General features: G+C 44.2%; 1 protein-coding gene and 1 long non-coding RNA gene across 3 annotated transcripts; one reads left to right on the top strand and one right to left on the bottom strand.

The window, feature by feature from the left end:
• Positions 1-18,801: 18,801 nt before the first annotated feature.
• Positions 18,802-41,167, top strand: LOC124674049 (MADS-box transcription factor 27-like). Its single transcript, XM_047210084.1, has 8 exons — positions 18,802-19,028; positions 19,922-20,000; positions 39,692-39,753; positions 40,446-40,545; positions 40,630-40,671; positions 40,749-40,832; positions 40,910-41,064; positions 41,149-41,167. The coding sequence occupies exons 1-8, from the start codon at positions 18,847-18,849 to the stop codon at positions 41,165-41,167; spliced, it is 723 nt and encodes a 240-aa protein (XP_047066040.1). The 5' UTR covers positions 18,802-18,846.
• LOC124674050 lies at positions 37,565-45,285 on the bottom strand. 2 transcript variants are annotated; one of them, XR_006992928.1, is made up of 6 exons: positions 45,157-45,285; positions 42,944-43,001; positions 38,647-39,768; positions 38,266-38,545; positions 38,091-38,197; positions 37,565-37,975 (listed from the first exon to the last, which is right to left on the bottom strand). It is a non-coding gene; the product is annotated as an uncharacterized LOC124674050 (long non-coding RNA). The 2 variants fall into 2 exon arrangements; XR_006992929.1 differs by having other exon boundaries at positions 38,091-38,219; positions 38,381-38,545.
• Positions 45,286-69,602: the final 24,317 nt, after the last annotated feature.

Raw genomic sequence — 69,602 nt, 5'->3', positions numbered from 1 at the left:
GTCCCATTTAGCAAGAAGCGGTATCACCGTTTGAGAGGCGGTAGGGATCGAAAGAAAAAGGCAAGTGACCAAATATCGAGGAGCCAAAAATAATTCAAGAAAAGAAAGTTTTATAGTACATAGAGGATGACATGCGGGTCCCATTTAGCAAGCAGCGGTATCACCGTTTGAGAGGCGGCATGGGATCGAAAGAAAAAGGCAAGTGACCAAATATGAGGTGCCAAAAATAATCCAAGAAAAGAAAGTTTTATAGTACATAGAGGATGACATGCGGGTCCCATTTAGCAAGCAAGCGGTATCACCGTTTGAGAGGCGGCATGGGATCGAAAGAAAAAGGCAAGTGACCAAATATGAGGTGCCAAAAAAATCCAAGAAAAGAAAGTTTTATAGTACATAGAGGATGACATGCGGGTCCCATTTAGCAAAGAGCGGTATCACCGTTTGAGAGGCGGCAGGGGATCGAAAGAAAAGGCAAGTGACCAAATATGAGGTGCCAAAAAAATCCAAGAAAAGAAAGTTTTATAGTACATAGAGGATGACATGCGGGTCCCATTTAGCAGCAGCGGTATCACCGTTTGAGAGGCGGTAGGGGATCGAAAGAAAAGGCAAGTGACCAAATTTGAGGTGCCAAAAAAACTCCAAGAAAAGAAAGTTGATTGCACATAGAGGATGACATGCGGGTCCCATTTAGCAAGCAATGGTCTCAACGTTTCCAAGGCGGCAAGGGATCAAAAGAAAAGGAAGTAGCCGTAAATCGGGGGTCAAAAAATCCAAGAAAAGAAAGAAATTTGGTTCATAGAGGATGACAAGCGGGACCCATGATCCCGCATCGTAAACGGCTCGATCGGAGAGCGTTGAACGAGATGGCGCGATCGAGAAAAAAACAATGCTCGAGAGGCTGCCATCCGGGCCCTACATCCCTGGGCGGTGCGGATTTGCGTTGACTCGGCCGGCGAACCCGAGAATTCGCGATGCACCACGTCCCGGCCACCATAGGCGACGCTTTGGCCGCTTTCGTCGGGCTAGGTGGCCTCAAAACGAGAAAAAAAAAAGTTTTGACATGAACCACTGAGGGACCAAAAATCGTCGGCCATGGTGCACCAAGCAACCACGGCGCGACTTCAACTTCGTCTTGCCATGGCAACTTTTCTTGTAGTGATATATTAATTAATTGGTGTTAATCTACCGTTTAATTTGCTAGCTAGCTGCTATATATAGAGCATGTTTTTATTAGATCGGGTTATAGCTTGTATAGTTTAGGGTTATGTGTTTTAACTAACTAGGTTTGATTAGCTAGGGGTTAGTTATATGTATATGGTTTAGGGTTAATGCATGGCACATTTAATTTAACTAGAGGACCGCGAGGCACCCCTGGCCTGCTTGATGCACAATTAAGTGTCGTTGGCCTATATATAGGGTTTAATTAGGGTTTAGGGTTAGCTAGGGTTTAGGGTTAGGGTTAGGGTTTAGGGTCTAGGGTTTAGGGTTTAGTGTTTAGGGTGTTTAAGGTTTAGGGTCTAGGGTTTAGGGTTTAGTGTGTTTAGGGTTTAGGGTTTAGTGTTTAGGGTGTTTAGGGTCTAGGGTTTAGAGTTTAGTGTTTAGGGTGTTTAGGGTCTAGGGTTTAGTGTTTAGGGTGTTTAGGGTTTAGGGGATTAGGGATTAGGGTGTTTAGGGTTTAGGGGATTAGGGATTAGGGTTTTAGCTGCTATATATAGAGCATGTTTTTTATTAGATCGGGTTATAGCTAGCTAGTATAATTTAGGGTTATGTGTTTTAATTAAGTAGGGTTGATTAGCTAGGGTTAGTTACATATATATGGTTTAGCGTTAATGCATGGCACATTTAATTTAATTAGAGGACCGCGAGGCACCCCTGGCCTGCTCGATGCACAATTAAGTGTCGTTGACCTATACATAGGGTTTAATTAGGGTTTAGGGTTAGCTAGGGTTTAGGGTTAGGGTTTAGGGTTTAGTGTTTAGGGTGTTTAGGGTTTAGGGATTAGGGATTAGGGATTAGGGATTTAGGGTTTTAGGGTTGTTTAAGGTTTAGGGATCATCGATCGAGTGCGCACAAACATTATTAGAGGCACCCGCGACTTTACGCATATATTGCATGCGTATATATGTGTGTTTTTTGGCCACCAACGATATATAGATGATTGAGAGAGAGAGATTGAAATCCCCAAGAATATGTTCAAATATACATTAAAATATATGCACGAATGCATGGTAGGCCATGCATGCACACTAATTTTATATATATATATATATATATATATATATATATATATATATATATTATGAGGCAACTTAATCAAATGTGTTTTCATTCGAGAGAACTTGTCAAAATTAAAGTTAATTAATTTATCACGATAATTATATAATTAATTAATGAATCTCAGGGATATGTTATACAACATGATCGATATAGGCCATATATATATTAATTGGTGTTAATCTACGGTTTGCTAGCTAGCTGATAGAGCATGTTTTTATTTGATCGGGTTATAGCTAGTATAGTTTAGGGTTATGTGTTTTAATTAAGTAGGGTTGATTAGCTAGGGTTAGTTACATATATATGGTTTAGGGTTAATGCATGGCACATTTAATTTAATTAGAGGACCGCGAGGCACCCCTGGCCTGCTTGATGCACAATTAAGTGTCGTTGGCCTATACATAGGGTTTAATTAGGGTTTAGGGTTAGGGTTAGGGTTTAGGGTCTAGGGTTTAGTGTTTAGGGTGTTTAGGGTTTAGGGATTAGGGGGTTGTATAAGGTTTAGGGATCATCGATCGAGTGCGCACACACATTATTAGTGGTACCCGCGCCTTTGCGCATAAAGTGCATGCGTATAGTTTAGGGTTATTTATTTTAATTAAGTAGGGTTTGATCAGCTAGGGTTAGTTACATATATATGGTTTAGGGTTAATGCATGGCACATTACATATAGTTTTAAATCTCAAGAATGTTTATACATGATAGGCCATATGTGCAAAGGAATTTTTTCCCCCGTGAACTTGTCAAAATTCAAGTTTATCAGTGCTAATGGAAACTAGTCCAAAAAATTACATAGAGGTCCAAAAGTACTAGACAATAACTAATAGAACCTGCAACTTTACAAAAAGGACCCCAAAACATATAGAAGAAAATCAATCGAGTCCTTCTCGACCGCACATCAGATCTCTCGCTCCGCATCCTTTCCAGACAACTCCGTCGCCGGGGACGCACCACTTGGGACGGTGTCGCCGGTAGTCGCCAGGACGAAGGAGAAGAAGGGCCTCGACAACGGCATATTGGCTCTGAGAAGGGCCGCTGAAAGGCCAAGATGTGCACGGGCAAGACGGATGACGCCGTCGTATGCCCCGAGCTTGTGAACTTTAGCAGCCTGACTTCCCCATTGGCCAGATCTGAAGCACTGACCAAAGCAAGCCTCACCGTTAGCGCCATCACATTGATGGCACCAGATCGGGGTTTGGCCGGCAAGATCCGCCGGATTCACCATAGGCCGGATCCGAAGCCGATGACGAGATCCCCGACTCCATTGCGCCATTCTCGCTCATGGGAAACACTCGGATCTAAGCTTACAACAACACTAACTCCCTCGGATCCAAATTAGCTGACTCAACTTTGCTTATCTAAATATGGATGTATCCACACATGTTTTTACTCTAGATACATACACGTCTAAGGAAAGTTGAATCAATTAATTTAGTTCGGAGGGTGTACAATATACAGAGAGAAGTCGGCCTCGTCTCCGGCCGGCGAGGCCGTCGGAGAGAAGGGGGAGAGGAGCCAGGGGAGTGGGAGAGACTCGAGAGAGAAAGAGAAGAGGAAGAAATGAGAGCTCCCTGGGGAAGAACATTATTTTTGTCGTTCTGCTCGTAGCTTGAAACTGAAAATTTCGGCCGCGCGCCAAATCATCCCGCCGCATCCATTCGAAAATCCCGTGACTAGTTTTACTCTTTTAACCCTGGTCCGGAAGCTACAACCCACCGACCATGGAGGGCTCATTCGGTAACAATGAAATATCTTGCCTAGATCCCGAACCCTCCCCACAGGACCACGCCCACCTACCAACCATTCGCCCCGTTAGCTCAAAAATACTCTCACACGCCAAAGCTCTGACTCTCTACACTACTAGATCTGCTTCGCCACCGGCATACTCCTCCACAGCGTAGCCTTGATCGTGTTGGCTGTCCACCCACCTGATCCGCTCCCCCGCCGTCCTCGTCACCGACGGATCTGCTTCACCGCCGACCTCGCCACCGACGGATCTGCTTCACCGCCGACCTCGCCACCGACGGATCCGCTTCACCGCCGACCTCACCACCGAGTACCTCGGCGCAGCGGCTGTATCAACTTCACCGAATCCCTTGCCGGCCAACCGGATCCGCTTCACTAACGCCCGCTTCTACTGAAATAGGGTCGATTCATCGTCTCCCGCGTTCGCCGCCGCTGGAATGCAAGTTGCCGCCCCCTTCCACCCCGCCGCAGCTTGGTTAGTACGCTGGCCCGTTAGATCGCGGTGTTTCTTTATCCATGTTTTGTGTAGTTATTTGCAGATCTCATATGTCGTTAACTTTCTTGATGTGTTGATTCGCATGAAGTTCGTTCAAATATTGTACAGTACAAAAGCATTATCCGGTCGCTACCATCCTGTTCATTCTACTGACACCTGTGTGCATCCACATATTTATAGCCTTATACCCATTCATTTGCTGCCAACTGTTTTTGTACTCGCATGCTATTGTCGCATCGCTTTTATAGTCATGCTATGGGCATTTCCAATCTGCTTGTTCTTATACCACGTCATTAGCTCACCGCTAGCCGCTAGCTGTTTTCTCGTGCCTCGCTATTCTCACACTCGCTTTTATAATCATGCTATGTGCATTTCCAATCTGCTTGCTCTTATACCTCGTCTTTAGCTTATATAGTTATTGCTGCGTGCATGTCTAGTCTTTGTATTATCGTAGACTGACTTGTCAATGTTATTTTTCCTAGGGATTAATCATGCGAACCACTTATTAGAACATCCAACATTAACAGCGGGGATGCTAGGGAAGGTTGGAATCTGAGTTCTTGGTTGGTAATTTTGGCGCTTACTTCGTTATTATCTATAACCTATATGCATTGTTCCTTATGCAAGAGATTAACACTTGGAACCCTGCCATAGCAATGCCATTCATGCTTTACTATGTTTCGCCTATTTGATATGCTTGTCTTGGAGAAACTGCGAAGGTGATTTGAACCCGACATTTGGTCATTCTTAATGCCGGTTTACTTTATGTGGAAAACCTTGGCATTACCCTACTCTAAATCCGAATGTCCGAAATTCGTATCTCATGCAAAGCAACATCTAGTTGGTTTTAATCCGATATCCGGTAAATATTGGCTTATTCATTTGGCAGCTCAAGTTTTTTGTTATTTGAAACCAGACTGACTTGGTCTTAAATGTGATATCTAAACACAGATTAAGGACAATGGAGCGAGGAGGATTAGCATTTCACTTGATGGCTGAACCTAAAATGACACTCATGTTGACCACGACTAGTGCACGCAAGAGAAGGACCTGCGACGAGCCGGTATGTGCTTAGTACATGCATCTTATCTTATCTTGTGCTTATTTCTGCTACATGCTTCGTTATCCGATCTCTACATTGCGTAATACATGTTTGAATAGTTAATTGTTGTAACTATGTTTGCAATGTTACCGAATGCGATTTTAATGAAGCAGATCATCATTAGAAGATATTCGCCAAAAAAGGATCCGTAGCGACCCTCGTGCAACATTATGATGTAAGTTTGTGCTTAGTACAAGTTCCATACATTGTCTTATTTATGCAACTTGTTATTATCTTATATCTACATTGCATAATAAATGTTTGCATAGTTCATCGTTTAACTCTTTTTGCATTATTATCGGAATGCAGCTTGTGATGAAGCAATCTTCATTAGAAGTGAGGCCCACAAAAAGTTCTGATCTTTCTTCTGATGCATCTTCTCATAGCCGTCAACCTAGACCATTTCTTTCATCAAACAGTAAATATCTCAAGGCTGTACTTTATAAAAGACATGGTATTGCTGCTTTAAGATCTGTAGCTGATATGTTGACAAAGAGTACACAAGATTCAATCAAGGCGATTGCCAAATGTCAACGTGTTATTGATGATGCTAATAGAAGTCCTCAATGATTCTATGTAATTTTTTTATTTGGGCACATTAATTGCCTTGTAATTTTCCTACTTGTTTTATTTGTGTATGTAATTGTGTGTATCATTGATATCCGATTTTAGGCTCATGAAATTTAATGCAAGTTGACTAGTCAAACAAGTAGGGCCCTACAACAGATTGGGCCGGCCCACTTACAGTAGTGTGGGACCCACTTTCATTTTGGGCCGGCCCACTTCTTTAATAGGCCGGCCCGGTTACACGATAGTGGGCTCCACATGCTTATTGGGCCGGCCCACTATCTTGTTGGGCCTGCCCACTTGCTATATGGTGGTCCCCACGTGCTAAATGGGCCAGCCATTTAACAGGAAATTGGGACCCACCTGTGTTTTTTGGCCCGGCCCACTTGCTATATGGTGGACCCCACATACTAAATGGGCCGGCCTTTTAACAGGAAAGTGGGACCCACCTGTGTTTTTGGCCCAGTCCACTTTTTAATTTGTTGGGCCAGCCCACTTTTATATGGTGGACCCCACACACTAAATGGGCCGGCCCTTTAACAGGAAGGTGGGACGCACCTGTGTTTTTGGCCCGGCCCACTATCTTGTTGGGCCGGCCCACTTGCTATATGGTGGACCCCACATACTAAATGGGCCGACCCTTTAACTGGAAAGTGGGTCCCACCTGTGTTTTTGGCCCGGCCCACTAGCTTGTTGGGCCGGCCCACTTGCTATATGGTGGACCCCACACACTAAATGGGTCGGCCCATTAACAGGAAAGTGGGACCCACCTGTGTTTTGGCCCGGCCCACTTGCTGTATGGTGGACCCCACGTACTAAATGGGTCGGCCCAGTTGCTGTAATGTGGACCCCACATGTTAAATGGGCCGACCTATTTAAGTTTTGACAAGTCAACCTTAGAGGTTAGGCCCGGCCCACGTAACTAATGGACCAGCCCAGCTATATAGTTGACCGGTCAAACTATGTCAGCTGGCCCGGCCCGCTTAAGACGTGGCAGGCCTCGTGTGGGCCTACCATCTACCACGGGGTTTCAGCCGGTTAACGCCGTTAACTGGCAGTTAACGGCGTCTGCCACGTGTCAGTTTGCATGACGTCAGCAGTCAATGGGCTCCCGAAAACACTTGCGCAACGGTCCGATTTTCCGTGGCGGAAGGGCGCCCAAACGCGACGGACCGAAAAAAACGTCGTAGGACTTTGCCTGACGCAGTTTGGACAACAGAACCCATATCGTCGGGTTAGGCCCATAGGCGACGAAAAATACCCCTTAGTGGACGATTTTGGGACGTTGTCTATCAGAACTTTTCTTGTAGTGAACAGGATGGGTGAGTTCACAAGAATGGTGTCCCAATGGATAAAAGATTCATGCTCAAGGAACTTAAAGTTGTTGCTTGACGTTGTCCAGAGTAATGCAGTTGGAAATCCCTAAGAGGAAGGTATGATGAGCACAACAACAATTTTTTCCTCAGAAATAAACCAAGGTTTAATCGATCAGTAGGAGAAAGAAATCACTTCTGAAAGTTGTTGTTGGCTGACTTTGGCAGGGCGCACTACCAGTGCAGCAACAACGTGGAACCTGCACACAACACAACCAAACTACTTTGCCCCAACTTACAATGAGGTTGTCAATCTTACTGGTTTTGCTAAAAACAAAGGATTAGATGTATAGTGTGGAAAGAGATGTTTGTTTGCAATAAAATAAAGAGAACAATGCTTGCAGTAAGGAAACAGAACAAGTATTTGCAGTAGATGGTTTTATCGGTGTAAAAGAAAGGACCGGGGTCCACAATTAACTAGAGGCGTCTCTCCATAAAGATAAATAACATGTTGGGTAAAAAATTACATCTGTGCAATTGACAGAATAAAGACCATACATGACAAGATGATTACTATGAGATTCATTTGGGCATTACAACAAGATTCATATACCATAATCCAACTGCATCTATGACTAATAATCCACCCTCAGGATATCATCTGAACAACTTTGGGTATTAATTTACAAGCAACAGATTATTGCATTAAGTAAAGTGTGTAAAGTAAACAACAAAATTATCCTTGGATAAAGCATTGTTGTTTTCTCCCTAGTAGCAACAACACATCTAGAACCTTAGGAGTTATTGTCACTCTCCCAGATTTCTAGAGGCATGAATTCACTATCGAGCATAAATACTCCCTCTTGAAGTCACAAGCACATACTTGGCCACAACATCTACTAGAAATGGAGAGCATGCAAGATCATAAATAACATATAAAACAGATCTATAATCAACTCAATCATAGTACTCAATATTCATCAGATCCCAACAAAGACAACATGTAGTATTACATAAAGATGATCTTGATCATGTTAGGTAGCTCACACGATCTAAACATGAAGCATAAGGAGAAGAAGACAACCATCTAGCTACTGCTATGGACCCGTAGTCCAAAGATGAACTACTCACGCATCACTTCGGAGGCGGGCATGGTGATGAAGAGGCCTTCGGTGATGATCTCCCTCTCCGGCAGGGTGCCAAGAAGAGCTTTAGAACCCTCCCGAACTAGGGTCTACGATGGTGGCGGGTGCGGAACTTTTCATGGATGGAGGCTCGGGTCTTTAGGTTTTCCCTGAGGATGTCAATTTATAGGAGAAAGGGCAAGGTCGGTGGACGCCCGGGGGCCCCACACCACGCCTAGGCGCGGGGGCCAGCGCCTAGGCATGGTGTTGCCTCCCTGGTGCACCTCTTCGTCTCTCCATCGGACTCCGTCTTCGTGACAGAAAAATAGGAGCTTCGGCTTTTGTTTCGTCCAATTCGGAGAATATTTCCAGAGCAACTTTTCTGAAATACAAAAACAGCAGAAAACAGGAACTAGCACTGTGGCATCTTATTAATAGGTTAGTTCCAAAAAATGCATAAAAATGTCACGAAGTGTAAACAAAACATATAGCAATTGGTGTAAAACAAGCATGAAGCATAAAAAAATTATAGATATATTTGCAACATATCATTGCTCAAGCTGTTATCAAATTGTGTGGACGTGAAGTTCACCCATCTGCGGCATTGGAGAGCAAGGTGGGTTCATGTCCTCAAGCTCAAAAGTCTTCAGGAGATGTGCGTTGGGTTGAATAGACATCGGCTATCATGATGGAGGATGATGTCTACTTTGCCACATCAAGGTTGGATCAATGTAGCACTTCTTTCAATACATCCAATAAGTCATAGGCTAGCACATGACAAAGACCTAACTAATTAATTTCTTCCTTGCAGGATAACTCGAAGGAAGCTGATTTCATCAACAACCCCATAAAGAACTATGGTCAGATGAAAATCATCTTTGTTGGTCGTGTTCTAGCTGCGCCCATCTCATTGACAATGATCCACCGTGCTCTTAGCCACCACATGGAGCTCAAGGCACAAGCCACCAGGTATTTTACGATGAGCCCTGGGAGGAGGATGAGTTGGTTCACTACCTTCCTGAGGAAGTATTACCTTTGAGGATCACATGAGGTATTTGTTGTGGTGCTTGTTTTGATGAAGATGATGAACAACATGATGATGTATATTTCGGGAGTAGCTAGGTTTGATGAAAACTGATGCCAAGTCTGTATATTTTGCGAGGTGGTATGTATTAACCCATCAGCTGATAAACTTGTGTTGCATCACGGGTAGTTGTTCATGTACTCATGGTGCAGTACTATGATCCACTTCTATAAATATGTCTGTCCTACTGATTATGTGTTGTATATTAGTTGTCACTTGAATTGCTATTTCGTCGAACACCTTGTAGGCAGCGTTTCTTTGTTAGGTAAGCTTACCACGTGGTCTACGAGGTTTAGCCGAAACTTAAAATGTGGGAAACCAATCGGCGGGGCTTGGCATATCCATTGTTGGCAACCAATCTAGATGCACAACTTGAATTAGAGGTTGCATTTCTACAGACGGCTTCCATAGAGCCAAGTTCACCAAATGCACGATAAGCTTACAAGTATCCAAACAAGCCCCACATGTCTCAGTCTCAAATTAAAATTAGACGTGATCGACATGGGAGAAGCGCTAGCCGCTGCCGGGACCCCTCCTTCACTCATCGGTGCAAGAGGATGCAGTCAGGCGAATCCCACATGGCGTCAATCATGGTAGGGTTCATCCTTTCACAGGTAGAGATGATGCTAACTGATGTACGCTTGATGAGGAGATCGTGACGCCTCTTTTTCGTATGGGCTGTCCTAGTGCAAGGGTTGTGTGGCGCTGACCTTATACCATGTGGACGGAGTCCTAGTTGCTGCGGCGGCACGGTGACAACAATGGTTGTGCGGCATCTTCATATGGACGTCATGGCATGGCCACTGTTTTGATCCAATGGTCGCACGAGACTTTGGGAATATGGGTGGTGGCTCTGGTTGTATGGCGGCGGCTACCGTGGTTGCATTGTGATGGCTTTCATCTTCGTATTATCGATGGAACATGAAGCTTTTGATCTTAGCACAGTTGGGAGACCCTCTCCACCTTCATATTGGGTTTGATCTGGCTCGGCAAGTGTTGCGTACAACATCTCTTGTAGAGGTATCAAGTAATGCATGTTTCCAATAGGTTCTACACACAATGTCTCATGTGGAGGCATCAAGAATGCATGTTGCCGCTAGGTGCTACACACAATGTATCTTTTAGAGGAGTCAAGTCATGTTGTTGATGTTGGACCGAATGTGGTACGCCAGTGACTGAACCGTGGCGATACCTTCTAGTATCTCCTTACTATACGAGAAACAAGTTGTCGTTATTCGTTCAATTGATGATGGTAGATATGGCTTCAACCACGAATATGCTCACTATGGTGGAACCACAAGATTTTTGATCACGCAATGTCCACGCGTATTTGTGTCATGCCCTTGTTGAAAGTGGTAGCTCAAAAATTTCTTTGGGGATGAAAACCTGCGATTGAACTATGGTGGAAATTTTCGTCATCCATGCACTTGCGGTGATCTCTTATTGAAGGCTTGGCCAACGAGCGTGTGATCTTTGTTTGTTTTGATCTTACCACAGGGTTAGTGGTAGTACGTTGGAGTTACTTCTGCGAGATGGACGACCTCTAGGTTTTTCTTTTTTTTAGTGGACTTTGTTCGTCTTAGTCGTTTTATGCACTTTAGGTAACTTTTAATAATATATTCTTGCGTGCATCAATAAATGCAGAGGGTAGGGATTATCCTGCTTTGCAAAAAAAAACATAGCACGATACATACGCGGATGCTTCAAAATACGTACATACACTTACCCCTATGAACGTACACATGCACAACCTATACCTATGAGCACCTCCGAGAGACTGAATTCAACAGATTGATCCGACGAGTCTTGAGATTTACAAAGTCACCACAGGCGTCTCTCTATCAATCGACAAGAACGTCATTCCCCATTAAAAGAATATTTCGCATTTACGAGACATCAAAGTATCAAGCTTGGGCTTTGAATCCTAGTGGCTGGGAGTGCCACTACCCTCCTACCCATCCAACCATAGATTGGTTCTTAAAAAACATATATAAACTTTAAATGTATATCATTGCCATAAATATATGTTTCATACGCTCGACAAGTTGGTCATCCTTCGCAAGACCATTCACGGGATGCATCAGAAAAATGTCGTGGATCAATACTAAATTACATTTTAAAAATCACACGACAAATTAATCACATAGTATTTTCTTCGGTAAACAGTAAGAAAGGATTTTCACCAAAAGGCCTTAAAGTCGTTTGGAAGCCAGGCTTTCATTTCGTTTGTAGCATTTTAAAATGAATACATGTATTCATTTCATTTATATTGTAATTTCAGAAATAGACACTTGTTTGGTTGCCACAGGAATTGCAAATGACAGCAGAATTCAATATTGAATGTGTAGAGGCTTCCATAGAGAATTGCAAATGACAGGTCTCAGCTTGGAATCATGTTTACCCATGGAGTCATTTTGCTGCAATTCCTAAATGAAATGACATCACAATTCTGTGGCAACCAAACAGCCCACCTATGGAATTCCAAAATGAATTCCAGGATTCTAGGCCTAAATGATGGATACCAAACGACCTCTAGGAAATTCTACCTTTTAGCCTTCGGAAATCAGAACTTAACGAAATAGGTCAAAATGGAACAAAGTAACCTGTGTGTAATTTAAGATTCGGTGAAAGCTAGTCGACCTTCCAAATGTTGTGGATAAGATAAGCTCAATTCATATGTATCATTTTTTTATCAATTACATGTAGTGCTGCTAGATCAAAGACTTTGTTCATAGTGGTAGTTTGGCCAAACAATTTAATGCTGGCGATGGTGAAAGATCGAGATGTCGCCTAGAGGGGGGGTGAATAGGCGTTTAAAAAACTTCTTACGGATTTGTCTTGTAAGAATGCGGAATTAAACTAATGTTTAGTTTACAAGCACAAATCCTAAATATGCTAGGCTCAACTAAGTGTAACAATAACAACTAGAGCTAAGCAGGATAGGCACAAGATATATGTAGCACAAGTGATAGCAAGATATATGTACTTCAAGCACGATGGCTATCACAAGGAAAGAGAGCTCGGGTATAGAGATAACCGAGACACGCGGAGACGATGATGTATTCCCGTGTTCCCTTCCTTTGCAAGAAGGTACATCACGTTTGGAGGAGTGGAGGTCCACGAAGGATTCCCCGCGCCACGAAGGCTCACCCTATTCTCCAAGCCACACCCACGAAGGATAATGGCCCTTTCCTTATGGTTAGCTTTTCCTCCGCTCCGGAGATGGCAAGCTCCACAACCACTTCACAAGCTCCACGAAGGAGAAGCCCGGGCTTCTTCACAATCTTCTTGAAGAGATCACCGGAGCACCAACCGCCAAGCCAACTAGGAGGTCTCCCTCCAAGAGTAACAAGCTCACGGTCTCTCACTCGAACTAATCGTGGTGGAGAGCTCAACACTATGCAATGATGCAAAGCAAGAACACTAGAGGTGTTCAAATCCTTCACTCTCAAATCCCACCCAAACAACAAATGCTAGGATGAGATTGGAGAGGAAGAACAATGGGGAAAGTCAACAAAAGACTCCAAGATCTAGATCCCAAGAAAATTCCCCTCACTTAGAGGAGAAATGGATTGGTGGAGGTTGTAGATCTAGATCTCCTCTCTTAGATCCCTCAAGAATGAGCAAGAATCATGGGAGGGAAGGGAGAGGAAGCAAGCTCAAGAGGTTCAGCAATGGTGGTAAAAAACGTGCTCAAGAACCCTAGAAAACTATTGGGGAAGAAGCCCCTTTTATAGCCCAAGAGGAGATATAACCGTTGGGAGCAGATGTGAGATATTTTCGTGCAGCCAGGTCCAAACCGGGCCAAACCGGGCCAGGGACCGGGCCGCCTGGCGGAAAACCCGGTAAGACCGGGCCAGGGACAAGGCGCCCCTGAAAGCCCCCTCGAAACCGTCCGGTTGGCACCGGTGTGGGAGCCGGTCTGTGCAGGACGAGCCGGTCAGACAGCCGGCGCCACCGGGCCAAACATGAAAACATGGTTTACAAAAACCATGATAACTTTTTCGTCCGGACTCCGATTTCGATGATCTTGGGCTTGTTGGAATGAGAACAACAAGCCCTACAACTTTATGCATAGAAACATCACTATCCACCCACGGAGTAAAAATCATAACATGAAAGTTTGACCTATCTATAAAAGAGACACCGGTAAAACCTCTAAGCTTGAAAACGCAATAGAAGATGCATATGGATTCCGTTTTCGATGAACTTGGGCTTGTTGTAAAGCTAGCAACAAGCTCAAGAACCTCACACAGAGAAACACCAAGAAGCAATAGGGATATGCAAAGTATGCAAAGGATTGAGCTCCCTAAGACGATGCGATCAAGTTACCCAAACGAAAGCCCCTCTTGATAGTGCGGCTATCTATCCTATAATCCGGTCTCCCAACAACCACCTTGAGACCGGTAAAAGGAAAACCTAGCAAGGGCATACCTTTTTCTTGCGCATCCCGCTTGATCTTGATGATAGTTCTTCAAGCTCCACTCAAGCCGGAATGCCTCACTTGATCATCGTTGCTTCATGAAGACTCACAAATGCTTCCCCATACACCATGATGGGAAAGCTCCATTGATGCACATCTTCACATGTCCATTATCACCAAATGGACGGCAAGCTTCAAGCATATGATCATCTTGAGATGCTCAACTTGAACTTGCCCAACTCAACCTTGTATCTTCTCATACTCTATCGTAATATCTTGAGGTGTATAAAGAATTCTTCACTTGGAATCAATCTCTCAAGATCTTGATCATTCATTGCTTATCACATAAGATAAAGCATGGCTAATATTGAGTTCCACATAAGAACTCCATCTTCATTTATTCTTCTTGATCATATCACATATAGATATATATCTATCTTCAAATCGATGATCTTGATGCCAATACACAAGGTATATCTTTATCTTCATGGCATCTATACTTGAATCCAACACATGAAATACAAGTAGTACCTATGGAATATTCCTTCATATAAACTCAATGAAAACATTAGTCCATAGGGGTTGTCATTAATTACCAAAACCACACATAGGGGCAATATACCCTTACAGATGGTCACTACATCTAGATAATAGGTATATTACATGGAAATCCACACGAACCAATTGTTTCTAACATAGTGGTTTATGTGCTTGCAATACTCAGCGAGCGTATTTAGGCAGATGGTCAAACGGCGGGGGGGGGGGGGGGATTCCTCCTCTTGTAGATGATGGTTATCCATCTTACAATATGTTGATGAACCCATACACTTAATGGACCATGATATGGAAAAAAAGCAAAATAATCTTGAATTGGTGATATGCACTTTTGAGCTTCTTAACAGACTTACAATATTTTTTCATAATAATGAATTATTTGTCTTCAGTGAGGATTAAGATGTTGAATCTCAATTTTTCAAGATCTTTTCTCAAGAGATGGTTCTATTTTCTATTTGTGTCATATGTATCGAAACCAATATCAGAAAGTTAGAAAATGGAATGGAAGCATGGGGAGGAAATAATAGAAAGTGCCTATATATGTATATATATATAGTTGGAAAGGCAAACATCCATACTTGGGAGGCCGGCTAGTTCTTATCATATCTGTCGTTAGAAAAGTGTACTTCTAAATATGATGTCATCCTCCAAAATACATAAAGGTATGTTGAAAATGCTCGGTTACTTCATTTTTTGATTCTGAAACTGAGAGAGTGGAAAAAAATAAACACTACTTTCACAAATGGAGTGTTATATGTGATCTAGGGGCCAAAAACATAGTGCTCCATGTTGAAGTTTATAAGTGGATTGCACTAGTATTTTCCATTAGTTCGCACTTTTGATTGCTTTGGTTTCTGCATGAAACTTGATATGGTATCAGAGCTAAGGTCTCAAGTTCGAGTCCTGGCTTTCGCGATATATCCTAATTTTGTAGTTGTTTCCCCTCCGTGTGCAAGTATAAGCCCATTGAGCCATACCTTCGAGACTATTCTATTCACATGTTGACTTGTCTTCCCGTCACACGTGAGTGTTGAGGCGTATAAGTGGATTGCACTAGCCTTTCCACTAATTCTGATTTTTGTTTGTGTTGGCTAGTGGATGAAACTTTACACCAAATGATAAAAAAAAGTTTATGAAGATCAGAAATAAGAGTAATAAAAAAATAGGAATTGGAAGTTTAAAATGGATCATTTTGCAAAGTACAAAGAAACAATGTTGGAGTAGTCATCATTGGATACAACAAGAAAAAAAAGATGTGTTCCTACATAGTTTTCCATTTGAACTTTTTTGTAGATGGAAGTCTCGTGCAAAGCCTGATTTTAAATTAATGAAGCTAACACTGGCATAGTACAAGCTAACAAACTAATCATTAAAACCAAAAGATCATAGATCCAAAAATGAAGTACATGCATGTAACACATGCGAAAATAAGGAGTGGCACCTGAATGTGTAATGTGCAGAGCATGAATCTTGCCAATCGTCAGCTCCCCTGCCTTGCGATCATGTCGCCAACCTCTAACTTTCACACCTGCAAATGCATCGACATCTTATACATGTCGTCAGCTGAATGAGCAGGGAATGCTGTTCTCTCAATCGAGAACTTGTTCCTAATATTCCACAAGGCCCATCGTATGGCTACACAACATAAAAAAAAATGGTTTTTTTAACCTAAACGGCAGTTTAGGATCCTATAAACATCAACAAAACACATCCATGGGTCAGCTAGTTTTGCCACTTTACTCGTCAGCGGACCCCAATCGGTAATGGCTCTATCAGAAATGGATAAGCCCACTTATGTAAATGGGAATGCTACCAGTTTGTAATTTAGCATGTTACCAATTCTCTGTTTTTCTGAGTCTGTGGTCCCAAAAAACATGACCTCACTCTTGTAAAACATCTTGTAAAGATACTTATGCAATCTTTTAAGGGGAAATCCACTTTGGCTCATCGGAGCATATGAACCCGTTGTGTGAAAATACATTTTGAAGTGTTAAAAAATTGCGAAGTAAAATTTTGCATGTACATTTAGACATTTTATGTTCGTACACAAGTTTTCAGAATTTTTTTTCCGGTAAAAAAGACAAATTTTGATGCTACAACACGACTACGTACAGAACATTTTAATGTCTTTTTGTACATGCCACATAAAATGTTATTTTTTCACGAAAACTTGTGTACGAACATAAAATGTCACAATATACACCATAAATTTTATGTTAGAATTTTTTAACATTTTGAAAATTATTTTTTAATTATTTTGCATAATGGGTGCAAATGCTCCTATGAGCCAAAACGCCTCCTCTCTTTCAAGTTCCTGATAAATTTGAAAAGCAAAGCACCTATATTGTTCTTCCATACGTCCCTTAGACCGGGTTTTACTAGGAATCAGAAAACGGAATAGAAGTCTACCACAACGTCCTGGTGCAAATATAAGCAAAAAGCAGAAAGTATATATACATCGGTCTAGCCAAAGAGACTTGTTCTCCGTAGATCTATCTGAATTTTCTTCGTACAAACATTATCTTATTTAATCAGCTGTTGCCGGTTTGTCATTAGTAATCACAGTCAATCGAATTACAATAACATTGGAGGTTGCTTAATTGGCCAGCAAGGTACTAGCTAGTTAGCTAGCTTACGCCAGAGCAGCCAGGGTCTTGACTCGATCCGAACAGCATGGCCATTCCCATCGATGGCATTGTGTCGTTTTGCTGATTAAGGGTAAACTAAGAAGGACTGAACGAGGATGACTTTTGTTATTCCGTGCCCGTCCAGAATTATATTAGCTAGCTGTAGGTCCCCATGTAGTTAGTACGGCAACCGCTTTATATTAGATCCACGCGATCAGCGCGAAGATTTAAAATGCTAGAATCATTTTTGCACTAGCTTAGCAACAATTGTTTACTTAAGCCATCACATGTAGCGATTAAGGTGACACTTTAGGTAATGCCGAGGTAGGTGCCCGTCAGTCCACTCACCAATCACTAAGGTCCACGTAGCACACTATTACCCCCATTCCAAAAGCTAAAATCAGCTTTTTTTTCTCAAAACATACTACTCCCTCCATCTATAAATAGATGTCTAAGGTTTGTTTAAATCTGGATGTATTACTATTTACATCCAAATTTAGATAAACCTCAAACGTCTATTTATGAACAGAGGTGTAGTACATTTCAGAATGAAGGTACTCCTTTGGTGTGACGGCATTGGCAAATGAGGACAAAATTAGCAAATCAGGTAGCATAACTGTGTGGTAGCACTAGGCACGTTCTCATTGATTGAGCATCCCTAAGTGTACATGTAAGAATGTTCATTAACATGACCAGCTTTTGAAGTGTCTCTCCACATATAGATCAATCAGTTAGAGTGGATGATGCAAAGAATGTTGATACCAATTCTAAAACCAATTACACTCATTATGACTTTATAGAATAATAAAACATATGAAAATTCTTCATAATAAGAATTACATTTTGCTTTTGCTTGTCAATGGCTCCTAACCCCTCCTCCCCTTTGCCTTGTAGTTTGCATACTGAATCCCATGCTGCAAGAGGGGGTTCTTCTTAGTGAGATGCTGTTATCTCTATGGACAACGTCTCTTCTAATTATCTATTTGTTCAGTAACACCATCTATGAGAAGAAAAATGCACATGTAGACATATATGGAACAATAAGTAACCCTGCTTTCAATCTTTGTGCATGCCAAAATAAACCTGAGAAAGTATGTCGATTGTCTCTAGCTTGATGATGTTGAGGGTATTTAAAAAAAGTTTATATCCAGTATTGTACAATGTCGTTACTTTAGCCTTCATGTGTGCATACAATTTGAGGCATCCTTTCCAAGATGGTCCACGTCCCCTTAATTATCACCATTAGTTTAACGTTTACAATAAATTAACCCATCTTACAATCCTAGCCAATCGGGACGCATCTTTGCCCGTTCCCACTTCCTTGCTAATTTAAGGAAGTTGAGCAACTAAAGGAAAGGCAACTTGCAGAGGCATCAACAGAAGACTCCTCCTACCTCTCCCCTTCCAATAAGCCGCCAGTCTGGGAAACCTGGGAGCTTTCTCCTTTCAGAGCTCCGGCTAGATCCCGCAGCTTGCCTATCTCGATCGCCTCCCTTGCTCTGCACCTGCTTGTCCTCTGCGTCCAAGTTTCCGAAATGGGCCGAGGCAAGATAGTGATCCGTCGGATCGACAACTCCACCAGCCGGCAGGTGACTTTCTCGAAGCGGCGGAACGGGATCTTCAAGAAGGCCAAGGAGCTAGGTATCCTCTGTGACGCCGAGGTTGGCCTCGTCATCTTCTCCAGCACCGGCCGCCTCTATGAGTACGCCAGCACCAGGTCAATGGATTCCATTTCATTGCTTCAGTTTCCTTTCTTGTCTTTTTCTACCTTTTTGGCCTATGAAAGGCCAGCTACTTGGTTATCAGCTACATGGTCGCTGTATTGATTAGCTTCTGATACGTGTGATTTTACCTTTGAAACTTCTTACTATTTTCGAAAATCTTGTCCAAGTTGTATTTCTGCATCTTTGTACCAAGGCACAAAGCCAATTAACCAACCAAGAGTCCAGTTCCCTAAATATATGCATGCAACGACCTTGAGTAAGAAGGATATATATATATATATATATACTCCCTTTCAAAAAAACCAAGAAGAACAAATACTAGGACATATTGTTTACCTTTGTAGCATCATTTCTTTCTTTTTTACATCTTTATTGTTTAGCTTCTATCTAGGAGAAAAATTGTGATGAACTCGTTTCTACTACTACTTCGTGAAGTTTATTAGCACAGTGTTAGTCTTTGCACAGGAATGAAGTACTCCCTCCGTCTATAAATAGATGTCTTAGAGTTATCTAAATTTAGATGTATCTATACACTAAATAGTGTCTACATACATTCAAATTTTGACAAATCTAAGGTATCTATTTATGGACAGAGGTAGTAATAAAGATCTCACCAAATTGAAGAAGTGATAGATATATATAGGTGTAGGGTTTCCTGGTATTATGCGTGAATTCTCTGCTGACGTCAGTTAAGGGATGGCATTTTTTACGAGAAAGGGATGACATCTAGCTTGTCATGGCCAATACTTGTTCGTATAAAACAAGTAAATTATTTTTATCGTTACTTCTTTGTATAAATACATGGAAAATATGTGCTTGCTTCTTTCAGATCAAGTTATACTACATAGGAATCTGTTCTGATTAGTGTGATGTTCGTTTCATGCAGCATGAAGTCAGTGATAGATCGATATGGCCGAGCAAAGGAGGAGGAGCAACTTGTCGCAAACCCCAACTCGGAGCTTAAGGTATGCCTTTACTGAGATACATAAATTCTGCAAATCTTTGATATTCTATTTTTGGTCATGTGAAGCTGTCGGGAGTTCTGATCTGTTGTCTTTTAGTTATATCAGTTTTTAATAGTTTACCTCTATAATCACGAAGTAAAATTAACTTTGTAAGCAGCATCAAAGGACAAGTTAGATAAGAGACAGAAAGTTAGGCAACCAGCCTTTGCACTATAAAAAACTGCATGCAAGAACAAGTGCAAATATATGCTGATGCAGGTTCAGATAAAAATTCTGGGATCAAATCACTACACTAAATTGAAGTACCTTCCTCTGGAACAATATCCAAATGCATGCATCTGGGTTGGCATTGATTTGATGTCTACTCATTGCTTGTTTAATCTTTGTTTTGTTCCAAGAAAAATAAATGCCGTCATAGGCCGGAGTACTTTTGTTATTAATTCGTAAGTATGTGGCCTAAGGTCTAGATCAAGTCGATGGTTTTGCTGTGATTACAGTGCACATGCAAGGTTAGACAAGATTTAGGCCGGAGTAGTAGAAAAGTTCAGAATCTATGCTGCTATGAATATAAGTTTGAAGAATGGACAGTTGCAATATTTGATCTTCTGTAGGGTCGGCCCTCATAAACCTTATGAAACAAGTAGTAAGGTTTGAACTGCTGACCAACGCTATATGGGAAAGAAAACTAACGTAGCCTGGCACTTCCTTCGCAATATTTCTGGAAGAGTTACGTACATGTGTAAAATAGCCTGAGTAATAGCTATTTATCAGCCTGTTAGCTAGTCAGTTATTGCTATGTATCGACCATTATTGCATGTAAGAGTCATACGTTACTCTTGGGTTTCATGAATAAAATGGTCGCTATCTATGCGTTTTTTTTCCTGCTTGAATTTTGACATCTACTCTTACTTTTACTATCATGAAACTCTCAATTCCTTCAAGGTTATGTATTTCTCAGAGAACTAGCTGAATAAAAATAATACTACAATCAAACAACATCACACAAACTAAAACATAGCATCCTCATCTGGTATCCCCCCCCCCCCCCCCACCCCCGCACACATTGCCTCCGCAAGAAGATGCATCCAGACTAAGCTTGTGTCATGCATGGTGACGTGGGGCTTTCTCATTGGTACGACGTACTCCTCTAGTGGTTTATCATGGCCCCCCAACAGTGAGGCTCTCTCATGGTGGTCTGGCAGTGTGTGTGCTGCTCCCTCTCTATAACTCTCACCCACTCTTGGACAGGCAGTATTTAATCATAGGTGTTCCCTAGTGCAATTTATCCTCACTCGTGCACACCCCGATACTTTGTCTCTAAAAAACTTCCGAGGAGGTATCCATGGCAATATTGCTCCTAGTGAACGCATTAAGAGAGATTTCCTTTGGAGATCAATCCTATTAAGTCATGGGCCAAGATGTCGATCATATACACCCACAACCATGAATGTTCCCTTTTGAAAAATGGCCATATCTCCAACGTTCGTACATGTGTCATGATGTGCGCCTCAAAAGGGCCCATATGCATCGTGTGTCACGTGTTTTTTCCCTTGACTTGCATACATGTGTAACCAAGAGGGTAAGACTCGTCACGTCCAACCACTCTGGGACTGAAAGTGGTCACTCAAGTCTACACAACAACGCAAGTCTTTCAAGCACTCTTTGTCTCCGAGAAACATTCGAAGAGGTCACCCATCTGTATATTTTTCACAACCAAGCCCAATTTACTAAGATGTTCTTTCAAGATGAGCTTCCAAAAAAATGTGTCTAATTGGTATTGGTACTACTATAAATCCTTTTAATCCTTTGGTCAGGATGGCACACCCTTCCTTTCGTGATGTGTGACGGCTCATAGTGGTGCGTCATGCAATAATGACCACAATGGTAGTTAACGTGGCTCTAACTATTGGCAATGATGATCTGCAAAAAAGGCATGTCTCTTGCAGCTGCTCTGGGTGACAAGGGATTAACTTGTCAATGCCTACAAGTTGTAGACTAGGGTTTTGCGGAAAGTAGAGGGCAAGTAGATCTCGAGGGTTTCAGCCGGAAAAGTACTCGACTCTTAGAAAACTAGGGTTATGCTGACAATGAATCGATCCTTTCTTTCTCCCTCGACTCCCCCTTATATAGGAGGCGGAGCCGAGGGTTTCGTGATGTACAAGTTACAAACACCGAGATACTTCTTTGAGTCCGTCCCGTAGTATTTACAAGTTATTATTCCTAATACAACTCTATCTTTCCAAACGCATACTCAATTGGGCTTCTGGGCTTCATATTCGTCGGGTCCTGAGCCTTCAGTAAACCCCGGGTACCATCTTCGGCAGGCCCATTGGGGATGCCTATGTCAGTAGCCCCCGAGATTTTGCTTGAATCAAAGATTTAAGGAAAATCTCTCTTATTATGATTAACACCTGACTTCTTCTAATTACCAAAATATCTTTCGTAAAATAATCATATATTGTACAGGGATACTGGTAGTTGGGGCTGGTTCATCTGACGGATCAGGTACCAGTTAACTGCTCTAGTGGCAATCCCGCAAAAACCTACTTCAAGATCAAGTCACTGGACATGATCTCGGTATACTGGTGTAGTTCGACATGTGCCTCTTAAGGTCTTACCATATGCCGAACTCCAGTCATATTTTATCGGGTACCTAACGCGTCTGTTAGAATTTTTCTTCGCATATGTTGATACGGAAAAAAGCAGCAGAACGCATTTGGGTGCGATGCCACGCCGCGCGGGACGGATCCTGGGGTCTTACCTTCGCAAAGTATTGCGGCATTCAGAGATTGAATCGCGACAGAGGTGCTCTGAGAATATATTGTCGAGTATATTTTTCGGCTGCTGGAGTAGCACATTTATTCGAGTCATATGATATGCCTCTTTCTTTTTATCTTGCCTTCCCGATGGGAGTATATGAAGAGTTGTATCATAACTCGAAATATGCTCACTATTATTCCTTCAATTTCATCGGGTACGCTGCCAGCGTTCCCGATGGGAGTAGCCCCCGAGGCTACAGCCAAGTATTTATACTTGGTTGTAGGCTCAACTTGCATAACTTCTTCTCTCGACATCTTCAAAGTCTCGACTTCCACTCTATCTTTATTTTATCGGGTGCGCGACCAGCGCTTCCGATGGGAGTAGCCCCCGAGGCTATAGTCAAGTATTTGTACTTGGCTGTAGGCTCAACTTTTGTCTCCTCTTTTTAAACTCCCCCATATATTTTTCTCTTTATACCATCCTATTATCGGAAGCATGAACACTTCTGATGAGAGTAGCCCCCGAGCATTTGAACAAACACTTGTATTTGATCAAAGGCTCCCGAAATTATTCTTTTTATACCGTCGACATTTTCCCTGTCGCTATTTTTCGAAGGAGATCCGCCGAAACTTTGCTTATGGTGACATCAGTGCTGACGATGGCCACGATCATTGTAGTGGGAAGGCGCGAGAGCTGTCGTGTCGCTGTCCAGTGGGCCCAAAATTCTGCGGCACTTGACACGTTGCGCAAGTGGGGACACATGTCCTCCGCTTTTACTGGCACGCGCGCTGTAGCGCTTTTACTGGCATTGGATATCCACGGCAATGCCAATGGATAGTGGACTTGGGTTTTAGAGAAGAGCGTTGGTAGATTCATTGGCTATCAAACAAAGGAGGGGACGAGATTTAACCAGTTTAGGTCCCGGGAGGGTAAAATCCCACTTCCTGCTTATTTGTTCTTGATTATTGATGAAGGTTAGCGTCGTCGTGATGGCTATGGTGGTGAAGCTTGGAGATTAGATCTTGTGTGCCTGTGCGTAGTTCTTGTGTCCTCCCCGATGGCCCCTCCTACCCTTATAAAGGAGGCTAGGTCTTAGGTACCGTATCGTGTTGGTTACAAGTTAGAGGAGAACTGTAGGGTTTCCTAATCTTACCTTTTTCCTTGTTCTGCACGCCGGGATCCTGGGCCGTAGCAGCTAGCTTCCTTTGGGTCTCGTGGTCCTTAGTGAAATGCCATATGGGCCTTCAGCTAGGCCGGACCATTTATGCCAAGAGTAGGGACTCGATAGGTCATACTCACGTCAATAGCCCTCGAATGTCTATTCGAATCATAGACTTGAGTGGAGACTCAAAGTTGCAAGTTATGCAATGTTCAGTCGCAGTCGACAATCATGTAGGGAGCGACCTCTGACTCGGAAGTGCATCAGGATCTGGTGGTAGACAGCAGAACGGGCAAGAAGGGAGATGTCTCACTCCTCGTCAAATATGTCTATGTCATCCTTGAGTGCAGCTGATGAGAAGGGTTCGCCGTAAGCGATGACTTGTGGCACGTTGCAGTGGACACCGGACGGCAGCAAAGCTTCTGTGCCGTACACCATGAAGAACGATGTGTAGTGTGGACCTGTTGGGGGTCATTCGTAGGCTACACATAACCGATGGTAGTTCCTCTACCCACGCTGCCGTTTCTCTCTCTAGCTAAGGGTCGCAGGTTCCGTTTCGTGAGGCCGCTGCAGACGATGTCGTTGGCCTTTTTTACCTAACCATTGGTTTGCGAGTGTGCAACTGATGCGTAGCTGATTTGAATCCATAGTTCCTAGTAGAAGTCATGGAACTCCCTTGAGGTGAATTTAGCGACATTATTGGTGATGATGTTGTGGGGAGCCCTAAATCTACAGGTGAATGACATGAAGAAATTCATATCCGAGGTGGCATCTACTCTGGTGATGGGCATTGCCTCAATCCACTTGGTGAACTTGTCGACCGCGACAAGGAGATGAGTGTGACCTGTGCGGGAGGATTTCTGCAGTTTTCCAACCATATTGAGTCCCCATGGGCAAAAGTCCAGGCAAGGAGAATTGTCCTCAGCTCCGCGGCAGGTGCATGGGGCTTGGTTGGAAACCTCTGCCAAGCATCGCATTAGCTGACGATATCTTTGGCGTATTGTGTTGCGCTGATCTATTAGAAACCTATCGTGAGGCCTTTTGCAACTAGCACCCGACTGCTGGTGTGATGCCCACATATGCATTCGTGGATGTCTAGTAGGATGCTCTTGCCCTCCTCGGTTGCAATGCACCTTTGGAGGATGCCAGATATGCTTCGTTGTAGAGCTCATCGTTGATTATCGTGTAGGCCTTGGAGTGATGGACGATTTGTTGTGCCTAGGTCGGGATCTCCAGCAGCTCCTGACATGCCAGGTATGAAACGTATGGGTGCGTCCAAGTTGATTTTATCAGCACTAGTTCCGCTAGGGTTTAGAGGTAGCTTGCTCGTCCGTTGCTACGGGTGCCTCGATGTCGTAACCAGGCGCAACCCCCGAGTGCGTTGTCGACTTTGTAGGGTAGTGGGGGGTTTTTACCTTTATTGGTCGCTCGTTGATTTGCTCCAGGAAGGTTCCAGGTGGTATGGGCGTGCAACTGGACCCCCCGATGTTAGCCAGTGTGTCGGTTTCTTCATTGTTGGCGCGGCCAATGTGGTAGAGTTCGCATCCGTCGAAGCTGCCCTCCAGGAGGTTGTACATATCGTGGTAGGCGATCATGTTGTCGTTGACTGCATCACATTGCTTCACTATCTGCTTCATGATAAGATTCGAGTTCCCATATATCATGAGGCGGGTAGCACCGCGTGCTTTGGCCATGCGCATGCCATGCAACAGAGCTTCGTAGTCAGCTTCATTGTTGGAGGCATTGTGGAAGTTCATCCATAGTGTGTAGCGCATCTTGTCTCCTTGCGATGATACAAGGACAACGAGGTGCCTGCTACTTTTATTCTCTTTGAACCATCGAACTACATGCTCCAGGAGCTGGAAAGGTCTTGTGGACTAAGTGTTTGGGCTTCAATCCAGTCAATGGTGAAGGCGGGTAGTACCTGCAACCTTATCGCCTTGAGCTTCTCGTAGGTGATATCTCGTGGAGAGAGCTCGATTCCCCACATGTAGACTTAGTCCGTTAATTCGGGATTGTTGAGTATATATGCAGGACAACGGGGCCTCGCTTACCACCACTATTAGGTGTTCCTGGATGTAATGGTGCAGTTTGTGCACCGTCATGAAGACACCATATACTAGCTTCTGGTAGTGTCGGTACCGATGCTTGGTAGGAGGACCTCGCTGAGGTAGTATATGGGGTAATGCATCCCATGGGTTTTCCTACATACGCATACTTGACGACGAGCACGGTACTAACCACTTGATTAATGGCGGCAATGTAGAGTAGCATTTTCTCCTTCTCGGGGGGAGTGTCCAGGACGAGCAAGGTTGGCAGTATGTGTTTGAGGTCCTCACAGGTTGTCCGTGCCTTTATTGTCCACTCGAACTTGTCGGATTTCCTCAGCAGCTGATAGAATGTAGCGCTTTTTTGTCGAGCTTACTGATGAAACGGATGAGCCCCGCTACACATCATTGCGAGCTGTTGGATGCCCTAGAGATCTGTCGGTTGCTCCATTGTCATGATTGCTTGTATCTTCTCCAGGTTTTCTTTGATTTCCCTCGGGGAGATGAAGTGCCCGAGAAGCTATCACGCGGGACCCCAAATATGCACTTATCCAGGTTCATCTTGATGTGGTATCAATCGAGGTAGTCGAAGGTCTTGTGGAGATCTTGAATTAGTGTGGCTCCATCTTTGGTCGAGATGACCACATCGTCTGCGTAGACCTAGATGTTCCTGCATATTTGTTCATCATGCAGGCTTGCATGCACCTTGTTGCCTGCATTTTTTAGCCCGAAGGGAATTGTTGCGTAGTAGTATACACCGTAAGGTGTGATTAAGGCGGTATTTTCCTCGAACCTTCATCCGGATTTGGTTGTAGCCTCAGTAGGCGTCAAGGAAGGAGAGACACTCGCAGCTAGTGGTCATGTCAACTATTTGGTCGATGTGCGACAACAGGAAGTGGTCCTTCGGGCAATGCTCATTCAATGTTGTGTAGTCTATGCCCATGCATGTTACTTCCATGTTTTGTTTGGGACCAACACTGGGTTAACTACCCAGATGGATTGTTTGATCTCCTGGATGAATTTTACTTCGAGGAGTCTATTGACCTCCACGACGGTGGCTTTGCATTTCAGCTCTGAAAAGCGGCGCTTCGATTGCTTGATGGGTCTGGCATCTCGACACACCTGGAGGGCGTGCTCGGCGAATTCCCTGGGTGCACCTGGCATGGCTGTTGGACACCAGGTGAATATTTTCCAGCGCTCACGGAGGAATTTGATGACCGCGAGTTCCTATGCGGTACTAAGGCTAGTCGACACGAGAGACGCCTTGGAGGAATCCGTCGGGTGTACCTGATGCGCCCTGGTGTCGTTGTTGGATTCGAATGCCAAATCATGTGCGGTATTTTATGTCACTAGGAGGAGGGTGTGGTCTTTTGACTCCTTGAGTTGTGCAAGCTCCTCATGCATCTCGAACAATTCAAAGAGCTTACTAAAATCATGGTCGCGGTTGTTGCAATGGGTGAATCTCTCGTTGATGGTGATCGTGTTGTTGCGCCCAAGCATCTTCGGCTTGAGGTATGCGAGGTGGGGTACTACCATGAACCGCGCGAACACTAGTTGCCGAAGTACGGTGTGGTACTACACCGACCAGTCGACTACCTCGAAGTCGATCTTCTCGCTCCTGAAGTTATCTGGTTTGCCGAAGACGATGCCTAGGGAAAATTTACCTAGGGAAGGACAGGCTTCCCTGGGACAATGCCGTGAAAGGTGATGTCGGTGGGCACAATGTTCGTTAGAGAATGGTTCATTGTGTGCAAGGTGTTGGCTAAGATAAGGTTGATTCTACTTCCTCCATTCATGAAGACATTGACCATCTCGTACCCATCGATTTGGGCTTCAAGTACTAGGGCGGAGTGGCCTGGACGTGGGACTTGAAGAGGGTGATCTGCTCTATTGAAGGTTATACTTGTCTCTGACCAATCGAGGTACTCGGGTGTGGCAGGCGGCAATGCTACAGCCAAGTTCACCTCTTGAGTGATCAGCTTTTGGCACCGGTTCGAGGGGCGTCTTTTGTGGATCGTGCATACATTTCCGAACGAAGGTGCATATGTGTTGGCTTTGTTAGCAGGTACCGCAAATTGTTGTGTGTGTTGAGGCTGTTGGATAACCGCAAACTCTTGTTGACCATGCTGCAATGGTGGTGGTGGCAGTGGACCATGCGCCACGGTCCCACGGGATGCTAAGTGGCTTTGCATATGGGCGTAGGCTTCCTGCACCTTCTGGAACTAGCGGCAGTCTTTTAGGAGATGACTCGACTTCTTGTTATCATTTTCATCCTTGTAGAAGTGGATGGTGCAAGGATGTGAGAGTAGCTAGTGAGGCGATGGTGCGTCATCACGAGCGCGACATGATCGCCATGCACAACTTTAATTGTGGTAGCCTCCTCCGTCGCGGTGGCTGTTGTTGAGGTTCTCGTCGTCGCACTTGTCATGGAACCCGGCCTCTACCAGCTCGATGTCGTCGGCTCCCTCGTAGCCACAGTTATTGTGTTTCCTTCTATGATAAATGTTGCAATCACGCCTGCGCCCCCGAATTTGTCGGGTATCTTGTGTCTGCATCATCATCATCTACCAAGCGTGCGGTTGTTGTGCAGAGAGTCATTGCCATCCGCCCATCGGTTGGCGATATCCACCAGGTGAGCTATGGTCTTTGGTTTGACGCAGCCTAGCTCTTCCTTGAGTTCTCACCTACGCAGGCCGCAGTTGAAGGTGTTGATCGCCCTCTCCTCGGAGATGTCCTCCGCGGTGTTCTTCACGATGGTTCATCGTTGGATGTATGAGCGTATCAATTCGCCTGATCTTTGGGTACACGTCCACAACCCTTTGATGGATGCGGGTCGTTTATAAGTAGCCTGGAAATTTGGCGCAAAGCTATTGACCAGGTCATCCCAAGTGCTGATGGATCCCACAGGTAAGCCCTTGAGCAAGGAGCGCCCTTCAACTCCAGTTGTAGGGACTGCATGGTAGTAGTTTTTGAACCTCCTTGGCATCATGCCGCTATGAGCTAGTCCTCCGGCCAAGTTTTTGGATCTTTGAGCCGGTCGTACTTGGGGGTTTTGAGGTCAACTTGAAACCCTTCAGCATCGGGATCCGGTGGACGCAAGGGTTGAAGCATCCTGCACCGCATGGCTCGGCGTGTTCGTCGGAGTCAGGGGACTCGGTATAAGCGCACCATGTGGGGCCTGACGACCTTGCGTTGTGTGATGTTGTTGCGGGCGTAGTATTCGTGTGATCCTCGTGCTCGCCATGGGTTATTGCAGTGATGCGGTGAGTGCTCGTCTTGCGGAGGCGATCGGTCGGATCGCCGAGGCGCGATTTCCCTTTCAGTGCTAAGCTTCCCATCTGTGATCACAGCTCCTACTAGTGTTTGTCGATCGGTGAAGGGATGCTCGGGGATCGTTCACCGGATGCAGGTAGGCAACATATACATAGAGTTGTGATTAGTGTGGCTTGCAACAACTTGGCCATTAGGTTGCCCGTTGTGCCCACCAAAGTCAAGGCTTCTTGATAGCTCGAGTGTACCTTCTTTGACGAGGCCGAGAGCATCGCTTCGGCGCCACGCCCGAGGTAGAGTGCTTTGATGAGGAAGAGTAAAAGGAGGACAACGCTCATCACTGTTGTATTGACTCATCAACATGTTGCTTGTGATTGTCGAGTTCTGCAGTCATGCGTACATGCTCCCGATGATGGACGGTATGGTAGGCCATCAACTCCTCCTGTGTCGAGTCCGTCGGCATAGGGGTCGAGCCTCTTATGACCTCGTTTGCATTGTTCCAAGCCTCCGAAGGGATGTTGATGGTTGTCCGGTTGGTCCCTCTATCGTTCCCATTGCCGCCTCCAGTAGTTTCTTCAGCTCCGGTGGTTTGTTCCGCTCCGGTGATAGGGTCGATGACCGCGCATGAAAACGTGTTAGGTGTGTGTTGCTGCTGCAGTTCTCATGGCTGTCTTAGCCGCCATCATGATCTAGTGTGAAGTCATTCGGACTCGTGACGTAGTAGGTGTCGCATTTGACACAGAAGATTCGCGTTGGGATCGTTGGAAGAGCCGACAAAATATGGTGTGGAGGCCACCGCAACGGCTGATGGCGATGTTGGATCCCCCGGAGTCGAACGGTTCGACTATGGGAGACGCATGGTGCCCACCGTGTTGGCGTGGAAGCGTAGATCTCCAAGCGCTAGATCCACCCCCTCGTGAAAGGAGTGGAATGTTTGGCACGAGGCTGGCGGGTGGGATGAACGTGAGGGATCCGAAGTAGATCTGCTCCCCAGAAGGCGGCGATTCATAGATCGTCGATGCTGGAGCCGCTGAATTCATAACTCTAGTACCTAGAGTTCCCACAGATAGCGCCAATTGATGTGGGGGTATCCACGGCAATGCCCATGGATGATGTAATTGGGTTTTAGGGAAAGAAGAACATTGGTAGATGCATCAGCTATCAAACAAAGGAGAGACGAGATTTACGTAGTTTCAGGCCCCCGGAGAGTAAAACCCTACTTCTTGCTTGTTTGATCTTGATTATTGATGAATGTTACAACGTCACCGTGATGGATATGGTGGTGAATCTTGGAGATTACATCCCATGTGCATATGTGTAGTTCTCATGTCCTCCTTGACAGCTGCTCCTAGCCCTTATAAAGGAGGCTAGGCCTCAGGTACCGTGTCGGGTTGGTTAAAAGTTAGAGGATAACCCTAGAGTTTCCTAATCTTGAGCTTTGTGTCCTTGTTCTACAACCATGGTCCTGAGCCATAGCCGCCAGCTTCACTTGGGCCTCGTGGTCCTTAGTGAAACGCCATGTGGACCTTTAGCTGGGCCAGACCATGTACGCCAACAGTAGGTACCCAATGGGTCATACCGACATCGCCTGGAGCAACGAGCATAGACTAGATGCTCTCTGGTAGGGCGGAGGATGGTGGTGGTGTGTTGGCTGGACCAACAAGTCCTGAGCTTCGAAGACAAGATTGATAGGAGAGACAGGTTTGGCTTGATCGGGGCTCATGAAGGTGGCGGGTGCCTGCTTTGTTGCCTTGATTATGACATCCTAGTTGGAGTTCTTTTCTCCTGGATCAAGATGATCTCGGAGAAACAACGTCGTTTGACTTGGTCCTCCTCATATTCGAGGACCCCAACGCCTGGTATTATGTTCCCTCTTGGGGTATCATTTTGAAGATGGAAGTTGATGGAGAGACATATGGTTGGGGGCCGTTATTTTTCGGCGGCTTTGTGAAAACAATGATGGGGATGAGCTAGGTCAGGATCGTGGCAAGGTTGCGGTACCTCACTATTTGGCTTGTCCACGAGTTCGTCATTGTCAATTTGTTGTAGTGGAGTTGGATCTACCACGATGGGTCTTGATGATGATGACATGGAACGGTTGGTCCGGCTCATTTATCCTTTGTGGCACTAACATTGCATATTTCTCCTTCACAGCTCTTCCTCAAAATAGGAATTTCCCTATTGCCGATGTGCCTAGTCTACTATTTGGTAGATCTTAGCGAGCCTTCACGCGACTGTTATTACCAATTATTCATTCACTAATGAAATAACTTCAAAAGGAACACTTATTGGACAAGTACCCTTATTTAGGAAGCAGTCATTTTTTTCTCCTCACACTACTTTTAGAGCCTCTTCTTTTTGCACGGATTCTACATCATGTTGGAGGTGGCGAATCTGCATGATGTAGGAGAGCTCATCGAGCACATGCACACCATCCTCTAAGCGGTCTATGAACTCACCATAGATTTTCCATCTATACTATGTGCAAACGTTTTGACAACCATCATCCCCACGGAAGATCTGAATGAGATATATTTTTTATTCTATAAGATAAAAGGACAAGATGAAAAAACTGCAATCTATAGAAGGAATGAAGCACATACCTACGAGCTAGGAACATTGACAGATGACTTTTGCATGATTTCTAGGGCAGATCGAGTGACATAACCATCTCAGGATAACCTGCATATCTTGATCTTGCACATCATCTCATGGGGAAGGGAGTGTTGCGAGATAGGGTTTAGAGTGGATAGTGTGAAGTGATTAGTGGCGAGTGCAGCGGTGTGGGTAGTGGGGTAGTAGGGCAAGTGTTTTATGTCTTAAAGTGGAAATAGGAGTGGGCATTACATCGGCATGGACAGTGGGGCTAGGATTTGTTTTTTGGACCCTTGAGTAAGTGCGACATAACTATATGGGACGTGGTTGTCCAAAGTGCCCATAGTGGTCCAATAGGGTGGACTTTAGTGGGTCAACAAGCTATACCAACAATATCCGATGCGGATATTCCATGATGCATCCATATAAATGAGGAGCCCATGCTCCAAATTAGTTAATCGGTGTTCATGCCGAAATCCTCATTCACCATTGTCTATATTAATTAAATTGGTTGCATGGATTTGTATAATTGTTCTAGTTACACTAGGTTTATCTTTTTGAACCGATGAGTCGAAAATGTTGAACTGAATTTTAGGTCGTTTTGCTTCTTCATACATCTCCTAGAACCTAAGAACACAAACAACTATTGATGTAACATCAAATTTCTAGAATTAATATCATTCACATGTATTTCTTATTTCATTGGAAGAAGATTCACATATAGATCAAGGTGTTTGGCATGGGCTCTTATGATTGGGTCAATCGGGCCTTTGATGCATAAGCCCATAGGAGTACATAAGTTTGTAACCATATTATTTTCCTACGATTGACGCATGGTTATGCATGAATGCATGTCTTCGTCTATGCCTTCCAAAAAAGTGAAAGTCAAAGTTCATATGAAGTGGGTCTAGAACCATGACCATCCTAATCGGTGCGTTCCAATCCAACACAATATCAAGTCATCTTAGAGTGGTAGTATTTAATGGAGTGTTAGTCTTGTCTATGAATATTTTCTTATGCTCGTTGTGATGAGCAATGATATTTTCTAAGTACCCTTGACATATATTTTGGAGTCACAATTTCCTTCCAAAGCTATTTCAATGCATCAAAAGGCTATCACGCCAACACTTCAGGCTTGAACACAGTCGTATGCTTTCTTTTTGCCTCTATCATGGCCGGCTAACATATCTTATATCTATGAAAGACATTGGATTTTTCTTGTAACGAAAGCTCGTATTAATACTAAAGTTGCATCAACGTACACATAGGCACGAAAAAAGTTCACAGACGACAATTATTCGTAGAAAGATAAATCTTGAAAATAATATGGGGGAGATCGATTAAAACCTAAACACATGCCTACCACTCACTCTAGTTGCCCACATTTCAATGCCACTAACTCTCAATCCATTTTATAAAGCAAAGACCAGGTACAGAGCCATTTGCTTAAGTATGTAAATTATAATGTTGACGAATACTCATGCCATGGATAAAGATCAAGGCCTCACATAATTATGTTGTATTGTGAAGAGACATGCACCTCATTTAATACCTAATGCACATTTCACATGTTTTTAAGACTTATCCTCCCCATATATCGGTCGCAAAAGAACTATGGATAATTTACAAGTCACAAAAGCCACGTCTATATTGGTGTCATCCACTTTGGCCATATTTTTAATGAAGTCTCATGTCATCAATGCTAGTATCATCACTAGTCATTAATTTCACATACAAAGATTCTTGAAATATATATTGCTTGTCCTCCAAATATAGAAGCAACCCGCAATCATGAATCACAAGTAGTTGTGTCATGTGGTTTTACTGTACACCTCACATGTGTGTCGATGGTAGAGGAGAAAGGTTTGGGGCAGCGCAACTGTATGGACAGTGGGGGTGCATGTAGCCGGAATGGTGGGCAACGGGAAGTGGGAGGTTGATGGTAGGTAGTGCACGCTGGCAATGCAAATCTGTAGATGGCGGCATACGGTGCGATGGAGAGGTGGGGGAATGGCGGATTTTTGTTGGTGCAGGGGAACACAGACACTCTACGAAAAGCAATGTGTGAGTGGGAGGACAAGGTTGAAAGTAAGAGGGGAATTTCATTTCCGCCTCTGGTTGTTCGATTTTTTTTCTTGGTTTGGAGAGGGTTCCTATTCTCTTCATAAATCTAGGAGCAAATAGAATGAAGTAGATGCTTCCCTACAAATAGGTGCTCAGAGGGAGGGTTGAAGTGTATATTTTGGCAAAAACCTCTCAAGTATGGGATAGAGGTTTGGGGTTGCTCTTAGCATCACCTTTCCTCAACATCTGTTTTATCTAGTCATTGTTCACATGTGTATCTTTGCCTCTTTTAATTGATGTCTTTCTTGCACGTTAGAAAGCACTAAAGACGTTGAGTATGATGTTTGTTATCTTATGTTATTCAGAAATTGCAGCTTTTGGAAGGAAAGGCTTATTCTTTTACCGGCTAGTTGATCAACCTATCTTCTCCCTCTCGCTCGTATTGTCCTCCTCTCGTCATTTCAGTAGCCGATTACCCCTCGTATAGTCCTCCTGTCGATGTTAGTGCTCCTTCATGCACAAAAGCATGCCTCTAGCGACGCTCCACCTCATAACTACTTGCTCAGGTCCTTGCTTCTTTGTGGATCGTTGTTTTTCTGATTGTCTCTACTCCTTTGAGGTAACCTGTTGCTCCTATGCGTGCATACGGCCTACTACTCATTCTCCCACTCCTCCGTATGTTGTGGCTACATATCCTCCAACGGACTACCCATGCTCCGCCCTCACCAGGCATGTGATGGTTGAGGACAAGTGTGGGGGGCTTCCCCTGGGTGAGTTCAGAGGGAAGCATGAAATTCCTATCTCCATTCACGCCTTTCAGTCAGAAAAGACGATGTCCGCAAATGGATTGGTCCCAAGGTTACGTGATCTAGCTTCGTCAGGCATCAGAACTGGCCGATTCTTGTTCGATGAGCTATAATTGATACATGGTGGTGCCACCATTGTTGAAGGGGAGTGTTGTCAATTTTTACAAAATTACTTATGTTACAAACGGTGTTTTGAAATGCTAAATGTCTATATTTTTTGTTGTGTACCCAAAAGTAAATCCATGTGGCACATATGTTGATGCGCTAGCTTTTTCGTTGCAAAAGTTCACGCGTTTTTATACATTTTACTTCAACCAAATGTGGATTTGCTGCATACATCAATTTTTTGCTCAAAATGTTGCAACCTTTTACCACAACTTTAGATGTTACTCAAAGAAATTGTTTCAGGCAATGCTGCACACACATAAAAATTGTTGCACTCTAAAACGGGATCATATTTTGAAGTTTAAAACAATTTTATATGTACATCGATATATTATCTACATAGTTAATAACTTTATTCATGCGCTAAAAAATGAGGACCGCTATATGTATCTGCATATATGTTTTTATATGCCCCAAATAAACTATTATGTTTTACTTGGTGAACATTTAGGCCTACTTGTAAGCCAACAATTTTATTAAAAATGGAACGCGGTCAAGTCGATGGTCTAGACGTTTATTTTATATTTACAGTGAGATAAACACTAAGTTATATCAATGTAAATTGAAGTGCTCTTTCATTTTTACATCTCCTGTGATTTTCACATCTCGAATTTCCTTCTAAAAGAACTGCAGGTGAGCAAATCTGCACAAACTAGACCAACCTCAAAGGGTTTTTAATAGACTTTTTTTTTTTTAAACGAGGCAAAAGCTTTGCCTTTCATTGATATAGGAGAAAAGAGTTGCCCGTTTATGAGGAAAACTGGCAGAAAACCGTTACAACACGACACCACACGCCAGCCCCGAGGCTGCGCTCCACACGGGTCGACGACCAACCAGGTCGCCACCACACCTCAACGCAACAGGCGGAGGCGAAAAGACCGGAGCCACCGCTCCAAACTACCACGCCGGCCCCGAGGCCGCGCCCCGCCTGGCCGAAGACGAACCCGCCTCCACCGAACCACCAAAACACTCCACAAGTCCCTCTGTCCGGTGGACGTCCAAAGCGAGGCCTCAAGAGGCAAAGCGACATAAGAGTGCCGCCCACGCCCGATCCCGCGAAGGATCTAGGGTTTCCCCCGGAGAGCCCGGTCGGAGATCAAGAAACACCCGCTTCGACGACGCCTACAAGAAGGATGCGGCGCCCACGGGCGTCACCGTCGTCGGTCCTGGCCGGCCGCCAAGACAAAGCTTTCGCCTAGCGAAGAGTCCCGAAACCTCGCGCCCGCCTAACAAGGACCGGAACAGACCACCACCTGCAACCGCCGCATCGCGACCCCCGGAGAGCCCCGCAGCCTCAAACGCTCAACTTCAACCTCGAGCCGCCGCCGAGCTGCACAGCCTATAGCAAACGAAGTACCGCCGAGAAGCACCGTGGGCGTCGCCGAAACGCCACATAGAGGGGGCACCGACCAACACCAACACGGGGCTCGAGGACGAACTCCGAAGACCGCAGCCATGAGCTCCAACACACCCGCAGGGACGCCGCCCCGCCATCCAGCACCGCGCTCTCCCCAGCAGAAGGGCAACGCCTCAGCCCCGGCACCCACGGCCGAGGCAGCACGACCTGGGACAATCTCGAGCCGGCCCGCCTTGCCTGCACCGCCTGATCCTGAGCACGTGCCGCCAGGCCCCGCCTTGCCTGCACCGCAACACCACCGCTGCAACCACATCCACACCAGGAGACTACGCCAGCGAGAGCACCCTGGCCCGACCAAGCCCAGAAGGGCCCAGCAGGGCCCGGATCTGGGCCAGCGGAACCCGGCCGCCGCCATTGCACCGCACCGCCCGCCGCTCCGGCGTCGTCGCGACACAACGCAGCCACACCGCGCACCAACCGCCGCATCCGCTGCCAGCCGCCATGCAGCACCGCCGCCGAGGGAGAGGTCCGCCGCCGCCTGACCGCCGGCCCGCTCGGGGAGGTCTCGCGCCGGGTGGAGGAAGAGCCACCGCCGCCGGCACCGCCCGGGCTTTGCCCGGCGGCTCCCGCCGGCGGCGGCGGCGAGGGGAGGGTGGAGGAGGACGGACGGGGGGTAGGGTTTGGGTCGCCCTGGAGCCGCTCACGGGGGAGCGACCCGAGGGCCTGCCGCGTTGGCTCCAAGTGCTCTTTAATTTTTACATCTCCTGTGATTTTCACATCTCGAATTAATCACATCTCGAATTTCCTTCTAAAAGAACTGCAGGTGACCAAATCTGCACAAACTAGACCAACCTCAAAGGGTTTTTAATAGACATATGGGTTACCCATCCAAATAAGTGAGATGCTTATATCTCTAAACGCATTTAGGCTAAAGAGTAGAGACACGCCCTTATAAATCAGGTCCTCAAAAAGCTGCTTCCTCACCACTCATTATACAACCGGGGAGTAAACATGAGTCCCACTAACCAAAAAAAGTCGGCACCACCATTATCGACCACCATAAAGACAGCTAGAAGCACACAATATAATCGGTAGGAGCTGAAGCTATTGATCCAGAGGACCAAAAGACCGCAACCTCTTTAATGACCACAATCACCTAAGTGTCAATTGGTATGACCACACCAAGACTAGGTTGAACCATAGAACTTATATTCCCGTGATTTTATATGTTAGCAAGAGGGTTGCTAAATTTATTGATTATGAAGAAAACGATACAGAGCTAGACTAGGTCTGAAGCACCAGAGAACAAAAAAGATGCCGGTAAGGCAGAACACACTACACGCACAGCCAGACAATCAAGTCACACTGCTAAAAAAGTACACACTGAAAACCATCGCATCGTCGTGATCTGCCATGAGCATTTTCGTCAGCCTTGACAGCGCTAGAGAGGGGCGACATGCCTAGGACCTTTGAGAAAAGACCAAAATGGCTCATCTAAGGCTCCCTGCATGTGGAGTGTTGATTCCTCCACCACCGCACTAGCAACGGGTCCCTCCGAGGGAACATGCCACCAAGCATCGCTAAGCGCCATCATCATCCGATCTGTAAGACCGGATCGGAAGATGAGGGCTGCTTCATCGAAAACTTCAACAAAGAAAACGATGCCTGTAGCCACCGCCATCAACTCATTCAACTACATCCGGCAGCTTCACACCCACAAACCCAGGAAACCAGGCAGCCCACCTTGCCGGCTGAAACCACGGTGTCGAAAATTCACAAGACGATGTCGTCAAGAACACAAATACTTAACATGGAACAAAATAAAATAACTTAAAGAGTAGCAAAAGGAGCGGCATCTTTGCTCACCAATATCAGCCTAACTAGTGGCTTCTTTGGTCCGGCTCATATGAACTTTGGACGCGGACAAGTAACCTTGTGGTGGCACCCTCCAGGACCAGCTCTGAACTGTTCACCTGAATTGCACTAACCGGTCACCTGAATTTTCTCAAACGAAAGAAGAAATTCTCAATAAAGACCTTACCTCAAAATAAAATACTGCAATTCAGCTGTAGAAAGATTACTACTGCAGTCAAGTCATTTTTTTATCATCAATTTATCTTCTCCAATCTAGTTATAATTGGATGAAGGTGACAAACCGTTCGACAGAGAGCAGAAAGGCACAACTGGATGAGACTTTGATCTGAAATCACCCATCTTAATCAATCTGTGCTGAATGGCATGGATATTGCGCAAGTCCACATAATGAGTTAATTGCCGTGTTTATCCAATAAAGTGCCCATAAGTATTGCATAGATGCTACCCTGAATTAATGGCATGGGCATGTTGAAAATTTAGCTAACTCAGATTAAAAATCTCCAAAGAATAAATTCTTTCAAATTGAAGAGAATCTCACAGAAAGAACCTTGGAGTGGCGCTCCTCATTAGAACAGTTTGTGTATGTCAAGCTGAGCCGAAGGTTTTTCAACCTGCAACATATTGAACACAGAGATAATGTGATTTGAACTCAACCTAAGATCAGTTAACACAGCTCCTTCTGTTTTACATTCAAATGGCTCATCAAACCAACTACAAACTAAACATTAGGCGAAGCCAAAACAGCATTAATAAACGAGACATGTATTTCCACTAATTTCTCCAGTTACACAACAACCTCGAGGATTAGAGGTTGTAAACACTGCAGACGTTGAACCAAGAAGGAACAGCAAACAGACAAGTATAACGTTTCTGCAGCCTAGCAGAACATCAGATAACATCTTTTGTCCAATTCCTAACCTTCAACTGAACCACGTAACATGAAAAAGAAAGAACATAACATCAGAACATTTTGGAAGGAACAGAGGAACTATGAAGCATTTACCTGCACCCATCCTCTGAAACTATCTACAATGCATAAACCATTTACAGTTCACACTGAAACTTTTGAGATGACTCGCTGACAATTCTGCTTGAAGATAAGACAAACTGCAACATTCTATTGCCAAGGGAAATGTTCTACCAGCGAGATCATTTACCAATTTCATGACCTGCTCATGTATCTCTTCAGGAATTCACATGCTAACATAACAGGTATAATTGGTTCTAGGACTTAGGGAGAATATTTGTTTGAATTAGGAGTGACATCATGGAAGACAATCATCACGCGGTCAAGAGCTTAGACAATCTTGGCACAAACTTACTGGACTTGAAGTACCAAATGAAAAAAGAGACAAGGTTTCCCATTTGCGTTGTTTTTGTTCTTTGAGTTCCTTTGTCCTTGCTTAGCATTTATTGTATAAGTCACTCCATGAAAGGAGTTGCATGCAACACCATGTGATTCAGTATTTTCAACTTAACAGCGTATAATCTAGTAACTTACTGATAGCACAACCATGTTTGTCATGTCTATTTCAATACTTTTTGCAAACCTGGATGTGGCACTATTTTGACTGTAGTTTCAAATTCAATAGTTCTGGCAAAGGGAGGCAGCAAGCTTGAGACAACAACTGCACAACTTGCAAGAAAATCATCGGTATGGCCTGAAAACCTGAAATTTTTACATACGTATTTATCAGAAATTCATCATAGGTATAAGGAGCAAGCATAAACCATTGCCAGCACACATACATAACTTCAAAACAACTTGACTGTATGGAAAACACTCCGTGATACTGACATATAAGAAGTCAACACAAACAGCAAAACTCATGCACTAATATCTAGTAACTGTGTCAAAAAATATGTAGATTGTTGCATTCGCAAGCAGATAGTCTTTCCTATGAAGATAAAAAAAACTTGGTTTCGGTAACAATGAACTTAACACATGAGCATAGAATACTTTGCATAGGAACTAGAAAGTGATATTACCTACTTTATAGAACAATCTTCCATTTATTTGAATGTCAAATTCCACTTCTCAAAAGTGAAAGAAAGAGAAAATGGAAAAAAAAACATTGCAAGCCTTTTATAGATACTTTTTTAGATATTTGTTGTTACTGTCAGAGCACTCTGATTTGCCTTGGTATAGTCCCAAATCCTAACCAACAGAAAATTAACACCTGCACATACCTACAGAATCCCTGATGTAACTAACCTAACAAGGTACAAAACAGTGCAATGGTACACTTCACCTATTCACAACTGAATCAGACATGCAAGCTTGTAGAAATTTTCACTAAACATTCAGTTACAAATCAGAACACAAACAATGATGTTTGATTGCAGGCAGTTGATGGGGCAAGATCTTTCTGGAATGGGTGTCAAGGAGCTGCAGACTCTAGAAAATCAGCTAGAGATAAGCCTACGCTGCATCCGGACAAAAAAGGTCAGCCTGACAAACACTTCTAACATCTGCACCTCACTGTCTCCTCCAAGAAGACTAACATACAAGGACTAATGATTCTTTCAGGACCAGCTCTTGATTGATGAAATTCATGAACTGAATCGTAAGGTATGACAGCGTTTTGATATTAGCCTGAACCCTGTAGATTGTTTTAACAAACTGACTCTGATGATGGTTATTTGCAGGGAAGTCTTGTTCACCAAGAAAACATGGAACTGTACAAAAAGCTTGACCTAATTCGTCAGGAAAATGTTCAGTTATATAACAAGGTATTTGAAAGTTATGGTAGATGAATATGTGATACAAGCCTATAAATTGATTGGCTTGCGACTAATTCTTTGCTCAGCTCTCTGAGACAGAGGCAGTAACTGCAGTCGGCCGAGATTCAAGAACTCCATACAACTTTGCAGTTATTGAGGATGCCAACGTTCCTGTTCATCTTGAACTCAATTCCCCGCAGCAACGAAATGATGCTGAACATACTGCACCACCTAAACTAGGGTAACTTGCTTATTCTTCATTGGATCTACTGATTTTGTTCTCAGTTTTTTATATATCCGATCATGACTTACTGAACACTTGCAGACTGCAACTACATCCATGATGATTATGGGGTATAGGTTACTCGTATTATCAATATTCTCAAGGGATACAATTAAGAGTAGCCAGAAGTAATATTGAATGTAAGTTTGTAACAAACCTAAACCCATAGCAAGACATAAGCAGTTTGCACGGGCTGGTGATTGATAAATGGTACTCCCTCCGATCCATAATAAGTGTCGGGACTTTAATTAAAATTTGTTTAAATTTGAACTAAAGCCCCAACACTTAATATAAATCAGAGGGAGTAATGTAAATTTGTTTCAAATAAATGTAATGCACAGAGGATACTGCGAATGATTGTAATAGAAATATTTGACACGTTCTACAAGTTTGCTGAAACAAATGACAGCTGCAAATTGTGTGCAAAGCTTTATTGACAAAAAGGTGTGAGCAAATATCAGGTACAGCTTTTTTCATCTTGATTCATACACAGTTTTATGCATGGCAGACAAGCAATTCAGGTTTACACATGAGGCAAAAAATGTATTGTGAGTTGTGACACAGTTTACACTTCTTCAGTTTATCTACATGGATACCCACTTCACATTTCTCTAGTGTCAAGTTTTCCACAAGTACCTAGTAAAAGTAACACCCGGAGAGAAAATAACTGGAAATACATACATAGTGATACTATGGCAAGTCAGCTGCACTGACTTACACAGTGAATTTTGTCTGTTCCTATATACTTGTAAACTAATATTATCAGTTGGTTATATTAACACTGATTGGATGTTAATGTGGACCTCAAGACATTGGTTGTTTAAACCTCTAATTGTATGTACTCCCTTCATCTGGATAGATAAGTTCCTCTTTTTCAAATTTCAAGCTCTGGCCATCTTCTTTCACAAATCTTTTGTCACTAGTCAATTTTGTGCACATAACGCAGATACTATTGGCTTAATTCTTGGCCAAAGCATTAACTTTAATAATCCAAATCACCTCACATATACAGAGTAAATATTACCGCCGATCAATATTGCACCCTCCATTCCCGTGGGCGCAGATTCGCTATGGCCAAAATTCCTCAAAAGAAGGTGTGGGGGCTAACTTAGCGCTAAGGCTGCCGAAAACAGTGCCCTGGTCGCAAGCCCGTGCTCCTCCATTGATGGGCCACAATTCACAGTGGGACTGGATTTGTGGGCTTCCAGGCAGATTGAGTAATGCCCAGTGGCTATGAGATGGGACACAACCATCAAGGAAAATTAAGTCCTCTACAGGGCAATTAAACAGGGGGGAAATGGAACGAAGTGGTCTTTGCTGGACCTCCTTGATCCTTGCAAAAGAAAATGATATGTGCCTTCCTTATATGGAGGGAGAATGCATTCATAAAAGGGAGGAATCATATCTATTTATATGTCCGTGTCCAATAAAAAATGTCCTTCCATTCCACGACTACTTCAACCACATGTCAAAATAAAATAGATTAAATTAAACTGGATCTCCATCAAACCCATGTGTCTTTTATAGATGAATTCTAACAATTGTTCAGATAACTCGTGAATTTGAGCAAACTGCATAAACATTAAGGTCTACGACAAAGTTAGAATACATTATCTACTTAAGCATTCTTAATGATCTTGTAAAGATCCAAATACATGAACAAATTTATGCTACTAACTCTGTCCATAAAAGGATGTCCCAAGTTTGTCTAAATTTAGATGTATCTAGACACTATTTGGTATATAGATACATCCGAATTTAGACAAATCTTCGACATCCTTTTATGGACAGAGGGAGTACTTCTCATGAATAATAGAGTGTGTATTGTGCAACTTACGATTCTCTTGCAAATTATGCAGTTGCTGCCTCTAGCTTGCCGCCTCCACTTGCAGCAACTAGCACAAAAGGAAATAAATAATTTAGACCAAAAGCTTTACGCGAAGTGAAATAACTGAGATTATTGGCAACAAATAATATGAAGTACCAGCACAAATTTGTTACTTAGCAAACAAGAAGATACTTGAAGGAAATGCATAACTCATTTTAAAACAGAACAGATTTATTCTAAAAAGGGGATATCATGTAGAATGCTAGTCAATATAGATTTTATTTTGAAAGGGAATATCAATGATTATTATTCAATCTCAAACTCTGAATGCCTTCTACATTGTTGCATCCACAATTACATATCATACTGCATATGTAAAGAATATAATGAAAATGGCAAAGGTTCTATGTAACAGAAGAGGGAGTTGATCCCTAACAAATTATAGATTCTACTTTGTGCTAACAGCTATTCAGACAAAAAAAACAGCAGCATCCAATGCTAAAAAAACAGTACCGAGCACACAATCTCACTAAGGCATACATAAGTCTAGGTCAACGGAACCAAAACAACTAAACTACTCACTCTGATTGTATCAATACTACAGGTACAGATTTTTTTCTTAGTCCATTTGACAAATGTAGGACAGAATAGTATGTCTAATCACTCCCTGATCCCTTTAGTGCCCTTACCTAGGCCCTAAAACAGAAAAAAAAAATTGCCCAGAGTAACAATATTGTTACTCTGATCCCTTTAGTGCCCTTACCTGGACCTAAAACAGAAAAAACTTTTTAGTGCCCTTACCTAGGCCCTAACAGATTCTTTACCTGGCAATAACAATATTTTGCCATTGTAAGTTTGTATTTTATTTGTTTCCTTCCCAATAGCAGTAATGATGTTAGCATGATGAGATATCTCTAATACTAACCACTGATGCAATGGCAAAATACAAAGCATGTAATTCAGCAGTACATTACAAGAGTGCTGTTGGATAATATCACGTAGAATGCATTGACGCGTCAAACCAAAATTTCCACAAACAAGTTGGGTAAAAAATTCAAATGTTTTGACTACACATTTTCCATGATGACTCGTTTGTGCCTACAAGTATCAGTGTTACTTTCCTTTCCAAATGGTGAGAACAAACAAATTTTGGCAGTGGTCAAACATGCAGCGGATAATAAATATCGCCACATGCTTAAATTGTACTTGACCAACAGATCAATTCTCCAGGGACCATTCTTATATGCTATACAGGCTCTATATTTGGCATAATATTTTGTATTTTATTGGACCGGCATGCTTACACATTCAACTCCACAAAGATATTACAATCCTATCAATCTAACTAGCATCATAATACCCGAAGGTATTCCGTAAATGCCTTGATTGCTGCAAGGACCAGAGACACTCTAAGATCCAGCTTAAAACGGACCTAGTCAGTTAAGGATATATAAGCCCAATACTTTCGAAACTGCACTTGTTCTTCGCTGAAATGAATATTGATTTCAGAGAAGGGGTCATTTAATTTTAGTGGCATATACACGAACTTTGTATTAAAGGACGTAAACCGAATAGGTATTGCAACCCAAAGCAATTTCTGGAGCCCTCACAACTAGGAAACAAATGTTCTGAATTTTTTATTACTATAGTCCAGTATTTGCAAAAGGAAAATATGTTAAGAAGGCAGATTTGACAGGAAGTCTAACCCACCCCCACTTCGAGTAGTTATTATATCTGAAATTTCCACGGTTGTTATTTACAGAATTAAGAATCAGGCAATAAACTACACATCTTAAGTTTCTGGAACTATCTCCGCAACCCACAACATGATAACATACAGGATCCCTAGAATCTGGGAAAACTGTGACACCCTCCAATAATGCATATGTAGAACGGGATCTCCCACATTGCAGCACATTGAAGCACATTGAGCGCGAGCGACTCAAAGCAGCAAAATAAAAGGTCGGCACCGTTGATTCTAGCATGAGTTTCAGCCCAGTAAATAAAGTAGAATAACATCTAGCGTGACGTTGCGCCAGCGCCTAGATCAAGCCATGAGCTCGTAATTTTATGCTAGGACGATGGCTAACTGAACTTTTAACACGGGAGATGAACAAAATCACACGGAGTTGCACATGCACACAATTCACTCAGCGGCGACAGACAATGAGGGAGAACAGAACGCTTGCGGAGAAATTAGGAGACGAGGATGGATGTTTCACCTGACACGCCGACGCTGAAACCCTAGCCGGGGTAGACACCATAATCGAGGTCACGGCAACCAGATGGGACAGGAGCTGCGGTGAGCCGTGATATGGGCAAATGGGGAAGCTCAGCCGGCGGGCGCACGGCGAGGGCGGGGGATTTGGTGGGATCCCGGATCGGATCGATGCGGGAGCAAGCGGCGGGGCGGTGGTGGTCTTGTAGGGCGGGGGAGAGGGGAGCAAGTGGGGGTTTTGGGCCTTTTGAGGGAGTAAAGAATGCGGCGGAGGAGCGGTGCTGCGTCCGGCCACGTCGCCCCGGCACTGTTCTCGAGCGGCGCTGCTGCGCGCACCCCGACAGGTGCACCTCCGCCGCTGCCGATCGCCGGAGCCGGCAAAGTGGGGGCGGGCATGTGGGTCGTGTCCGGGGTTGGTGACGCAGCTCGTGCTGGAACTGGCACCGTTGGATGGGGCGCGATCCTTGTTGCGGTCGACACCTGTCGCCTGTCGGGTCCGACCGGATGGCCAAGGAGCAACCGGGTCAGGGAATTTATGCTTTTCTAGATAGGTGGGTGCTTTCCTTTGGTTAATTTTGTTTTCACCAAAAGCTGCAACTTGCATCACCAAGTTTTGACTTCAGAATCTAGGGTAAGTTATTCAGAAGCGGTGACAGTAGAGCATCTACTGCCGTTGCGTGGCCTCGGAAGCCCATTTTCCCAGCGGCGAGCCTGCTGACGCTCACCCGCTGCGTGCATAGCGACGGTGCAGTCGCCGGGAAGGGGAACCGTCGGAGAGTGGCATCGACGCATTGAACCGCTGTAATTGTCCGCGAAGTGGTCTGGGGAGCCCAAACGCCTCGCCGGGAACGGGCGAAGTGGCCTCAACGCGAGAACCGCCCCCGCACGAACTTCGGGGAAGAGCAACCGCCGCTCTCTTCGTCGGTAGGCCTACATATACGGTTTCCGACGGCTGACGCCATTCATCTCTTCTCTCCTCACCATCCTCTGTAACAATGAGCGATCTCTCTTGGCCATCGGACACCGACAGCGAGGGGAAACCGCCTGGATGGCGCCATTGGTGGGACCGAGCTGCATCGTCCAGCAGCGACGATTTGTCGCTACCGTCCAGCGAGGAGGAATGGGATGAAGACGATGAGGAGGACAAAGAGGCCGAGGAGAAGGCCGAGGAAGAGGCTGAGGAGGAGGAGGAGGAGGAGGAGGAGGAGGAGGAGGAGGGGCGAGGACACGGCGGCCCCGGCGAGCGACGAGGAGGACTCAACTTCCTCCGATGACGAGAAGGACACCGGCTCTTCGGAGGAGGTGTCGAGCGGGAAGCGTCGCCACTAGGACGATGAGGCGGGGCCATCTAGGAAGAAGTAGTTTAAGTTTGTTCTAAAGTTTTTATATGTAATTTTTATGTTTATTCGAAGGTTTATATGCAATTTGTCTATGTTGCACCACTTATTAGTTTGTTCAAAGCTTTCGTTCGACGAGGGTATTGCCGTAGAATTACAAATTTCGTTGGAAACGCACGCGTGCCATATATCGGGAAGACGAGGGTATTGTCGTAGAAACCAGGCCTTTGTCGCCGATAGGTCGGGGCCACCTGACGGTTCCCGCGCTTTTCTCTCGTCTGGAGTCCCCGAGCGCTCCCCGGGGGGCCAGGGATGGCCTGGGCTCTCCGGACGGATGAAAGGCCAAATCCAGACGAAATCGAGGAGCCGGGGGCGCGATTGGGCCGTTTTCGTCCATCCGGATAAAAAAGGCGTCATGTGGGCCTTGTCGGGGAGACGGCTGGAGATGCTCTTACTTTGTGCACTATCCTCAATTGGGTAAAAAATGATGCAATATGATGTTAGGCAGGTTTTCCTTCTTTCTAAAAGGGATCTTCTTATATTTATTATCATTCTTATAAAAAATGTACTATATGTATATATTATTATACATAAGAGAAATATCACTATGGCGATGATGCTTGCATCAGTTAATCGTGCTCTTTTATTAAAGAGAATTGACTAGGACATTCTCTTTTTTACCTAACTAATTGTAGTCAGGACTTCAAAATCTTGTTAAAAAAACAATCCATCCCTAGCGCAGCATACACGATTGGGTGTCATGACATATGGTCTCCAACCATGGTCCAAATAGGTAGGGCACATGGATGCCACAACCCACAAATAGACAACAAATATATGCACCTAGAAACATATCTCCGCCGTAAATATTTGCCATTGATTACTTCCACTATTTTGTGCATGTCGTCTCTCTCCGTCTCTGTTTCTCTTGAGATAGAAATCCTCCGTTCGGGCTACCTCTGGACAAAATTGTAGTCTCAACGCTCTTGGACTAGAGGCACTAATGGTTGTCTACTCATAAAAATACAAAAAATGTCATAATGCACTAGAAAGAAAGTAGGACAGCACTACGCAGCGGCGCCGCACAAATGCATGTCCGTGCGGCGGATTCTTCTGGGCCCACCATGTGAGGTTTGAGTGCGCGCATGTATTTCTTGGCGTGCGGTGCCTCGCTGGCAGCATCTAGCAGCAACATAAAATATGCAATGACTGTGACTGACATGCAAAAGATTCCAACCATGCGAAAAATTCGAAGCTACCTTTTTCTTTGCCCTGCCACCATCTGAGGTTAAAAAATACATATACTGGGGAATCCTTAAATATAATAAGGGAGAGAAAAATGATCACTAAACACAAGTACTTCTTGTACTTGCCCCGAAAATGGTTATCACTTCATACAGTATAGCACTTAATACACTTGCTAGCAGGTTTGCCAGATTCATTAACAATACATAATTGCCAGATTACTTTCACTTGGCTACCAGGTTTTAACCAAAGTAAAAAAACAAACATGAGAGAAACACCACCGGGCGCTAATTACCAGATTGTCAACACATGATTACCAGATTATCAAAACTATTGCAGAGTGTCATTCTAAATTCCCCATATAAAATTTTAGTCACCACTCACCAGATTACTCCGCAATAGTCACGAGATTAATAATACAGCTGCCAGATTAATTGGTCAGGGCTATCATGTTAATTACTCATGATTATCAGGTTATTACAACAATAACTAGCAGATTAAAATCACCTAATTACGAAAATTCCAAGGCGAGGAGGAGAACTGCGGCGGAGGAACCTCCCTACTGGGTGCTCGGCGTCGCGCAACAGCCTCCCTTGCTGCATACTGTGCGGCGGCCTCGCCGGCGTGCTCGTCGTCGGTGCCTCGCTCGCCGCGTGCATTCTCGTCCGCCTCCTCCTCGCGCCTGTCAACGGCGGCCTCGCCGGCGTGCTCGTCATCGGTGCCCTGCCCGTCGCCGCATGCTCGTCCGCCTCCTCCTCGCGCCCGTCAACGGCGAGCTCGCCGGCGTGCTCGTCGTCGGTGCCCCGCTCGCCGGCCGCATGCTCGTCCGCCTCCTCCCTCGCGCCCGTCAACGGCGGCCTCGCCGGCGTGCTCGTCGTCGGTGGCCTGCTCGCCGCTGCATGCTCGTCCGCCTCCTCCTCGCGCCCTTCAACGGCGGCCTGGCGGAGCCCTCCTAGCGTCGCGCGCGCTGATCCTCCTCGAGCTCGTCGGTGGAGGCGGAAACTCCCAAGACGAGCCACCTCCCAGCGCTCGCCGGCGACGGCCTGATGAAGCCCTCACCGCGGCCTTCCTCGTCCTCGCGCTCATCGACGCCGTGCTAGCAAAGTCCCCCGGCGACGCGCCTCCTCCATGTGCTCCAGGTGGGGCGCTCCGAGGCCGGCGCTCCGGCGAATCTCCGGTGCGGTGGTCCGGCGAATTACCGGCGCGGCGCTCCGGCGACTCACTTGTGCGGTGCTCCTCCGTGTGTGGCCTGAGAGGAAGAGATAAAGTTTGTGTGGCTGAAAGAAGGTAGGAAAAAAATAAGATACGGGCGTCGCTGATCCTATAGGGGGCCGATGCCTTTTCAACAATCGTGGCGCAGCCGCCGCACACGGAAACAATCGTGCGGCGCTTCTGAATAGATTTTCCCAAGAAAGTATCTCCTATTTTTATGCATTTTCTGGGACTAACCTATTAACAAGATGCCACAGTGCCAGTTCCTGTTTTCTGCTGTTTTTTATTTCAGAAAAGTTGTTTTACAAATATTCTCGGAATTGGACGAAACAAAAGCCCACGGCCCTATTTTCCACGGAGTGTTCCAGAAGACCGAAGAGAAGTCGAGGAAGGCCAGCAGGGGGCCCTCCCCATATGGCGGCGTGGGGGGCCCCACTGCCGCGCCGAGACGTGGTGTTGTGGGTATACTTTATGGGTATATCAACGACATGGCCTGGATCCGGCAAGCCCGGGTGGCCCAAAGATGGTGATGGTGGCATACGGCCCATCGGGCGGCCCAGTTGTTGTTGATTGTGAAGGATGAAGTCCAGCCCAGGAACGAGGAGCTGGATCTCAACCGACCTACGAAGGAGGCCGGATCCGTGGAGGCCCATAAAGTATTTGGATCCAGCACGGCCAAGATGGAAGGCGGATCCTTGACGTACACGGCAAGATATTGTACCGTAGTTAGGCAACTTGTATTCCGGCTAGAACTCTCCGTGTAAACCCTAGATCCGTGCGTCTATATAAGCCGGATCCCGGGAGCCCTAGAGGCACAACCACAACCATTGTAACAACGCGCAAGCGCCCAGATAATTCCAGACAAGCAGCAGTAGGCCCTATCATCATGAAGGTGTTCCGAAGCTGGGTAACTCGCGTACTACCGTCCCGTGTGCACTCCGCCCTATGGCCCCTACTTCTTTTCCCCCTCGTGAGGATCCCTCCTCCGGGGTACCGTCGAATAGGCAACGACACGTGGGGAGGGAGCCCCCTGGCTCCCCCGACGCTGCCCCTTCGCCTATTTATTCCTTCGTCCCCGAAAACCCTAGAACCGAGAGCCAAAATACCAGAACAGTTCCAGAGACGCCGCCGCTGTCAACCCTAACTCGGGGGGTTTAGAAGATCTCCTCCGGCACCCTACCGGAGAGGGGAATCATCACCGGAGGGCTCTACATCACCATGCCTGCCTCCGGACTGATGCGTGAGTAGTTCATCCTTGGACTACGGGTCCATAGCAGTAGTAGTTCAAAACCTCTCCAATCCCATTTTCATTATTAGTACAATTAATATTATCAAGTAACATAGGACCATCATCTAGAGCTTTATCATAAAAATTTGCTAAGCAAAACTCTTTAGTACCATGCATTTCGATATCAGGCACAAACAAAGCATTATCATAAGATTTATCAAAATAGCATGGATTATCATAGATAACAGTAGCATAATTATTCTCACAAGTTTTACTCATAGGAAATATTTCAAGAGAATCCACAGGAATATAACATTCATCCTCCTTTGGTAAGCATGGAGGGCAATCAAATAGTGTAAGAGATAAAGAGTTACTCTCATTAGAAGGTTGGCGTGGGTAGCTAATCCATTCTTCCTCCTTTTGTTCATCACTCTCCTCCTCTTTTTCATCCAATGAGCTTTCAGGTTCATCAATTTCTTCTTCCACAGGTTCCTGCAAATTGTGAGTGCATTCTTGTGCATAAATGAGTCTCTCTTTATAATCAATGATATAAGAATTATTGCTGTAATGTTCTATGCAAAAATCAAGGATAGAAGAGACATAATCTTTAAGGTCCTTACAAGCAACACAGGTTTCATAATTTTTAGACATGAAGGATTCTATTTCGGAAGCTCCCATAAATAAAACAAATTGTTCTACTTCTTCGAACCCAAGATGAATATAGTTATTCCAATGATAGTTCACAATTAAAACATCTTCACTAAAGACACATTGGAATTTAAGATGTTTAGTATCCTGTTCAGAGCAACAATTTATATCATGGCGTTTAAGCAAGATTTTAGCAATTGTATTCAATTTTTCTAACACGGCACTCATGACTTTACCCTTTCTTGATTCTCTATAATTAATATATAATTCTATAAGCTCCATACAGGTTGTGGGTTCTTCCATAACAACAGTTTTTAATTTTTCGGTTTTTCAACTTTTTATGATTTTTCGGGTATATAAGAAAAATAAAACAAGACAAAAACAAACTAGACAAAAGTAAACTAAGCAAAATAATACTAGACAGAAATAAACTAAGAACAAATAAACTAGACAAAAGTAAACTAAGAAAAATAAAATAAAATAAAAATAGAGAGAGAGGTAGAGTGTACTCCCCAGGTGAACACATGAGTAGAGCTATGCTCCCCGGCAACGGCGCCAGAAAATAGTCTTGATAACCCACAAGTATAGGGGATCGCAACAGTCTTCGAGGAAAGTAAAACCCAAATTTATTGATTCGACACAAGGGGAGACAAAGAATACTTATAAGCCTTAACAACTGAGTTGTCAATTCAGCTGCACCTGGAAAAGCACTAGTAACAGGTGTCGAGGGTGCTCCTCGGCAATGCCCTCCGATAGGGGCTTAGGGTTAATGGAATCCTGTAAGCTGACACGAGACATCGGTTCGCAGACAAGCGGGGAGAGCGATTTACCCAGGTTCGGGGCCCTCGATGAGGTAAAACCCTTACGTCCTGCCTGTCTGATCTTGATTATGAAAATAATAGGTTACAATGGGGTGCCGAAGGGTTCGGCTGAGATCTCGTCAAGAGGCTAAGTGCTGCGACGACCTAGCTCTAGACTTTTTGGTGGCTAAGACTGCTAAGATTGTCCGTGTCCCTCGGCAGCCCCTCTCCTGGCCTTTATATAGGAGGCCAAGTCTCAAGAGTTCTAACCGAGTATGACTAGATTTACAGTAGTTCTATCTCTAAACCTTCCATGTTCGGCTCCTTCCTTGCCTTGTCTGCCAAGGAATCTTTCGCTACGCCATCCAAGTGGCCCACCTTGTCATCGAATACCTTTGTAATAACCCAGAACATAGGAACAACGAAGGGTAGATTTAGAAACGGGATGTGCATTGCATCGCAAAACGGGGGAAATTTCCGCGCCTTATTGCAACTAAACCTAAGAGGGATCGAGGTTCTCTCTCATTTTGCACTTAGGATTAGGCAATGTGAGTTAGGGAAATTTCGACATGATCTCTTTTGTATCTTATTGATTTGGGGAATGATTTCATTTGACAAGTGTTAATACATTTAACAATAAGCATAAAACAACATAAATATGAATTCACAATTTAAACACAACTTATGAATTCAAATGACTTTGAATTTCAAATTGAATATTAAATACAATATTTAATTCAAAATATAAATATTACATAAAGCAAAAGCTCGTAAACAAAAACTTGAGCTTTATTGATAATCAACACAGAATACATTGTCTTTACAATATTCTTGATACAAGAATTGATAAATAATAAATAGAAATGAAAAAGGAAAATTACAAGATTGCTCTAAATTAAAAACCTAGACTAAATGCCTTGAAGAATTCTTGTGTGGTCATATTCATCTTCAAAACCTGCAAAATAAAACACCAATACTAGACAAGGGTTATATATTACACAGATATTCAGTTTGGACAGAGTAGTGTTAACGTGATTCGGTTTGGTCGGTAACCAAGTGTCATTGACACTTGTGATTGTCCAAAACCAAGGACAGCACCAGGATAAGATGGAGCAGACCAAAACTGAGCATCCATCAGGGGCTCAAGTTTCAGCATATGAGCACACTGCTCATGTGTGTTGTGCACACAACAGCAAGGCAATGTACCAGCTTAGTCATAAAGCAAGCCAGGCTTGTGTGTCAAGGCCAGAGAAGAAGTAGGGCTCATATAAAAGCAGCACAAACCCTAGAAACTGTAACAGTCGACCAGATAAGGAATTCACCAGGTAAGGGTGAAGCTAGAACAACACAGAGTTCATCCAGTTCTTGCTCAAGAACAGAAACAACACACACAACCACTCAACCACCAGAGATCATGGTGACCTGAGAAGATCATCCAAGACCTGGAGGTGAAGAGCTGTGACACAAACCACAAGTCTGCATCAACAAAATATTTCTTTCTAGGAGCTGGAACAAGGTATACCAAGTTCCTGGACTGGATCCAGTGGATCCAATCCATCCATTATGCATGACATAGTCATGGGTTTGTGCAGATGCTCAAAGGGAAGTCATCACTTGGTTTTCACCAAGGATTCTCGTCGATCTAGAAGCCACTAAGATAGGAAAACATCCAGATACAGATCTTGTGCAAAGAAGCTAGAAATCATGCACAGATGCACACACTAGCAAGATCTCATGCACAGATAGCACCAGTAGATGTATTACAATAAATAGCAGCTAGTAAAGACTACACAGAAAATCCTAGGTACATAACCATCAGAAAAACCCTAGATTTCATCACAGGCAAGCATATTGGCATTCATAGCTAGTATGATCCCAAACATGCAAGCAAAGTTGAGTAGCCCACAAGATCCAACCATTTAGGTGAGCAACCAGTCAGTAGCAAGGCTACTGAGGTCACAGCACACTTATAACCATCCAATGAAAAGCCAATTACCAAACATCATTATCCAAAAATGGATTCAGCTTTCATTTGCTTGTCAAATGATCATGAACAACAAACTCATACACAAGCAAATAATTTAAATCATCACTGCATAAGCAGTTCATCATAAATTAATTCATTCAAGCATGAACATATCATAGATCCATGCTATTTACTGACAGTAGCATACTGTAAGGCAACACAAGCACATGACACTGCATCATAGCTACTGGATCAAGTCCAGTGAGCTAGAGAGAGCAACAACACATATACACAAAGGCAATAGCATGCTTGAGCATCAGCATCAGTAAGTAGATGATTCACTTAGCCACAGAGATTAACCAGCAACCATGCCACAGACACTTAATTGATCAGATGGATCAATTAAATCAAGTCAAGCCACACAGATAGGCTAGCCAACAAGAGAAGGATGATCCAATGGATCATTGGATTACACAGGAAGCACAGAAGCATCCCACAAGCATCACTGGCATTCACAAGTGTCACAGATGCATAGCAGTACACCTAGACAAGCAAGTGTGATAGGCCAGTAAGAACTAGTAAGCTCATAAGCATGAACAGCAGGGCATAGCAAGCTCATAAGCGAGAACGAGCATGGCATAATAGGATCCTAGCATGATAGGAGCGAGCGAGACAAGCAACACATGGCATGCACAACAAGCAGTGCAACACTGGCCAGTACCATTGAATGGTGAATTGGCCAGAGCTTGCAAAGGAGGGAAGCACAGGTAGCTTAGACAACAGTAGCATGGCTCTGTGTGATCACAGGATCACCAGGGAGCCGTAGAGCAAGAGGAAGAAGACGCACATGCATGGAGAGGAGAAGGAGGAGGAGCAGAAGACCTTACCCGCGCCTGGAGGCAGAAGCTATGGCATGGCGAGGCAGTGCCTGCGCGGCCATAGCAGCTGCAAAGCCAGGGAAGTCGCCGGCGTTACGCCGACGAGCACGAACACCACCACAGCACGGCACGGAGACGACGGCACTGGTACTGCAAGCAGCACCGCACCAGGTCGGTCTCAGGAGCGCGCACGTTGACGGCGAGGGCGAGGGATCACCGGAGACCACCAAATCGACCAAGGCGATTCTCCAGTGGATCCAGAGCGGAGGTGATTCGCCAGAAGAAGAAGAAATCGGAGAAACCACGCGGACAGATCGATAGATCGTCTCGCGGCGGGCAAGATCCGGTAGGTGGCTAAGGCAGGGGAGCACCATGGCGGCGACGCCATCGCCACGGGAGTCGCGAGAGGTTAGGGTTAGGTCGAGCGAGTGAGAGACGAGTGAGTGAGCGAGCGAGGTGGGCCGCCTCGGCGCCACCGACCCGTTATGGGACACGCCTTAGTGGGCTGTCCCATGGGCCTTAGTTAATGGGCTGGCCCAATAGGGGCCTGGAGAGGGTATTTTAGTCATTTTATATTTAAAATAGCCAGAATTTCAACAAATTTTAATAAATAAAATACACCTCTAAAAATCCATTAAAAATTGGATTGGTGAATGAAAATTATTCCTAACAAGAATAAAATATAAAATAAAACTTAATGAACAAATTAAAATTTGTGAATTTTATGAATTTAAAATAAACATTTGGAATTTCAAACTATTATTTCCTTGTATTAATAAATCAAGGAAAAATCCCAAATAAGTTCAAATACTTATTTTTAAATATTTCAAAATGAAATTCTATAATTCCAAGTCATTTCTTTTAAAAGAAAAATATTTTCCAAAGGAAAATATTCTAGTACTCCATTTAAAGAAATTAGTAGAAATTCTATTATTTCAAAATATTTTAAAATAAATATTTTTGAGAAGGAAATTGTATTGCTTTTAAAAGTATTCCTTCTTTCAAGTTTATAAGTAATTGAAAATTACTGCCAAAGGCACAAATCTTAAATTAACCTAAATTTTAACTAAATATGGGGGTCAGGGTTCCACCTAAAATAATACATCCATGCATGCATTATTTGGATTTTATAACATTGTCCTTACCGGACAATGATGCTTCTTTACAGAACCCGAGATCCAGGTTCCATCCAACGCATCGAACTGCACTATCTCGCAGTTCACAGGCAAGTTCACCCTTGCTCATGTCAATTTGAGTATTTTCTATTAATTTAATGCAAAGCTATATGACTTATCATTCCTGCATTGAAAATGAAAATTTACTTTTCCAATTATGAATATGACTATGTGGCTGGCAATGGAACCATGGTATGTGTTGATTGGTGGAGGTTCCATTGCAAGGGTACTATTCATCTAGGACTAAGTACCAATGCCGTCCAGTGATTCTAGCGCCGTACATATCGCGTTGACCATAAGATCTATAATGGCTGCTGGGAAGCCAGTTGTATCTTTTCCCTCCTGCACGCCAACGGACTTGATAGAGCCTGGCGGGGTGTTGGAGATAACACCTGCCGTAGGTTGGGAAATCCTTTAAAATCCCCATCCGGACGTTTGGATGAGAGGCTCTACCGTCTATGAGGGATTGTCCATAGTACACCGTGGGTAAAGCCGTATGATCGGGAGATGTCTACCGGGGGTGTACGGATGGACAAAAGGGTGGGTTTGCGGGGTCGCGGAGAAGGCGGTGTGGGCTTGGATCTTTATACCCGGCCTCACACCAAGGAAGTGTGAACGGGGGCAAGTCCCTGCGGTTGGAAAAAAGGGTGAGATCTCTTATGGGAAAAGTAACGCACATCTGCGGAGTGTATTAAATTGTGGCTGTCACTCCTTGTTCCGGGAAGGGAACTGCGAACGCGGCAGGAAAGGAACTCCATGAAGTTCTAGTCAACTCCGTGAAGGCCGACGGGCATAGTTTTCAGAATAAAATAAACCTTTTGAAGAAATGATTTCGAAACATGCATTGACCTAAGATTTTCTGATCAAGGGTCGTAGCTAGTGCATCAAACACCTTTTTCTCTTTTGAACTTGCTGAGTACCTTTGTACTCACTTTCTTTCGACACCCTTGCTAGACTGTGATCCGGAAGTGGAGGCAAACACCGAGGTACCACCGGAGGGAGACTACGAGCTGGTCTACGAGGAACCAGACTTGTCCGGAGGGGTGGAAGGCGTAGACTATGGGATAGTCTATGGAGCAGACAACACGGAAGCCGAGGAGTAGTGGAATGTTATAGTTATCTTAGAGCCGAGCAGTGTAGTGGCATACTTAAATAAGTTGATGAGCTCTCTTTCATATCTATGTTGGTTTGTAATAGTACTTAAATAATGTAGGGTGTTCTCATCGGACCTGTGAGAATACCAACTTGTTAAGACCATGATTGTAATATATTATCGAGTGTTATGACCTGCAATGTTTCTGTTGTACCACTGCGAGGGATGTGATATTTGTGAAGAAGTCCCTTCATGAAGATCATATCAACGACTTGTATACTACAACATGCGGTGGTATCGTTGGGTCACCGCGAGTGGTATCGGAGCAAATGTTGCGACCTTAGGTTGGAAAAACCTAGTATAAGGAAGAAACCTGTAGGAGTCAAGTTGAAATAGTAAAGGATTCTCTAAAAATATGATGTTTATTCACTTGAGAATAGAAAAATCATATATTTTAGTGCGATAATTCTTTATTATAACTATTATGGTATACTATCACTACTAATCTTCTGCTTTTGTATACAGTCATAATGGCGTACATGTTTCCCAAGAGGACTTTGAGGAAGGTTGATGGCTGGCTCGGTGATTATGAGGGACCACTTACAGATCTCCTGCGTGGGATGCTGAAGGAACTTCGTTGTGAAACTCGGATACCTGTTCTCAAGTACATCTATTATGATGGAGAGATAGTAGCCAAGTGTAGAGTTTCAGTTCAACTTCCGGCGCAACTGGAGATGAGCCGTATAATGCCATACAGAGAAGCGAAAACCCTTACCACAGCCTTTCACATGGCCATATTCAAGGCAATCCTTGAAATAAGGCAGCACAAGTCAGTAGAACTGCTATGTTCGGAGTATTCTCATATACCTCATGCTCGAGGAAGATGAGGATCCTACTACGAATCATCTCGCGATGGCAAACAAACATCCTGAAGTTGCAGCGCAGCACATGGACAGCTATAAGTCTTTACTGACTAGGATGTACCTTCTACACATGAAGATGGTGGGTGAGATTGACCACATGCTAGCTGAGTTCACGGACCCTGATAAAGTCCAAGCTCGGATGCATGATTTGAGGGCACAACCCCAATATACAACACCCTTCTTTAGCCTAAACAGCCCTGTAGATTGGAGTGGCCAGTCAACCTAGAGAGATCCACTTACACCCAACATTGTCCCACACTATCCACATGTGTCAGCATCATATGATTCTGGATATGGGGGAGATAACTCATGGAACCTAAACTGCTCCGAGTCACCAATCAAAAACTCGACCGGTTGGCGTTTCGGGGAACCTTTTGGAGATGAGGAGGAACCTATTCCGTGTGACACTGGAGATGAAAGTGGCGGAGTTAACCAGTATATTAACCGACACTATGGGAAGGAAGAGAAAGGTACTGATTCCATTTCTTTAGACTTGGAGATGGGATTCTCAAAACCATCACAGTACGAGGAAGGTGAAAGCTCTGGAGTGAAAAAGAAGAAGAAGAAGAAGAAGAAGATGAGGGGGCAGGTGAATCGAAACACTTCATGGATGACCAATGAAGGAGGTATGTATCCTACTGGGGATACATACGAGTCATTGTCCAGTTATTTTGGCATGACTGATCTCTGTCTCGGCACTTCGTCCGATTCAGATTACATACCTACTGGAAGGACCTTTGTTCCGGACGGTGTCCGGAAGACAAGTCGCTGTACCGGATGGACCCCAGGAATGTATGCGGAGGTGAATGAAGATGATGAGGAGTAAGCCCTGGAGAAGAATAAAGTAGTATAGGTGGTATTGTACTAGAACGTATTTTAAATTCCGTTGGCTTGGGCTTGAAGCCAAATAAGTGGTTATATATGTACCACATGTAATATATGTGTGTATGTTATGTAATATACAGTGTATATACATAATAAATGTTGCTTTGGATTTGCTTCTTGATTTCATTGTGTGACTAGTTCTGGGCAATGAGTTGAGCTCAGAAAACATTTGCATGATGTAATTATGAGTAATCGCTCTTTGTTACAGGACTAGGGGGAAATGGCGTTAGTTGAAACCAAAGATGCTCGGAGAGAGCGGGAGGCGAAGGAAAAAGAGGAAGCGGATGCCGCAGCTAGAGCAGAGAATGCACCACCACCACACCCAATGATGCATCCAGATTTCCAACAGTACATGAGAGCAATGGAAGAAGATAGGAGGAGGTACCAGGAGAGTCAAAACAAGAACATGCAAGATTTCTTTACCCACGTCATCAATGATAGGGGTAATGAAGGCAAGGGAGTAACCTTATCAGACTTCCAGAATGCAAGACCACTACCTTTTGCATCAGCCCCAGAACCAATGGATGCAGAAGACTGGCTCATGGACACGGAAAGAAAGTTGAGGACCGTTGGATGCAATGATGAAGAAAAGATTCGATATGCCACTTATCTGTTGTCAGGACCAGCAGCATCAGGGTGGGAGAATCTTGTGGCAGTACACCCTCCAGAAAAGGTGTTCACCTGGGAGGAATTCAAGAAGAAGTTCCGGGATGCCCATGTTCCGGAGAGCGTGATGGAGCTGAAGAAGAGAGAGTTTGACGAGCTACATCAGAATACTGCACCTATTATGCAATATGTTCGAGATTTCAACAGGCTGTCAAGATATGCACCTGAGGAAGTGGATACTGAGGAGAAAAGAAAGAAGCGATTCATGAAAGGCATGAATCCATACATGAAGATGCAACTGAGGTTGGCACGAACTGCTGAATTCCAGGAACTGATTTATTCGGCAATCACTTTCGAGGATGACTACAGGCAGGTCCAAGAGGATAGGAGGAAGAGGGCTCGCATCGAGCCAAGGAAGTACCCCGTCAGTAAACCGACTCCAGATCGGAGTTTCAAACCACGATTCTGACCTACTGGTAATCAGTATAACTGGGGAGGTCAGAATCAGAACCCAAGGAACCAGATACTCGGTCATAATTGTGGACAAAGAGGACATGTTCAGAAGGATTGTCAGAAGCCCATGATCATATGCTATGGTTGTGGGAAAGAGGGACACATCTAGCCAGAGTGTCCAAACAAGGTGTCATGGAGTGGACAAAGCTCCGGAGGACGAGGTGGAGGTAACAAAAACAACAACAACAACAACAACAACAACAACAACAACAACAACAACAACAACAACAACAACAACAACAACAACAACAACAACAACAACCGGAACTACAATAACAACAACAACAACAACAAGAGGGGAAAGCCATATGGAAAGCTGAATTGCACAACTTTGGAGCAAGCGGGAGAGTCGGATCAAGCAGTCTTAGGTACGCTCAGCATCCTTACTCATCCTGGCAAAGTATTATTTGATACTGGAGCAACTACATCATTTCTTGCACGGGAATTTGTGGAGAAATACGGGCTTAGATGTTCTAAGTTAGAAACCCCTATAACTGTCCTATCTGCGGGGGGGAACGATTTTAGTAACCCACGTGAAAGAAGCACAGGTCATAACCATTTGTGACTGTGTATATTTCGCGGACCTGTTTATCATTCCCATGAAGGATATATCAGTCATCCTAGGGATGGACTGGTTAACGGAGAATGGGGCAGTAATCAACTGTGGAGACAAGACAGTATCACTCCGAAACTCCATAGGAGGTCAGATAGTCTTTCAAGGAGACAAGTACACTCAGTTGGAGATAGGATTGGAGCTGAATAGTCTGAAGGAGGTGAAGATTGAAGATATCCCTGTAGTGAATGAGTTTCAAGATGTATTTCCCAAGGAACTACCGGGAATGCCACCCGATAGAGAGATCGAGTTTACCATAGATCTGATTCCAGGCACAACACCAATAGCTCAACCACCATATAAGATGGGACCAAAGGAGTTAGTAGAACTGAAGGCTCAGATAGATGAACTGGAACAGAAGGGATTCATCCAAGAAAGTGTGTCACCATGGGGTACACCAGTTATCTTTGTGGATAAAAGAGATGGAGGAAAGAGAATGTGTGGAGATTACAGGAATCTTAACAATGTAACAATCAAGAATAAGTACCCTTTACCCAGAATACAAGATCTTTTTGACCAAGTTCAAGGAGCTGGAGTCTTCTCGAAGATAGATTTAAGGTCAGGATATCACCAAATCAAGATCAAGAAGGAAGATGTGCCAAAAACAGTGTTTGTATCAAGGTATGGACACCATGAATACTTGGTTGTACCATTTGGACTAACAAATGCACCAGCTATTTTCATGAATTTGATGAACAAGATATTCATGAAGTACCTGGACAAGTTTGTGATCGTGTTTATCGATGACATTCTGATCTATTCCAAAGATAAAGAAGAACATGCCAAGCATTTGAAGATAGTTCTGCAGATTTTAAGAGAACATCAGTTATATGCAAAGTTCAGCAAGTGCAAGTTTTGGCTAGATAGTGTTGAATTTCTTGGTCATGTCATAACCAAAGAGGGAATAGCAGTGAATCCAAGCAAGGTTTAGTCAGTATTGGAATGGAAGTCACCTAAGAATGCTAAGGAAATCAGAGGATTCCTTGGTATGGCAGGTTATGAAGGATTTTCGAAGATTGCAGGGCCAATGACCAAGTTACTCAAGAAGAATACCCCATTTGTGTGGACTGATGAGTGTGAAACCAGTTTCCAAACACTCAAGGAGAAGTTAACCACGACACCGGTGTTAGCAGTTCCGGAACCCGGAAAGGATTACACGGTGTATTGTGATGCTTCCAAGAATGGACTTGGATGTGTTCTAATGCAAGATCGTAAGGTGATAGCTTACGAATCAAGACAACTAAAGCCACATGAACATAACTACCCAGTACATGACTTAGAATTGGCGGCAGTTGTGTATGCTTTGAAGAGTTGGAGGCAATTTCTCTATGGATCCAAATGTGAGTTGTATACGGATCACAAAAGTTTGAAGTATTTCTTCACTCGAAGGAATTAAACATGAGACAAAAGAGATGGTTAGAGTTGATTAAGGATCGTGAACCGACAATCAACTATACACCGAGCAAGGCTAATGTAGTAGCGAGATGCTTTAAGTAGGAAGAGTACCGAGAATCAACCTACGGAATGGGAGATTCGAAGGAACTTCGGAAAGAACTAGAAGAAGCTCGGATTCTGTTTATCCAAGGTGATACAGTGGGAAGCATAGCAACCATGAGGATCATGGATGAAATGTACTCAGACTTAAAGTATGAAATCATTCGGAAGCAAGTAGATGATTTATTCATCCAAGAAGAAATCAAAAGGATTGGAGAAGGTAAACCGTCAGAATTCAATCTCGGAGAGTTTGATTCTCTATACTTTCAGAAGAGACTATGTGTACCAGATGATCCAGAAGTGAAGTCAATCATATTGAAGGAAGCACATGAAACCCCTTATTCAATACATCCGGGAAGTACTAAGATGTATATGGATTTGAAGGAAATGTTCGGTGGAACACCATGAAAGAGAGATAGCTCAATATGTCTCTGAATGCCATACATGTCAGCGAGTGAAAGCAGAACATCAGAGTCCTGCTGGATTACTCAAACCTCTAGAGATACCAGAATGGAAATGGGATGAAATCGGAATGGATTTCTTTACTGGTCTACCAATGACCAGTAAGAAGAAGGATATGATATGGGTAATCGTGGATAGACTTACCAAGAGTGCCCATTTCATTGCAGTAAACCAAAAGGATGATTCTGAGAAGCTAGTGAACATATATGTTAAAGAAATAGTTAGCAAGCATGGAGTACCAAAGAAAATAGTCTCAAATCGAGGTTCGATCTTCACATCAGCATTCTGGAAACAACTCCAGGAAGCTTTGGGATCCAAGTTGGATTTCGGTACGGACATATCATCCACAAACCGGAGGACAAACTGAAAGAACCAATCAGATACTTGAAGACATGCTTAGAGCTTGTGCTCTAAACTTTGGAGGCTCATGGGAGGACCATCTACCATTGGCGGAATTCTCCTATAACAATAGTTATCAGTGCAGTATCCAGATGGCACCATATGAAGCATTGTACGGGAGGAAGTGTCGATCTCCAATCTGTTGGTTTGAGACAGGTGAGAATAAGGAATTTACACCTGACTACATCAAGGAGAGACAAGGAGTCATCGAGGTTATCAGAGATAGACTCAAGATAGCCCAAAGTCGACAGAAGAGTTATGCCAACCAGAAGAGACGAGTTTGGGAACCAAAAGTAGGAGACATGGTATATCTGAAAGTTAGCCCAATGAAAGGACTCAAAAGGTTCGGAGTAAAAGGAAAACTAAGTCCTCGATACATAGGACCCTTCAAGATACTCGATCGAGAATCGAGAAACAGCTTTTGAGTTGGAGCTATCGGAACAACTCAGTCTAATTCACAATGTCTTTCATGTATCACAACTCGAAAGTGTTTGAAGGCACTCGATGATCCCATTACACATGAAGAAATAGAGCTACAATCGGACTTAACCTATGTGGAGAAGCCTGAAAAGATTTTGGAAGTACAGTGGAAGAAGTTAAGGAATAGAGCAATCAAATACTGCAAGATACAATGCCAACATCATCCTGAACGAGAAGCAACATGGGAGACTGAAGAAGAGCTCAGGAAGTCCTACCCCGAGTTATTTAGGTACCAATCTTAACTTCGGGACGAAGTTTTTGTTAAGGGGGAGAGGCTGTAATAACCCAGAACATAGGAACAACGAAGGGTAGATTTAGAAACGGGATGTGCATTGCATCACAAAACGGGGGAAATTTTCGCGCCTTATTGCAACTAAACCTAAGAGGGATCGATGTTCTCTCTCATTTTGCACTTAGGATTAGGCAATGTGAGTTAGGGAAATTTCGACATGATCTCTTTTGTATCTTATTGATTTGGGGAATGATTTCATTTCACAAGTGTTAATACATTTAACAATAAGCATAAAACAACATAAATATGAATTCACAATTTAAACACAACTTATGAATTCAAATGACTTTGAATTTCAAATTGAATATTAAATACAATATTTAATTCAGAATATAAACATTACATAAGCAAAAGCTCATAAACAAAAACTTGAGCTTTATTGATAATCAACACAGAATACATTGTCTTTACAATATTCTTGATACAAGAATTGATAAATAATAAATAGAAATGAAAAAGGAAAATTACAAGATTGTTCTAAATTAAAAACCTAGACTAAATGCCTTGAAGAATTCTTGTGTGGTCATATTCATCTTCAAAACCTGCAAAATAAAACACCAATACTAGACAAGGGTTATATATTACACAGATATTCAGTTTGGACAGAGTAGTGTTAACGGTGTTCGGTTTGGTCAGTAACCAAGTGTCATTGACACTTGTGATTGTCCAAAACCAAGGACAGCACCAGGATAAGATGGAGCAGACCAAAACTGAGCATCCATCAGGGGCTCAAGTTTCAGCATATGAGCACACTGCACATGTGTGCTGTGCACACAACAGCAAGGCAATGTACCAGCTTAGTCATAAAGCAAGCCAGGCTTGTGTGTCAAGGCCAGAGAAGAAGTAGGGCTCATATAAAAGCAGCACAAACCCTAGAAACTGTAACAGTCGACCAGATAAGGAATTCACCAGGTAAGGGTGAAGCTAGAACAACACAGAGTTCATCCAATTCTTGCTCAAGAACAGAAACAACACACACAACCACTCAACCACCAGAGATCATGGTGACCTGAGAAGATCATCCAAGACCTGGAGGTGAAGAGCTGTGACACAAACCACAAGTCTGCATCAACAAAACATTTCTTTCTAGGAGCTGGAACAAGGTATACCAAGTTCCTGGACTGGATCCAGTGGATCCAATCCATCCATTATGCATGACATAGTCATGGGTTTGAGCAGATGCTCAAAGGGAAGTCATCACTTGGTTTTCACCAAGGATTACTGTCAGTCTAGAAGCCACTAAGATAGGAAAACATCCAGATACAGATCTTGTGCAAAGAAGCTAGAAATCATGCACATATGCACATACTAGCAAGATCTCATGCACAGATAGCACCAGTAGATGTACTACAATAAATAGCAGCTAGTAAAGACTACACAGAAAATCCTAGGCACATAACCATCAGAAAAACCCTAGATTTCATCACAGGCAAGCATATTGGCATTCATAGCTAGTATGATCCCCAAACATGCAAGCAAAGTTGAGTAGCCCACAAGATCCAACCATTTAGGTGAGCAACCAGTCAGTAGCAAGGCTACTGAGGTCACAACACACTTATAACCATCCAAAGAAAAGCCAATTACCAAACATCATTATTCAGAAATGGATTCAGCTTTCATTTGCTTGTCAAATGATCATGAACAACAAACTCATACACAAGCAAATAATTTAAATCATCACTGCATAAGCAGTTCATCATAAATTAATTCATTCAAGCATGAACATATCATAGATCCATGCTATTTACTGACAGTAGCATACTGTAATGCAACACAAGCACATGACACTGCATCATAGCTACTGTATCAAGTCCAGTGAGCTAGAGAGAGCAACAACACATATAGACAAAGGCAATAGCATGCTTGAGCATCAGCATCAGTAAGTAGATGATTCACTTAGCCACAGAGATTAACCAGCAACCATGCCACAGACACTTAATTGATCAAATGGATCAATTAAATCAATTCAAGCCACACAGATAGGCTAGCCAACAAGAGAAGGATGATCCAATGGATCATTGGATTACACAGGAAGCACAGAAGCATCCCACAAGCATCACTGGCATTCACAAGTGTCACAGATGCATAGCAGTACACCTAGACAAGCAAGTGTGATAGGCCAGTAAGAACTAGTAAGCTCATAAGCATGAACAGCAGGGCATAGCAAGCTCATAAGCAGGAACAGCATGGCATAATAGGATCCTAGCATGATAGGAGCAGCAGACAAGCAACACATGGCATGCACAACAAGCAGTGCAACACTGGCCAGTACCATTGAATGGTGAATTGGCCAGAGCTTGCAAAGGAGGGAAGCACAGGTAGCTTAGACAGCAGTAGCATGGCTCTGTGTGATCAAAGGATCACCAGGGAGCCGTAGAGCAAGAGGAAGAAGACGCACAGGCATGGAGAGGAGAAGGAGGAGGAGCAGAAGACCTTACCCGCGCCTGGAGGCAGAAGCTATGGCATGGCGAGGCAGTGCCTGCGCGGCCATAGCAGCTGCAAAGCCAGGGAAGTCGCCGGCGTTACGCCGACGAGCACGAACACCACCACAGCACGGCACGGAGACGACGACACTGGTACTGCAAGCAGCACCGCACCAGGTCAGTCTCAGGAGCGCGCACGTTGACGGCGAGGGCGAGGGATCACCGGAGACCACCAAATCGACCAAGGCGATTCTCCAGTGGATCCAGAGCCGAGGCGATTCGCCAGAAGAAGAAGAAATCGGAGAAACCACGCGGACAGATCGATAGATCGTCTCGCGGCGGTCAAGATTCGGTAGGTGGCTAAGGCAGGGGAGCACCATGGCGGCCGGAGCACGGCGGCGGCCATGGCGGCGACGCCATCGCCACGGAGTCGCGAGAGGTTAGGGTTAGGTCGAGCGAGTGAGAGACGAGTGAGTGAGCGAGCGAGGTGGGCCGCCTCGGCGCCACCGACCCGTTATGGGACACGCCTTAGTGGGCTGTCCCATGGGCCTTAGTTAATGGGCTGGCCCAATAGGGGCCTGGAGAGGGTATTTTAGTCATTTTATATTTAAAATAGCCAGAATTTCAACAAATTTTAATAAATAAAATACACCTCTAAAAATCCATTAAAAATTGGATTGGTGAATGAAAATTATTCCTAACAAGAATAAAATATAAAATAAAACTTAATGAACAAATTCAAATTTGTGAATTTTATGAATTTAAAATAAACATTTGGAATTTCAAACTATTATTTCCTTGTATTAATAAATCAAGGAAAAATCCCAAATAAGTTCAAATACTTATTTTTAAATATTTCAAAATGAAATTCTATAATTCCAAGTCATTTCTTTTAAAAGAAAAATATTTTCCAAAGGAAAATATTCTAGTACTCCATTTAAAGAAATTAATAGAAATTCTATTATTTCAAAATATTTTTAAATAAATATTTTTGAGAAGGAAATTGTATTGCTTTTAAAAGTATTCCTTCATGCAAGTTTATAAGTAATTGCAAATTACTGCCAAAGGCACAAATCTTAACTTAACCTAAATTTTAACTAAATATGGGGGTCAGGGTTCCACCTAAAATAATACATACATGCATGCATTATTTGGATTTTATAACATTGTCCTTACCGGACAATGATGCTTCTTTACAGAACCCGAGGTCCAGGTTCCATCCAACGCATCGAACTGCACTATCTCGCAGTTCACAGGCAAGTTCACCCTTGCTCATGTCAATTTGAGTATTTTCTATTAATTTAATGCAAAGCTATATGACTTATCATTCCTGCATTGAAAATGAAAAGTTACTTTTCCAATTATGAATATGACTATGTGGTCGGCAATGGAACCATGGTATGTGTTGATTGGTGGAGGTTCCATTGCAAGGGTACTATTCATCTAGGACTAAGTACCAATGTCGTCCAGGTGATTCTAGCGCCGTACATATCGCGTTGACCATAAGATCTATAATGGCTCGGGGAAGCCAGCTGTATCTTTTCCCTCCCGCACGCCAACGGACTTGATAGAGCCCGGCGGGGTGTTGGAGATAACACTCGTCGTAGGTTGGGAAATCCTTTAAAATCCCCATCCGGACGTTTGGATGAGAGGCTCTACCGTCTATGAGGGATTGTCCATAGTACACCGTGGGTAAAGCCGTATGATCGGGAGATGTCTACCGGGGTGTACGGATGGACAAAAGGGTGGGTTTGCAGGGTCGCGGAGAAGGCGGTGTGGGCTTGGATCTTTATACCTGGCCTCACACCAAGGAAGTGTGAACGGGGGCAAGTCCCTGCGGTTGGAAAAAAGGGTGAGATCTCTTATGGGAAAAGTAACGCACATCTGCGGAGTGTATTAAATTGTGGCTGTCACTCCTTGTTCCGGGAAGGGAACTGCGAACGCGGCAGGAAAGGAACTCCATGAAGTTCTAGTCAACCTGTGAAGACTGACGGGCATAGTTTTCAGAATAAAATAAACCTTTTGAAGAAATGATTTCGAAACATGCATTGACCTAAGATTTTCTGATCAAGGGTCGTACACTACAAGAAAAGTTCTGATAGACAACGTCCCAAAATCGTCAACTAAGGGGCATTTTTCGTCGCCTATGGGCCTAACCCGACGATATGGGTTCTGTTGTCGAAACTGCGTCAGGCAAAGTCCAACGACGATTTTTTCGGTCCGTCGCGCTTGGGCGCCCTTCCGCCACGGAAAATCGGACCGTTGCGGAAGTGTTTTCGGGAGCCCGTTGACTGCTGACGTCATGCAAACTGACACGTGGCAGACGCCGTTAACCGCGGCTAACGGCGTTAACCGGCCGAAACCCCGTGGTAGATGGTAGGCCCACACGAGGCCCGCCACGTCTTAAGCGGGCCGGGCCGGATGACATAGTTTTACCGGTCAACTATATAGCTGGGCTGGTCCATTAGTTACGTGGGCCGGGCCTAACCTCTAAGGTTGATCTGGTCAAAACTTAAATGGGCCGGCCCATTTAACATGTGGGGTCCACCTTACGACAGAATCGGGCCGGCCCAAGAAGCAAGTGGGCCGGGCCAAAAACACAGGTGGGTTCCACTTTCCTGTTAAAAGGACGGCCCATTTAGTGTGTGGGGTCCACCGTATAGCAAGTGGGCCGGCCCAACAAGCTAGTGGGCCGGGCCAAAAACACAGGTGGGTCCCACTTTCCAGTTAAAGGATCGGCCCATTTAGTTTGTGGGGTCCACCATATAGCAAGTGGGCCGGCCCAACAAAATAGTGGGCCGGGCCAAAAACACAGTGGGTCCCACTTTCCCGTTAAAGGGCCGGCCCATTTAGTAAGTGGGGCCCACCATATAGCCGATGGGCCGGCCCACCAAGATAGTGGGCCGGCCAAAAACACAGTGGGTCCCACATTCTCGTTAATGGGCCGGCCCATTTGGTATGTGGGGTCCACCATATAAAAAGTGGGCCGACCCAACAAGATAGTGGGCCGGCCAAAACACAGTGGGTCCCACCTTCCACTTAAAGGGCCGGCCCATTTACCATGTGGGACCACCATAGAGCAAGTGGGCCGGCCCAACAAGATAGCGGGCCGGCCCAATAAGCACGAGTGGGCCCCACTTTCTCGTTAAAGGGCCGGCCCAGCCTAGTATGTGGGGTCCACCATATAGCAAGTGGGTCGGCCCAACAAGATAGTGGGTCGGGCCAAAAACACGAGTGGGTCCCACTTTCCTCTTAAAGGGCCGGCCCATTTATTATGTGGGGTCCCCCAAAAAGCAAATGGGCTGGCCCAACTAATTAGTGGGCCGGCCCAGTAGTTGGTGGGGTCCACCTTAAAGCAAGTGGGCCAGCCCAATTAGTGTGTGGGGTCCACCGTAAATCAAATGGGCTGGCCCAAGAAGTAAGTGGGCCAGCCCGTTTAGTTGCTGTTTATATGCCGGCATAATATGCGCTTTAGGATTTTGCGGGCGTGCACATATGTGATTTCGCTTAATTGGGCCGTTTAAGGGATGGGAATTCGTGATTTAGATATCGAGAATATTTACGCAAAGATTGATTTACGTCGGATAGCCTCACTTACCACAAGCACCAAAGAAAAAATGCGCGAAAGAACTATAAAAACTAACTAAATATTACATCAGTCGCAAGGCATTGAAAAAAATATTACAGAACCCAGAGAAATTGAATGGTAATTAAACCTAGCAATACAATGAAGCGATCCGGCAATCTTTTAAGTTGTCCATGCAGCACTTATATCTGA

The sequence above is a fragment of the Lolium rigidum genome, chromosome 7 (genome assembly GCF_022539505.1).
Source record: "Lolium rigidum isolate FL_2022 chromosome 7, APGP_CSIRO_Lrig_0.1, whole genome shotgun sequence".
Classification (NCBI taxonomy): Eukaryota; Viridiplantae; Streptophyta; class Magnoliopsida; order Poales; family Poaceae; genus Lolium; species Lolium rigidum.
Note: the sequence above shows the minus strand (reverse complement) of the source record. Positions and strands in the feature narration are given on the sequence as shown.

What these genes read in the sequence shown, in the direction of transcription:
- LOC124674049 (XM_047210084.1), top strand. Translation starts at nt 18,847, where the DNA reads ATGGGCCGAGGCAAGATAGTGATCCGTCGGATCGACAACTCCACCAGC. An exon ending in TATGAGTACGCCAGCACCAG is followed by an intron (nt 19,029 to 19,921) that starts GTCAATGGATTC and finishes CGTTTCATGCAG; the next exon opens with CATGAAGTCAGTGATAGATC. An exon ending in ATGTTCAGTTATATAACAAG is followed by an intron (nt 40,833 to 40,909) that starts GTATTTGAAAGT and finishes TTCTTTGCTCAG; the next exon opens with CTCTCTGAGACAGAGGCAGT.